At 42.9% G+C, this 69,257-nt stretch overlaps 3 protein-coding genes across 3 annotated transcripts; 1 reads left to right on the top strand and 2 right to left on the bottom strand.

The window, feature by feature from the left end:
- Window positions 1-13,050: 13,050 nt before the first annotated feature.
- PPP4R2 (protein phosphatase 4 regulatory subunit 2) lies at window positions 13,051-20,978 on the bottom strand. Its single transcript, XM_053468979.1, has 9 exons — window positions 20,692-20,978; window positions 17,455-17,536; window positions 16,763-16,933; window positions 16,331-16,424; window positions 15,990-16,027; window positions 15,743-15,817; window positions 15,360-15,500; window positions 14,225-14,487; window positions 13,051-13,737 (listed from the first exon to the last, which is right to left on the bottom strand). Exons 1-9 carry the CDS (start codon window positions 20,723-20,725, stop codon window positions 13,430-13,432), a joined length of 1,206 nt encoding a protein of 401 aa, XP_053324954.1. The 5' UTR covers window positions 20,726-20,978; the 3' UTR covers window positions 13,051-13,429.
- Window positions 20,979-24,342: 3,364 nt separating this feature from the next.
- Window positions 24,343-37,369, bottom strand: GXYLT2 (glucoside xylosyltransferase 2). Its single transcript, XM_053469871.1, has 7 exons — window positions 37,014-37,369; window positions 31,578-31,761; window positions 30,996-31,121; window positions 27,948-28,199; window positions 26,097-26,220; window positions 25,496-25,668; window positions 24,343-24,914 (listed from the first exon to the last, which is right to left on the bottom strand). Exons 1-7 carry the CDS (start codon window positions 37,271-37,273, stop codon window positions 24,732-24,734), a joined length of 1,302 nt encoding a protein of 433 aa, XP_053325846.1. The 5' UTR covers window positions 37,274-37,369; the 3' UTR covers window positions 24,343-24,731.
- Window positions 37,370-41,258: 3,889 nt separating this feature from the next.
- Window positions 41,259-62,623, top strand: SHQ1 (SHQ1, H/ACA ribonucleoprotein assembly factor). Its single transcript, XM_053469269.1, has 12 exons — window positions 41,259-41,298; window positions 42,259-42,412; window positions 42,519-42,583; window positions 42,951-43,073; window positions 45,444-45,595; window positions 46,527-46,639; window positions 49,202-49,296; window positions 50,064-50,218; window positions 51,420-51,473; window positions 54,294-54,417; window positions 55,805-55,925; window positions 61,557-62,623. Exons 2-12 carry the CDS (start codon window positions 42,270-42,272, stop codon window positions 62,185-62,187), a joined length of 1,776 nt encoding a protein of 591 aa, XP_053325244.1. The 5' UTR covers window positions 41,259-41,298; window positions 42,259-42,269; the 3' UTR covers window positions 62,188-62,623.
- The last annotated feature ends 6,634 nt before the right edge of the window (window positions 62,624-69,257 follow it).

Genomic DNA, 69,257 nt, shown 5'->3' with positions numbered 1-69,257 from the left:
GTAAGACTTTATAGAAATGTGAGCTTTAGGAGAAAACTGAAATCCATGTTCAGTATATAGAGTCCTTGTCTACAGTAAGAGCAGTAAAAGTGTAAAATCCACTGCTATGTTAAGTTGTTTCTGTTGTTATCTAGTTGGCTGGTCCTCAACCAAAGAGTGCCCCAGACAAGAAGCCCCTTTGTTGCCCGGGATGCACATACAACGTCTTTTTTCACGATTAGAATGTCTATAGACCTCTCCTGCGCATCCTCCACACGGTGTGAAGACCAACTTCTACACATCGGGGATATTTTCTGGGATGATTGCTAGCAGCCCTCTGGTCCAAGAGCCCCACCGAGCTCCTTAACTCGCCTGATACTAAGATCAGACCTGCTTATCTGGATACATTTGTAGCAAGTTTCCTTGGTAATAACAACATCATAAAGTGTTGGTCTTTTAGGACCATGTCCATGAGTTGTCTTCTTCTGGTCCAACAAACAAGGGGGTGACATTCATTGGCCCATGTCTGCTTTTCAGGCCAGTTATGATATTTTTTTACTTTACATAGAGGACTATAGATAAGTAAAACAGCCTCCCAGCAGAAGTGGTAGAGGTTAATACAGTGAGGGAATTTAATTAGGATCTTCTGTGTTTTCTTAAACCTAAGGTAATTTTGACATCATATATATTCTTTTCTCTTACCTAATCGTGTTGACCATGGTAGAGATGACCTATGATGTCATTTGGCTCCTTGTAAAGAGCTGAATTCTCCCCGGGTAGATAACTTGCTTGTAATAGCCCCCACCATCCTTCATCAGGACGGACAGATAAATATGTTGCCTATTGTTTGGTCCAGGCGGCCCATTGTGCGTCTCTCCAACAAACATTCTGGTAATTAGTCGCCCAGCTTTATGTCTTATTTCTCTGGGGACTCTATAGATTCCTACTAGTCGCCCATATTTTAAAGCGGCTGATAGCATAGACCAGAGGTTCAATCCAAGCGGGGGGGGGGGGATATCACCAAAATATATTGTTTATTAACTATGGATATTGCTACTTAGGAGATTACCATTCGTTCCTAATTCCTAATAAAAGCAGAAGAACGGTCTTGAAGACTCATTTGAATCTGATACATCCGCAGGGTTAAAATTCGGGGCAGTTCACAGCTTTACTAGAAAATTATTCAAGAAATATGAATACCTGAAATGTGAATATTCTCATTCCCTCGCCTCGATTTCCTCCTGTAGACCAGAGGCCATCTCTACCTGCTTCCTGGAGAATTTCTACATTTTTTGTGTAAAAAAGAATATTTTTTTCTGCTCATTGTCCAGACGTTTTGCAAGATTTTTGGTGCCATTTTCCTTTTTTTTTGCAAGCAAAAACTACTTTAATGGAACTTTCTTCAAATATTAAAGCTCATTATTCGAGCTGGAAGTCTGACAGGTGCTAAGATATCGATCTCCGCCACGTAGGGCCCCATGACAATGTGAAATGGTTTTGACCCTGACAATGAGGACTCGCGTAGACCCAAATCGGACACATCAGAACAACGGCCAAAGGCCGCGGCGGTCCTTTTTTTAAATGCTGCCCGGCGCCTTCAGATGTTATCGCTGCCCAAACAAATACCGACGACGACCGAGGGAAAGAGCGGAACGAGCAAAAAGCCAAATGGATTTTTTTAAGTTATCTTCTAAAGATATTTCGACCTTCACAAAGGTCCTCTTTATGCCAGAGCTGGAAATGATTATCGCGGTGTAAGAACGCCTGTAATGGACTTAGATAAAAATGTAGCGATGCTTTTTATTTAAAAGCCGTCTGGAGACAAGCGATTTCTCTGTTGCCGAACGCGTTGGGTATTGTGATTCTTCTGTTCCGTGTCCTCGGTTACACGATAAAGTGCAGTAAAAGTCGCGCCGCTTTGTTGTAAATGTATGAAAGAATATTCATGATAAGAGGGGTTCCTTTGTCAGCATGGACCCCGACGGTTTGGGGGTATTGTGCGTTCTTACTTGTTTAACCTTCATAATTAGAAGGTTAAGCATTAGCTGTTTTTTCTTTGTAATTACCGATTTGTTTTTGTCTTCGCTGTGGAGTATTTTTAAAAATATATGATAAAATGATAAAAGGATTAAAAGATTTTAATAGTCATATTTAGTTTTTGGAAATCCAGGCTTTGTAAGATATAGTTTTTATATCTAGGAAGCCATTTTTGGTCTGAAGGGTTTGGAATTCGCTGATAAAAGTTGGGTTTCCATGGACCAAACCATCTATTGACACAGGGAAATTTATTGTATATCCACCCAAAATCGGTTACATAGAAACATTGAATTTACCAGCAGATTCGGCCCCCGTCTAGTCGCCCGTTTCTCCTGCTGTAAAGACCCAAACCTCAATCAGTCGTTGCTCTGGCCTTAGATTCAGGAGCCGTATGCCTATCCCATGGTTCTAGATCCACCTAGTCCTACCTGGCCAGTTCCCAAACACTCAACGTCTTTCTTCTAGATTCCTTAGAACTGAAGAAAGAGGACGTTGGATGACGAGGCCACCGCCGTTCCACCATTCCAAAGGGGAACTCTTGAGAAGCTCATTATTCCGTGGTGACCAAACTCTCGCCTTTCTGTATCAAGTAGCAATAATGTTTTTTAAAAAAAAAATGCCACAAAGAACAAAGTCCTAAAACCATTAAAGCCAGCTTTGAAACTTGGTTCCATTAACATCACCAGCTGGTGCCTTTGGTCGTAAAAATTAATGGTGTTGCCACCTACCCCGAAATACCCCTTTTACTAATGGGGTTAATGGCAAATAGAAACCACAAATGATCTTTAAATATTTAAGCAGAATAGGGTGTTTTTTTGTTGTTTTTTTTACGCAGTGATATTACCGTGTGCTGCGGAGACGCTAGAGTTCAACCAAATTTGAATCCCTATTAGAACCGTCAGGAATTAAATCTCATTAAAAATGTGCGGCATTCAAACCCTTTCCAAATTCACACCTTTTTTTTCCGATGGTCTAAATATAAGATTAATAACCAACATTTTGGGGTAATCTACATGAATATTATGTTATAATTTGATGCTAAAAAAATAGGTCCCTGTTCTATCATTCTTTTCTTTGTCATTCAAAGAGATGGCAGCTCTCTGTCGAGAATCTTAAAAGAAATCCCGCGGTTCGCTGTCTGCTCCTTTTGCCATTTCACCTCCTCTCGGGGTATTTACTATTTTTTTTTTTTTAAAGCAAATTATCACGTAGAAATCCAATTGCTTCTAATGACCTGCACTCTGCGTGTCTTCCATTTCTATAGACAAATCTTTTTTTTTTGTTTTTTTTGTTCTTTCCTCCGTTGGTTGTAATTAAAATACTCTGGCTGTGCTCAATTTATATTAAAAAAAAAAAATTAAAAACTTCATTAAATAAAAAAAAAAAATACATGAATCGAGACACTCTAATTTTTATCTCAGAAGAAAAATACCTATTGATCTGTTCATTTTGCTGGATTTTGAAATTATAGTAGAGTGTCCAAAAAGCAAGAGATCCTAACACTTGGGTTATTTAATTGCTTAACTGATAATAATAATAATTATTATTATTATTTTTATTTATTTATTTTTATTATTATTTTTTATATATATATTTATATTTTTTTTATTTTTTTTATTTTTTTTTAATGTTTTTTTTTTTAGTACTGAGAATTATTTTTATTAACCATGAAATATGACATTTTTAAATGCCAGGGCTAATTCCTTGACTGCCAACTGCTTAAGAACAAAAGTCTGAACTGTTTAAATAGAAAAAATTACAAAATTGACAATTATCTTCAGGTTTCAATTGTTTTCATTTTTTTGACATGTATAAAATATACGCTGGGATGTATTCTTTTGTTGACCTTGTAGATATAGGGAGCAATAAACGTTGGTACAAATTAGGCCTTTGATATTCACGGACCGGCAGGATAAAATCAATAGTTTTAATTTTCACGATGTTCGGCTGACAATCTCAGCGGGTTTTAATGGACACAACAATTTGCTTTTTACTGTTTTAATTGCGTCGGAGTCTTAAGACAATTCCTTTTTATTGCTTTTTTATGCAAGTCGCATAAATTCATAGAGTGCTACCCGTATCGGATCAGCGCAAGGATCTTGGGAGATCCGGAAAAGAATGTAATTCAGCTCCGAGCTGGAACCTTAAGGAGATTTATACACAGATAATGCCTAGGGGTAAATTCAACCAGGATCAAGGAGGACTCGTGATTATAGTCCATGTCGGGACTGGAGGGGGGGGAAATTAAATAAGAGAGTAGTTTAGGAAATCAAGAAAGTGAATAACTTAGAAACATAGAACCTGTCGGCAGATCGGCCCCATTGGGCACCATCTGTTTCTCCTGCTGTAAAGACTCAAACCTTAATCAGTCGTTGGTCTCGTCTTAGATTCAGGAGCCGTATGTCTATCCCATGCATGTTCAAGGTAGAGCTGGCCTAGGGGGCAGGGTGGTAGTTGCCACCTGGACAGGTCCAACTTGAACTAAGCCACTGATTGAGACAGGAGCGCAGTGGGGCCACGTAATGCAATGTTACATGAATTGTTTGGTCACTCGCACAATGTGTGAGCAACAATTGTAACACTCTGTGGAATACTGTGGCACTATATAAATCAATAATAATAATAATTTTAATAAAAATAATAAATATAATAATAATAATAATCTTAATAAAAATAATAATAATAATAATAATAATAATTGTAATAAAAATGATAATAATAATAATAATAATAATAATAATAATAATAATAATCTTAATAAAAACAATAATAATAAAAATGCTAATAATAATAATCCAGAGTTTACAAATTAGATAAGACATTGCACCTTCTTAATTTAATTCCTATTTCCATGTTGGATTTTAAGTCAGAAATATTCTTCCGAATGTCATATGAATGTTTTATTTTCTCATCTGAATGTTAACACATAAAACAAAAGCCGCCAAGCAGAGATGGGGGGGATAGCGGAACATGCAGGGGAAGGGGGTTTATTAAACAAATGTCTGGTCCCCAGTTAATTTTGTGATATCGTAACTAAGGAGAGCACAGATGTTCTTCAATCCAGAGTCTGGTAACAGGCGTTATTTGGCTTTTACTGAAATGTCACGTCAACGGCTGCACCAACGCGCGTTTCATATTCTGCTCTCCTGGGAGCTAGTTCAGCCCGGACCTCTGCCGAGTGGATAAAACACAAAACCTAATAAACCGGCTTAAAATTTACATAAACCTGGGGTAACGATGCAATCGGCAAAGGTAATAAAAGAACGGTGTTATTGAATCCATCAAACAGGTTACAATCAAATGAGGCGGCGTGGAGGCTCTCGCCCGCCCAGAGACCCACCAAGGTCTGTGTTTAAAGTCATAATGGCATAACGCACGCTGGGTGGTCTTCCAAGGTCCGTTGGGGTTCCAGTGCTTTTAAGAGCGTACAATGGATAATGAAGGATTTGTAACCAAACTAGGACATTTTAATGAGTGAGTATCCACTGAGGTCTACAAATCAGTTACGTGTCGGAATATCATTTATATGGAATTGGGCTCATTGCCATAGCTGGATATCTCGGCTGGATATGAGATGAAGCGTTCTACAATCAGCTGCAGGCTTTGCCTCTGTGGATACCTAACAGCTTCTGGATTGGGGAGATTATATCTGACAAAAACATTCTTTTGTGATAATGGTTGACAAAAAAGGTCCAACTCGCCTGCCTATCCCTGCCTATAATATGGGTATTTTAATGGTTAATTGGAATTTTTGTTTTAATTGTGTTATAACAATAACAGTCAGGTTTATCTAAAGGTTCTGAAAGACAGTAATTTGCTAAATCGCTGGTAATTTCTAGGAAAAAGAACAGCCCGAGACATCCAAAGAAGGACAAACCTTGATTACAAACAATTGTCAGGTCATCGTCAAGTAGGGTATTTTTGTTCTCCAACAAGCATGTCAAAGAGTTCTTGACAATTCTAGCACTGGGTGACTTTTTTGGATAGTAGAAGTGATGGATGTCTCCAATGACCAAGCATTGGGTTTGATAGAAGAACCTGGATGGAATGACTTGGATCTTGTATTGGGGCCATCAAGCTGAGATATGAGACCTCTTTAGATGCTCCTGGGTTGAGTACCCATTGATTTAAGTAGGAATTTGGCTCAGGAACCAAACGTAGCCATCAACTTCAGTAGGGACTGGACGTGAGGACAGAGAAGATCAGCCATCTCACTCTACTGTACATTAAACACTGTTGGGCATAAAAGGAGCGAGGAACTCATGTGTAGGGTCATAAATATGGATCTTACCCCAATGTCTACCACTCTTGGTGAATCAACTCCAGAACACAGATCCAGAATGAATCGAGAATTGTGGAATCAGAATGAGATAGTTAGACTTTTTTGTTAAAAAAAAGGGAGAACATCCAAGTTATTTTTGAACTTCATATCTTTTCTGGTTTTGGGACGTGGAATTAGTTGGTTGCCTAAAAAGAGGCAAGAGAAAAGTAGCAACGACCCCATCAGGACATGAACTGAGATAGGAGAGGGGAAAAAAGAGTTATTTTAAGAATATTTGGAGTTGCGAAAAAACTATAATAACATTTGAACGCCAGTGACCCCTAGGAGTGCAGCTAATATACAGACCCCTTAATCTACAGCACCCAAAATGTGAACATTATGACCTAAGATTATTAATTCAGTGCCTGGATAACAGACTGAAAGCTATGTGGTTGGTAAATATGATTTACCAACTAGGAGGAAAATGCAATTTCTATGGTGCAGATCAATACATATGATGTATCGCTACACGATCCCCAAGGTTATACTTTATAGACTAAGTCCCATAAAGCATTATTAGGAGAAGACGCTGCTGAAAGAAAGCGACCACCTTTAGTCCCCTCAGTGCCCTTTCACCTGCCGGAAATGTCAAGACTCCTTAATAAACGGGAAATGTGCCTCGTTACACCGCGGACATGAGATCCTCCAGAAATGACAAAAATTCCTTAAAGTGCAGCTGTCATGTAGACCCGATAATCCGCAAAATCGTGTTCCATGACAGCCAGTTTGTGAACAATCTAAAGAATGGAATAAAAGAGCAAAAGATTATAAATACAGAGAAAGTTTATTAAACAGAGAAAAATTCAATAAATAAATAATTATGTTGGTTTAATTTATTGCTAACAATGTATAAAATAATAATAATAATAATAATAATAATAATAATATTTCTTTTCATTATGTCAATTTAAAGTTTATATTGTTTTGTAACAATATTTGTATTTGGTAGTAAAAAAAAACTTGACATTAAGACACATCTTATATTTTTAACCCCTGAAGGACAATGGGTGATCCCTTAACCCATTGAAAACAATGCATTTTGAGCCCTTACATGTTCGGGTTTTGTCATTAAGGGGTTAATACTGTGCACTCTGTATCGTAAGAAACGGAACCCACTCAGTATTTTGCTATTTACATTAGAATATTATGAAGGCAATTTTCCACTTCGTACATAATTTCGAGATCATCGCCGGGAAAGTTACGAAATTATTGCAAAATAGGTAAATTAGAAAATGTTTTCTTTGTGTCATTCACTAAGAACGGACGAGTGAAGAAACTCTGGACATTTAGGGATAATATTCAAGAAATGATGGAGAAAATAAAATGAAAATAGCATTAGCTTCTGAGCCGTTTTATCCTTCTTCTTCTTTTGTGGAAATGAAAGTCTTTGCAGAATATTTTGAGAAAATTGCATTTACTTTAATTGCCTTTTTAGCTCTTCTAGCCCATCATAAGTGCAAAAATACAAATATTAGAAAAAATTAAGGTGGATAACGATCTCTCTCTCTCTCTGAGACATCATTTCAGTTGCCTTTTGGCCAATTCCTGATCGCCTATGACACGGAGAGGCTGCTTTTTCCATTATATCTTCAGCAATTTCTTTGAAGATGGGTTTCCTAGGGCCAAAAACGGCTCTTGCAAATTTAAAGAAACACAACAAGCTTAGATCTGAGTAACTGTGTTAGTTGCATATTTCACATAGTTGTTTATTTAAATCTCCTAATGAACTATAATGAGCTATAAGCTCCGCCCATGCTTTCCTTGGGCAGAAGGGAGGAGCTGGCTCCTCCTACCTTCTCTCCACCCCCGAGGAATGCTGGACATAGGTAAGGTGTTTAAGGCAACTACACGAATACTGCTCATACTTGGGTTTTTTTGGCTTCCTTTGGTAATTCAGTCTTACTTTATAAGCTCTCTATTTAATAACAGTCCCATGACCAATGCTTTCTCTGGGTTTTCTCGTTTAAACCCTTGTCCTAAATTACACCAAATTATCTTTCATTCGATTTATCCTTAAAGGGATAGAGAGGTTACAAATGAAATATTCTACTATATGATCTGCACCCTCGCCTGCTCCTGAAATGTATGGCGTCATTCCTCCTTCCAGGGAGAGTATAAGCTCTGGGAACGAGTCTGTGTTTAACATGTAAATCGATTCCTGCATGCGCAGGATTAAAAATCCAAATCCAATTAGCAGTCGAAACGACTTCCACCAAACTGTATTAAGTACCAAGAATCTCACCTTTCCCCTCAATTTGCTTCATGTGCATTGGCGTGTTTGTAAACCAGTCTCTGCCTGGCTGATATTGTTGAAATGTAATTGTTATGTACTGTACACAAGCTGCTGCGCTCAGCCCTCGGGATATTAATGGAAATGAACACGCCAGCCATTACTTAAAATCCTGCTGGGAATGAACACAAATTAGGAAGTATTTGCCTCGATAAGAAGGAACGCGATGCTTCCCGCTCTGCCTCGCTGTCTCTCTCCGTCGTTCTTATCATTACAAACAGTATTAACATTTAAATGTTCCCTGGTTTTAAATCTTTTCATTAAAGCAAAGGTAGTTAAACTCTGCCAGGGGACGATGATTATTGTTTATTTATATAGCGCCATCATATTCTGCGGCGCTGTACAATGGGTAATCTGAACAAGTCGTGTATCAAATCAGAATTTGGACTTATAGAAATAAAAGGTAAGTAGGGCCGTGCTCAAAGGAACTTACAATGAAGATCTTGTATGGCATGGTTAAGATCTTTTTAGATGTTGTAATGATGTCATGGTGATGTCATAATGATATAATGATGTCCACAATGATGTCCCACACCAAACATCATAACGAGGTTAAAAAGATCTCACGTGGGATGTCCAAGATCTTTTAAAATGTTGTAATGATGTCATGGTGATGTCATAATGATGTCACGATGATGTCAATCATCAGGATTAAAAAGATCTCGCATGGCATGTTTAAGATCTTTTAAGATGTTCTAATGATGCTATGGTGATGTCATGATGACATCACAATGATGTCCCACTCCAAACATCATAACAAGATTAGCGATCTCGCACGGCATGTTTAAGATGTTCTAATGCTGTCATAATGATGATTTGGAATAATGACGATTTTTTACCAGCAGCAGTCAAAGGCCAAATGTTACCTTCTTGTGATTTAACCCTTGTGTTCCAAATTGGCATTTTCTCACCTTAGAAGGAGCACTGCTGGTTAAAGGGACATGTACCCTCACACCAACAGTGCGTCATTCATAATCCCATGCTGCTTTACTGGATGACAAATATTATGAATGAAGGTGCCGCCAGTGCAGCGGTCGTGTTAAGCTATTGTATCTGCGGGATTTCTCGCTGTAGTGAAGATGTTGCAAGCTTCATTAGAAATGGCTGGTTAGCTTAGCGTCTTATTTTAATTTTTAGACCAGCGGGCGGTTATTCCATTAAGAAGCGGCCATTTTGATCTGGAAGGTCATTACAAATCTCCTAAAACGCCATTGATGGAAACGCATTTACCCAGCAGAAGCTTCGCCAGTCCCCGGACTCTAAAACCAGTGAATAGACTTTAAACGTTCGCACATAAAAATCCAAGCGTTTAGATCATGTCAAATTCCAAGCAAAACGACTTAAAGGATGTTTCTATAGCGATCCCACTAAACATTCGAGGAATTCTGCGACAATGCCGCAGGCCCTGTGTACCCAATATCACTACAATAAATTACACATTCCCCGCTTATTTCTATAAAAACAAAAATCACTTCCAAGAACTTTCCCTTCCAACAGCATGGACATTGTATCATTTGGAATAAGAGGAACGTTTGGGGTTCTTCTGCTTAACATGTTGAATTTAAAGCGTTACATTGTTACATAATTAAAACGGAACAATATAAATTCATTATTGGTGTAGCCCTTATTTTTTCCCGATATTCTGGGGAAAAAAATAGAATTTTTAATCTTTTTAAGTGCTTGTATGTTTTTAGGGCAATTTAATCTGGAGGGGTATTCATCATTTTGTGTTTCTCCGACACAATTAAAATGAGTCAGAAGAAAGAATGAGGGTCAGGGGAACGGGGTTTATTTAGATATGGAGGACGGTGAAAGTGGACGATTGATTTGGTGATATTTATATATTTTTTTTTTGCCTGGGTGCATCAGAAGGTGGCTCGCTATTGTATCCTGAAAGATAGCCCCCTTGGGACTTCATTAGCTATATAATGGGCTTATTAAAGCGACGGGTACATTAAGCATTTGGAAAGACCTTGATCAGGATTGCAGCCGCTGGTTTAATAAAGCAATTATACTTTCAAGCCAAATCCCACGTGAGACTCTTTAATCGGGAGAGGGTATCAGATAGAGGGCTGCTGAAAATAGTTTGGGGGGCAACTAGCGGCAACTAATGCGTTTATTGTATCCAGTACTTTATGATAGTTGAGGTATAAGCGTGGAGCTTCTTAACCATACCTGGGAACAGACCCTGAGACTCTAACTATTAACCATTTAATAACGTAGCATTCCCATTTAAAGGGAAAATGGGCAGGAGGATTCGGGTCTTGACCCGGAGAACCGGCGCTTTACCCGGCAATCTCCGGGCAAACCCAGAGAGTTCCCAGGTATGGTAAAGAGTCACCAAATGGGTTATCTAAGTGTCTCTCCACACCGCTCCTCATGATCTGCGAGATGCACAAAACTCTGGAGAAAACATTAGAATCTCAGGGTATATCGTGCTGTTAATCCAACCGAACTCGGAACTAGAAATAGTGTATTGGTGCAATTTTAAATTCAAATTTTATGGCAGAATTTCACTATAGAGAAGAGCCAGGAACCCTCACATATTCCCAAACCCACAGCTCCCTCTAGTGGCAAAGAGAGATTTCACATTAAAGCAGCATATATTGACAGGACTTTATATATTTGGGTGCAGAAGGCACATTTTGTTATTTTTTTTAAGACCATTGTGAGAAAGTAAAAGTCTAAAGGTTCCGTTGGTAATATTTGGGTTAAAGTATAGGAGTTTATCCACTTTGTGAACCAAGGACTCCAGCCAATAGCTTCAAACTCTGACATGCAGAGTTAATCTAAGTTTAATTGGAAAAGAGCCTATCACCCTTGGATCCTGTCGCATTTACAAAGAAATCCAACTTGGCTCAGACGTGGAGTAGCCAATGGTTACACGAGCGACAGCGTTGAGCGGTATCTTCTTTAATTACCTTCCAAAGCCTCCAACTCTTGGGCAAGTTTAGCTCAACTCACTCAGTCTACAGACTTGGCACAGAGCGCCAACCAAGAGGGCAGGTCATACAAATACACATTTTTTTCTTCCAGGTCTGTATTGGCCGTCTGGCACACTGGGCCAATGCCCGCAGCTGGCCAACATTACTCCATACATCTGCCCCTACGTCATTCTTAAAGCGGCGCAATGTGCATTATGTAATAACGTGTCAATCAGCAGCTTGATAGGTGGGAGAGATCTGAAAGGGGAGGAATAAATCAGTTAAGATGTACATGATATCACATAGCGTAGGTGGGCACATCCAATAGTGTGCATAGATACAAAAATCACACAGACTCAAACTTTAGGTTTAGCTTTTTTATTTTCAGGTGCATATATTTGATAAAAATGTACTCCATGACTTCATAACATTAATATTTATTGCTTCGTATGAATACTGTATTGAAAGCTCAAGCATTCAATGAACACACAAATTATACAATTATATAACGTTCCACGAAGGCAGTGAACACTTGGTACATCCTACAAAATCTACTTTACAGAAATTTTAAAAATTCTAAATATCAAAAAAAGCTATAGTTGAAGATACAAGAAGAAATTTGGCAGCCAGTAACGACGAGAACGGGTTAAAGACCGATCGACCGAGTTAGGTGTCAAAAGAACAAAACCAAATAAACACAAGAAAACAGTTGAGGCATTATTGTGCTTTCAAAGCTGGTCGGGGATGTTTTATCACTGGCTGTCAAAGTCCAAAAATATTCAGTTCACTTAAAAAAAAAAAATAAAAAAAAGTGGTGATTTTAATGCACCCAAGTTATTCAGGCCGGGGACAATAAGTAAATTAAAAATACTCTCAATACAGTTGAGCATCGCAGCAATGCAATTGCATACATTTTAATTACGGGGGGGGGGGGGAGAAAGTCTTTTGTATTCACAAAGTTCCAAACAGATGAAAGCAAAGTACTTTTTGGGTGTTTTCCAACAGATCTCCGATCATACCTTATAAGAATCTGTATGCAAAATGCTCCAAGTGTAGTTTCTGTAATAAGCGCATCCTCCATAAATAAAGTGAAAATGTCAATACTTGAGGCACCTCAGAAAAACAAAAATGTACAAAAAAAAAAACAAAAGATGGTGGTGCAGTTTTTGGAATGTGTTCATATTTGTATTTTTGCAGTGTTTGAAATTCCTTAGCGTCACAGAAAAGGCTTTTTATTAGAGCTGATTTCGTTTTTAAAAAGGCAAAAAAAAAAAGCTTTGATAAACAATTTCTCACTGGGTCGACCCCCTATCTCCCCACTTGTAAAAAGAAAAAAAAGGAAGAGGAAGATAAATGGATTTTTTCTGTTACAATTTGAACAGTTCTGTGTAAGCTTAGTAAGAAAATTCACAGACCGAAGGAAACAGTTTTTAAACAACGAAGCGGTGAGTTAACGACTAAAAGAACTGCAATAAACAGAAAAGGGACCAGACATGGGGTTTTTTTTTTGTATTTTTCTTATTTTAATTTTAACCAAAAACGTGTAGCCCTCCAAAAGGGTTCGAAAATTATAACCTTCCAGTTTAAAAACCTCTTTCTAAATAATAAAAATAAGTCTATACACAAACCACTGATTTGACCAAACCAATAAGTCAGCGGTAGGCAGAACCTGAAGGAACAAAGATTCACAGTTCTGAGACGGGGGGATAGATAAAGCTCGTTCAGTTTCTATTCCAGAAAAGAGTTGTTTGCAACCTGCCTTTTTGTAAAACTAAAGGTCCAACTTTTGTTTGTTTTTTTTGTATGTTTTTTTACATAAAATTTGTATACAGTGTAAAAACAGAACTGTACTGAAAACACTGCGTCTCTAGGCGTCAGTTAATCTTGTTCCATGGGTTCATCTGCTACTTCTGCTGCCTCCTCGCTGTTTTCCATCGACTCCACTGGGGCTTCTGGTGCCTCCTGAAGAGCCGCCGCGTGGGGTTCTGCTTCGCTGCGGTCAGTACCAGTACAGTTTGAAGTCGGAGCTTTCTCTTGTTCTTCCATCTGCAAACCGCTCTGGGCTTCGTCCTGTTCAGTCTCCTCCATTTGATGGCTCTCGTCGGAAGTTTCTTTGTTCACAGTTAAGTTGTCAGTGGCGTTTTTGTCATCCTCTTCAGAAGAATCACTTGCCGTCATTAAGGATTCTGTAAAAAAGAAAAAAATACATTTAAATACTGGGTAATCACAACAATTCCTGTGAGTAACTGCTGATGTCACACACACGCAAAGAAAAGGCTAAAAATTAAAGTACAAGTTTCATCGTTCATTCATCAAAAAAAGCTGGCTTTTTTTTTTTTTAAATAAAATCTTGGTAAATAAGCTGCAGCTACACCAAGCCCAAGATCAAGCTTTGACCTCACTTTTTTTTGGAAATGGTGTTTTGTATGACAGCAAAGTATATTTTCAAACCGCACATACGTCAAGTGTGCTTAACCCAACCGCATCACATCAGATCCACTGATTCCGTTTGAACAGCCAAGCAAACCCATGATTTCAGCCAGGTCACAATAAGGCATCTAAAATCATTTAGGCTGTTTGTTTATAATATAATATATAATAGCCTTCTCACTGTTGGAATTGACAGACATGCTGGACAGGGGCTTAAGGTGAAGGTCCAATCAAACGTATTACCTTCTCCCGCAGAGTGGTCGGGATCATGGGTATCTTTCCCAGGGTCTTGGTTTGGTGATGCAGATTCTGCTTCTTCTTCCGTCATGTCTGAGGAGACCTCACTAGATGAAGCCCTCAGACTAGCAGATTTCTCTTCTTCCTCCTCGGGGTCAAACTTTAGCCTTTTAACTTCATGCTCCTCTGGCTCTTCCAAGTCTTCCTCTGAATGCTTATTCTTTACAGTACTCGTGGGAGAATCCTCGTTATTAGGAGACAAAGTATCACTGAAAGCAAAATGAAAATAGAAATTCAAACCAAAGTTTTCTGTCTTAATTTCACAGTGAAAATTTCCAACTTAACTACTGCTTCAAATCCAATTATGACAAAGCATAACAGTAGTAGCAAAAAGGAAAGCAGAAAAGAAATAATGTGCCATATAGGAATACAATCAGGCAAACGGCAGATATTGGGTTGTAAGCACGTATGACCATTAACGCCCAGTAGTTACTTAACATATGGGGGTGCTTTGCATAAAAAGCTATCGATGTATCAGGTAATCTCATTCCCATAACAGCTGATAAAGTGTTCTTAAGGACTGGTCCATTCCATTGATTGCTATTGTGATAAGACCACTTAGAAACATAAAAACATAGAATTAGCCGGCAAATCGGCTCCCGTCTAGTCTTTAAAGACTCAGACCTTAATCAGTCCTTGGTCTCAATGCATTAACCTCTACCCCTTCTAATAAGAAGCTCTTGCATTTACCTACCAAGCTCTTGAGAAAGTAGGACTTACTTACATTATATCTGAACCTTTGATGCTCTAGATTAAAAAGCATATATCATTCAGTCAAATATAGTTTGCCAAAATGATTGCCCCTAAATAGCTCAGCACTGGAGAAGTTGCTGTTAGTCAACACATATCTAGCCCAAATTGCCCCCCAGCTGCCACTTAAACCCACGGTGACTTAGCCATGAAGAAGCCCCAGGGTTGTTTGGAGATGTTTTAGCCAAGTGTACCCGAAACCTAGTGGAATTATATTTCAGAGCATCCAACCACAGCACTAAAACTCCGGAGAATGTTCTCAACCCTACATCAAAGGCTCTTAGAATCATGCAGGAGAAGAGAGTAAAAGAATTGCCAGATAGACAGAGACCTGTGAGCCTTTTCTTTCTGCAGTAAGTCAGAATCCTTATTCTCCAAGCTGTCAGGTAAACCATTGGTTGTCATGGGACTAGACAGAGAAAGCTTAGGTCGACTCAGTGGACGAGGGGTCCCTGGACCGTTAACATTTGACCTAGAAGAAAAAGGGCTTTTGATCACCCACAGCATTTTTTTTTTTTAAGATATGCAATTTTTTATATTAATATCATAGTGGGGGGAAAAAAACATTTATATTTTCATACTATGCTACAGCACATCATGTTAAGCATGTCCAAATGGGACTACAGCTGTACACCAACACCATTCTTTGCCAGTCTGAAGGTGGTTGTTGTCCAGCAGATGCTGATCAGAATGCGACCGTAACAACTCACGTACCTGTCTGTGTAGCTTTGAGAGTTACTTGGAAACATCACCCCATTCATTCGGTTCAAACTAGTAGAACTGTTTTTCCTGTAAGACAACGGCATGACATTTAGGCTTTTGAACGAAAATGCATTTAAATAAAACACGCTTGCGTGGCAGTGGAACCACAGCAGCGTTCAGTGCTAATTTCTACATAACGCTGTAGTGCATGACTACGCGGAGCCAACATGTATTACTTCATTTACATGCAAATACTTACTCAGAAGAAGGGTACACACAGCTGACAACCATAACGTTCTACAAAAAAAGAAAAGATTAAATGGAGGCCTCAGTAATTCCTTACAAGTTTTAAAGATAGCGCTTAGCGCTTGAAAACAGTAATTCAGTTTAGAATTTGTTGCCATCATTCCAATAAAAACAATCTAGACTCGAACACCATGCTGAGTCGAGGTTTCAGCGCAATGGTATTTTAGTCTCTTAACTTTAGATTTTTGAGAACAAAGTATTCTATTGTTTAGCACAAGGCAGCGATAAGAACTGCATCGGGCTATGGTCAAATATCACATTTTAAAATAAAAATGACACAGGACAGAAAGTTACCTTCTCTACTCCTCGCAGGAACTTGTCAGTCCCTGTGTAATTTCTCCGCGGGTCTGTCACCAGCTCACAGAGTCGCTGAATGGTGAACGGAGTGCTGAATAAGTAGAAAAATGGTTTAAAGAAAGTGGTTAAGAACCCCACTCGAACAGCAAACTGGCAATTACAGGGTTAAACTGCATCTGGTGCACTCATACAGTATAACATGTAGAGGGCACTAGTGCCACGTGTTACTTAATGTTAAATCCTATTTGAAGGGCAAGTTCACGAAATCACTTTTTAAAACTAATCTGAATTTAAAATAAAATATGTAATATAAATATCAGGCTTCACAACAAGACTTGGTTAGCGCTACCAGTCTTTATGGGTTGAGTTAGATGTTCGACCCAATGTGCGTATGTGCAGGGGGGGGTAGCGAAAAGTTTGAGAATTTACCCATTGAAACCAGTGACAATCTTTAGTATTCTCTCCTTCATTTCATCAAAGGGAATATACTCCACATTGGGATTGGGAGGTCCTCTCTGTTCAGGGGCTGTAGATCTGAAGTCATCCATCACCTTCTCCAGTTTAAACATGAAGTATTCTTTAAACTGGGGCCACTGGACACTAGGAGAGTAAAAAGCAACATTGTTACGGAACGGCAACTGAAGTACAGCAAATAAACAAACTAACACTATTTTCTGTTTTGCTAAATCAGACAAATATTTAAGCCGAGAAAACAGAACAAAATAACTTTACGATACCAGTTGTACATACGCATATCCATAATTATTTAGCCGCTTATCATATAATAAAGGGCAGGTACAGTAAATATGGTTGTATAAGTGCAGTCATTTTTACACATTTTGATTGGGGTTCAATAAATTAAAGCTTATGAAAGGAGGAGGCATTAAGCCAGATTAACATACACACATATACATATATACACACACACACACACTTATGAAACCAGAATTGGATAAAAAAAAAAAAGGCACAAAACTGTTGCCTCTTAGAGAAAAGGTTCTGCCCTGAGTGGAGATGCGAGGACGAGCACCAACCAGTGTGTTAACCAATCTGCCGCTTGTCCTCGGTATAGCTACCCTATAAGTTTTTAGCTGCAAAAGTGTAAAACAAAAAATGCTTACATGGTCTCTCCAGTTTTCGCCACATGACACAGAAACTGGTCCAGCTCTGAGCAGACCTCCTTCTTCCCTCGCTTTTCAAAATCTAGAAGAAGAAGAAAAAAAAAACGTAAGTCGGCAACGCATGAGCTTCTTAACGGGACAGTTTAGTGTCCGACACCCCGATATAGAAGAACGTGTATTAATGTAATCCTGCCCTCCTTCAGCATGGTCTGAGATTTGTTGCAATCAGCTGCAAAGAAACCAAAGGGAAGACTTTCCACACATGTGCACAAAGACCTGAACAGACCCCTGCTAGCAGCGCCCCCCCCCCCAGCATATAGCAAGGGGGGCAATTCTGCAGCATTGCCCCATGTGTTTGTAAAATTAACAGAAATTTAAAGGGACCACGCAGCTATAATATGCATTAGAGTGCACATGACTGCCGGAGTGCCCCTTTAAATGAAGCACGGGCTTAACTAGTATCTAAGCAAGAACGACGCACTCAAACTACCAAAAGCAATTGAAACGTATCAAAAGGAGGTTGTTAAAAGTAAATATTTTAAACACATGACCTTCAGAGTTATGAACTTCCACTCAGTACTGCGAAAAGTCCCACTATCACCGTCTACAGCGTAACACGACAAGCAGGACAGACAGTGTTATGTCGCACATTCCAACCTTATGTATATGAACCAAAGCCGGGCAGCTCAAGCTTTTTTTACTTAATCCTTTTTTTTTCTCTATTAGTATTGAATTAAAGATATCGTACTGTGCCGTTCTCTTGTAGTTCTTACATAAGCTTTCTAGACATCTGCCATCCCAATCCATCTCTTTAAAGGGGGGCTCCCACTATACTTTTATAAAATTTTGGATGTCGTATGGATGTAAAGAATATCTGTCACAAATAGTAATTATTTTAATGTTTCATACAAGTACCTCACCCCCCCCATGAACCTGCACTCGTTCTCGCGACTGCACTGATTGCATCACACATGCCCCGCAACCGCGTAAATATTTATGGTGTTTAACGGGCTCAAAAACTGCAGAAAACGCATATGTTTGCCACAATATGATAGCTTCACCGACAGCCCTCAGATGTGAGTTGGGGTAAATCCAGCCAGGAATAGCAATTCTTTACTAGCAAAAACACAAAAGTATCTGTAGGTTTTCCTACGGTGGGACCGCCTCTTTAATCAAAGCAGGTTTTCTTCGGGGCTAAACGACTGTAGACAACATTCTGACACACAATGTAACTCTTCACAGGCTGTCCTTTGATCTTAATGGATGGATGGCTTGGATTACTGAGAGTGAGAAACACAGGAGCGAGCGGCAACTGCACGGCGAGGGTCCGGTTAGAATAAAATCTCTGTTCAGGGAGAAGGGGTTACCACTAAATTCACTAGGTTTTATTTTGGTTTGTGTCAGAAGGCAACACAGAGATGTCAAATATTCCATGAGGTGGTGGTGGGGGGGGGGTTGTTTTGTATTTCAGAGGACAAAAGTCTCTGGATCAGTAAGATCATAAAACGAAAGGCACGTCTACAGCTTTAATATTGGCACCAAAAAAAAATTGAGCTTCGTTGCCTTCAGCTGTAAGAAACACACCCATGGGTTAGGCTCCTGAGACGGCTTAAAAGGGACAGGAAAGAAAAAGAGCAAATAAAAAGCTTTACTAAATAAAAGTAGAAGAGCAATCACCTTCCAAACAAACTCCATAAGCCTACAAACTAATATATATATTAATATATATGTATAGCAGAGATAGCTTATGAAGCCTGCATGTGATTGGATGGCTATTACCCCGCTGTCCCTTTAAGATTATAGATTATGTTGCAACATCTGCAGAACATCTCGGAATAAGCGTTTAGAACCTCTCGATCTACAGCCGGTTTAAACGTTTGCTGCAGCCTCTGGGATAAAGCCTTATTGGTCTTTAAGGATGGAGTCTATCCGAAGGTGAAGCCTTTTATTGGTCCAAGAGCAAGATGTAGAATCACTTTTGAAACCTCCTAGGTCTCATCATCAGATGGAGGTATCGAAAGGTTATTTGGTTATACATCTTCTACGCTGGCCTACTAAAATGTTATCACCTTCGAGTCAAGACTCCGTTTTATTGTAGTCACAGACTATATGGGGGGGGCCTGGGACAGTGCCTGGATCCATTCCGCCAGGCACTCTGCACCGAGGGCAGGATGGATCCAGTGACCCCCCTGACCCAACACGTCCACCAGGCACTCGGCACTGAGGGAGGGATCCAGTGACAAGCCCCCCCAGCACATCCACCAGGCACTTGGCGCCGAGGGCGAGAAGGATCCAGCGACCCCTCAGCAAGATCCGCCAGGCACTCAGTGCCGAGGGATCCAGTGACCCCTCACCAAGGTCCTCCAGGCACTCGGCCCAGAGGGATCCAGTGACCCCCTCAACAAGGTCCGCCAGGCACTCGGCCCAGAGGGCGGGCGGGATCCAGTGACCCCCTCAACAAGGTCCGCCAGGCACTCGGCCCAGAGGGCGGGCAGGATCCAGTGACCCCCTCAACAAGGTCCGCCAGGCACTCGGCCCAGAGGGCGGGCGGGATCCAGTGACCCCTCAACAAGGTCCACCAGCCACTCGGCACTGAGGGCAGGAGGGATCCAGTGACCCCTCAACAAGGTCCACCAGCCACTCGGCGCCGAGGAATCCAGTGAACCCTCAACAAGGTCCACCATTCACTCGGCGCCGAGGGCAGGAGGGATCCAGTGACCCCTCAACAAGGTCCACCAGGCACTCGGCACCGAGGGATCAAGTGACCCCTCAACAAGGTCCGGCAGGCACTCGGCGCTGAGGGCGGGAGGGTTCCAGTGACCCCCCCAACACGTCCGCCAGGCACTCGGCGCTGAGGGTGGGAGGGAATCATGTGGCCCTCACACCCTCAGTGCTCCCAAATATCTAAAGTCCCCCAATGACTAGAAACCACATCACCTGAGCCCTCAACATCCTGATTTGCTCCCATTTATCCCCAATCACTTCCCCATAAAAAAAAAAGATTTTAAATGCTTTCAATTACCAAATACCAGGAAACATACAGCTCCAAATACCCCCCAATTCCCAAGCGAGGTACCCCCATATCTCAGACAAAATACCTTCCCTCAAAGCCAATACCCCCCCATCCCCCACATAAAAAGTTTTACCCCTAATAACCCCAAATCTCATGCCCCCCCCAAAACACCCCTCTCCAGCCCAGCCTGCCCCGAGCAGCCCAATACCCCGGGGGACAGTGACCTTTCAGAGCTTCCTGGAGCCGCTCGACGTCCATGGCCGGAAGAGGTGGGGGGTATCACCCAACTGCCGCCTCACACCGGCTGCCTGCCGCGGCTCCTCTCCCGGCTCCTTCTCGCCACACTCCCTCCTCTCCGCTCTCGGACCGCACAGCACCGCTCCGTCCGGCAGAAACCTCTCAGCTCCACAGCACTAACACCGGGGACCGTGACTTGGGCCAACCGGACCGGCGAGGCGAAGCGAACACTTCAGGGAGCGAGAACAAGCAGCGGCCGTCCAATATGGCGCTCGTGACGTCACAGGGAGCGCGCGGAGGAGGCGACACAGGACTGAGCACGTACAAGCAGCGACGGGGGCGCGCACGGTCGCTCTCGGCCTTTCTCTTTCTATTTTTTTTTTTTATTTTTTTAATGGAATCCTAAAGCGAGCGCTGATTGGTACTGCGTACAGCCAGCTGCTCGCTGATAGGGCGGCTGGTGCTCACGTCACTGGCCTGAGTGCAGAGCATGCCAGATCCATGTGATTCAGTGAGGAGATGAATTAAAGTTGCCATGTGATGTAATTGTTCACACGGTAAGCGTTTGAGCACATGTATAGTATTACCCCCCCCCCGACACGGTGACAGCTGCTCCAACACTGTATTGTCAGTTAAAAGCCCCATTGCAGATTCTAATACTTGCCAACACTCCTAAATTTTCTATACAGGCAACTAACCATTGCATACCACCCAACTGTCCCGATATTGCTTCCCTGTCCTGCTGAGCTCTGCGTCCTGCATTTTGGGGCGATAGTAGAGCTCAACGGGATTTGGGACCGCAACGTCGCAGTCCCAATTCCATTCTAAGAATCCGCTGCCAGGTACCCATCCGCCATGGGTAAAATTTGGGAGGGGTGCCTCTGCCCCTCTTCCCTTCCCTGTGTCCCTCTCATGCCCTTCTCTCCTCCTCTGATGGCCCACCCCCAATGCCCCTCTCTCCCCTCTGATGCCCCTTTTTCCTCCCCCTTTTCTAGGAACTCAGAATGTTTGCTGGGTATGAGGGTTCTACAGCCATAAAAGCCCCGATAATGTGTATAGAAACAGCAGGTCACGTAAAAAGCCTTAGTAATGGCCCAAAGCCGTACCCCCCACCGCACCCCCTGGGGTAAATGCGTCACTCTGACCCTTTCAAATATTGGGAAGCAGATGGCAAATCTCGATTTTCACTACACCCTTCTGTCCCATGTTATTGCCCAACAAAGCATGTTGTGCCACTCAACCGGGTTTGTATCACTAGAGGCACCATACTAAGAGAACAGAAGACAATCGCTGCTTTCGCATTCACGTTTTATTTCGTTTCAGTAACATAAACGAGATGATCAAACCAGAAAATAAAAAAATGAAATTCGCGCTCATTCATCGATCGGCCGCTTCCACAAAGTACTCCCAGCTTCACCAGCTCAAAAGGGGTTAACTCCGCTTTTAGCTATCATTAAGAGATATCACTGGGCGTCCCTCATCTCCCTGGGAGACATAAAATTCAATACTAATTTATTTTTTCCCCATTTTTTTTTTTTTTGCAAAATTTTATTTTTCCAGTTTAATGAAAAAAAAATAGGATTCCATAAAAATAAAAAAGATTAGAATCCTTTTGAGAAGATAATCGAAGATATGCAGCTTCCCATCAAAGCAAAGTCATAATATAACAAAATAACGGGACTGTTTCTTTGGGCTGAAACTAAAGTAACTATTGTAACGTGTGTATAAAAGTTATAACGCATGCAGAAGGAATATAAAAAATACTTCTGTATATAGAATTTTCACATAAAAAAACCATACAAATATTTTATTAGATTATAAAAATAGAGTAAAAAGTTTGAGGGCCGACGAATGTAGTGTACGGTTTTACGGTATGTACAGAACATCATACTGTTAATAAAAAAAAGGAGATGTGGGGCAGATACCCCTTTAATGATCCTTTGCAAGTTCCGCTGCCCGTCGAAGCCGGAGTAAAACATGTTGCCTGCGTCTGCTTTAGCAGCAGCTCACTGGCATCATTCATATGTCGTGGAGAAGAAAGTTCAAAGAGTCACTCGGGCCAAGCAAACCCCCATGGCAATCCAATGGGGGCCACTGCCCAGAACAGGTGAGATACCCCAAAAACTCATGAAAAACAAAAGTAACTTCTGGAAAGAAATGTTATCCCTGTTATTTCTACTAAAAGGTTCTTGCGTAGCCATGGGAATCAAGTGCCGTCTTCTTTTGTCATTTGAAAACAAGGAAATTTGGTAAAGATGATACTTTTATTAACTATAGTGTAATAGATTGCAAGCTTTCGAGACTATTTAGGTCTCTTCTTTAGGAATATTATTTGTGTGTATAATATATTTATATATATTATTTATGTTATTATATTGTGATATAATATGGCCTGAAGAAGAGACCTAGATAGTCTTAGGCAGCTTGCAATCTATTATAATTCAGTTAGCCAATAAAGGTATAACAGATCGCAAGCTTCCTAGACTATCTAGATCTCTCCTTCAGACATAATATATCTATATATGACATATAATAAAATAATATGCCTGAAGAAGTCATCATCTTTGCCCAATTTGTTCTTTTTAGGTCTATATTTATAGCTTTGTAATTTGAGTCATTTAAGTGACGCCGATCCAAAGTACCCCCCCCATACATATGGCCCAGACCCTAGGCAGACGATCTCTTACAAGCCAACTCACAGAGGCCGGCGGATTAAGCCGCACTCCTTGGGAACAGTAAAGCAAAAATCCACTATTCAAGGGTTAAATCGCCGATTACAGCGCAGATTTTCCAGGCAATAAAAGACTTTTTTTTTTTTTTTAGCACTTAAATAATCAGCACTAAGTATGTTTGTTCCAGCCAGGCCTTCAACAGATAACGAGCGCTCTTAGGGAGTTCAATTGATCACTCCGTAACAATCTTTGGTGTGTTTATACACTATCGACATCTTTCGTCTCCGCCGCTTCCACTGTAATTTGCTAAAAACGGCCCCCGTGTTGCGACAACAACCCACGCCGTTATTTTACAAGCATTTAGCACGATTCCAGCAGGCATCGCGAGAAGTCCTGCCAACTCCTCGCACATCCATGCAGGGCTCCTTGCTAGCCATCCGCTAAATCGTAACCTGTTTGAGACAACGATCCTTTTCTTCTTTCTTCGCTCTCCCCCCCCTTAATCCCAGCTACGTAACGGCAGTGAAAACACATTGAATTCTCAGCCGTAAGCACGGCGCTTTCGATGACCGCACGCTGGGACAAAGTACCGGCTGTAGGCAGTAATGGAGACGCACGCCAAGAGAAGCCAAAGCTTCTGCCTTGGTGGTAGACGAGCAAAATGACAACACTCCGCACCCTTTGTTGCCCGTAGTCAGCACAGATAAGGTGTGAACGCTCTTCCATCTTAGCCATATTTCACAGCCTAGTGCCTGCTCTTAACATATGTCCCATGTCAAAAAAAATCCAAATTCATAACAATGTGTAAGCATTTTTTTTAAAAATAAAAAAAAATACAAACAATTTAAAAAAAAAAAAAAAAAATCGAAAAATGGGAAAAAAAATCTGAATTGTTAGAATATGACATCATGGTGGCAACCAGTGGATTTCATCTTCAAAAAAATGTTGACTTTTAATTTTTTTTTTTCATATATAAATGACTTTAATAAACTTTAAAAATAAAGTCTTTTCCTCGGATTCTTCCCTGAAAACAAGAGGAAAGATCAGCGTTTTACGCCTCTGGTCACCAGAAAAAGGGGTCCACGTCGTCTTCTTTGGTCAAATTGAAATCTGTGTAGTTTTTTTTTGTCATCTACCGGAAGGCCAAAAAGCGAGAGACACGACACTACGTGGCCACTGGTGGACAGTTAAGAGATTTGGAATCCAAAACCTATTTTTAATTCTAAAAGTACTTTATAAAAAAGTGAAAATACTGACGTTATCTTTTCCAGGAATGGAAGAAAGTTTTTTTTTCTTTATAAAAAATAATTTAAGGAGACCCCATAGTGATCTGTTGTAGAAGCTCGAGAAGGTTTTCAGTTTCTTACGCGGCCCCCGCGATGGACGACGACTCGCCTCTCGTAGACCTTCTTCATGGTCTCCTCAATCTGCTTTAGGAATACTTGGGGGATCCTTCCGCATAACGTGTGCACACTCTCCAGAAACTTCGTCTGGAGCGGGTAATACATAGACTGAAAGAGATTGCCGTCAAATGGGTACTGTTTGGGGAGAAAAAAAGAGAATAAATAAAATAAAAAAAAAAATCATGAAAAAAAAATTTTTTTTTTTTAATTCTTAAAATTTTTTATATTTTTAATTTTAAAAATCCTCTTAATTCTTTACATTTTTAGTTCTTAAATTTGTCATTTGACAAATAACTTTTGATTACTAATCCCAGCAGGAGGGCAGAAGGCAAATTCTGTAATGATTGACCGTATAAAACACGACAATAATGGAAGATTTAGCAAATTTTTCCATTCTTCCTATTAAATTAAAAGTTTTAGATTTTATTTTGCATTATTTAGCGTCTGTCCTCACAAATAAAGATTTTAGCAAAATACGCAACGAAATGTATAATTGCTCACTAATTGCAGAAATGGTAAAACCCTGACATCACCTTAGGCTTCGGGCCCCGGATGATCGATGTTTTGCCAAAAAAGAGGATTTTTCTAATTAAAATGTAATTAATAAATTAATTTATGCTGCCTTATTCGGAATTTTACAAGGAACGTTTAACGATTATCAGAAGCGGGAGCCAGCTGAGTCACACGAGGTATGATAATAAGAAAAGGCCACGTACGTCCCGTATGACTTCATAAAAGGCTTTGAAGGCCGGCTGCTTGTCATCGTGATACACGCCGCGATTCCCGTGGAGAATGGACACGCCATACTCCTCCGACGTTTTACAATTACTTCCGTACATGCAGTGGTCGGGACGGTAATTCCATTCGCAGGGGAATACGAAGAGCTTCTCTGAAACCACAATCAAAGGCAAAAAAAGCTAATTTTAAACAATTACAAAAAACGTATATTTTTGCATTAGCTGGAGAGAAAATAGAGACTTTACGGGAAATTGGAGACCTTTTATTGGGACAGTACGGACAAATTTGTAAAATTACGTACGTTTCCGCACCCTCGGAGGTCTCGTCCGGAACGGCAGGGTTAGCGCCAGTCCATTCCATTTGAAGAAGAGACCTCCGAGGTCATGAAATATTCTGTAACTCTAAATAATTTCTAAACTAATAGCACATTAGACCCCCCCCCCATTTGGGGCACATTAGCTCAAGCATGACTCCAGTAAAGCGTCCCCCATCCGGTGGTACTGATACCCCACGGGGGGGGGGGGTTAGGCACAAGTACCCTAGGCTAGATTTTAATATCCGTTTTATTATTAAATTTACCTGGATTGAAATGAAAAATAATATTGAGCAGGTCCTGGTCGCCCCACGTGATGTAATTCTTGTACTTCTGATACAACGGATGCAAGATCTCTTCCCACGTCAGGCCGGTCGGAATCATGTTATTCTGCGAAACGGCAAAGAGATCCGTGATAACACGTGTCACGCGTGACCGCTAGCCGGCTACTTACTTCTATCCTAATAATAGAACCTGGTAATGAATCTATATTATTGATCGTCAGCAGACACCCAGACGCGCGGCTGAAACGATTCACAACTAACGGGATTAATCCTAAAATAAGCAATTTATGTTTTTTTTTAAAACATACAGCATATGGGCAGTGTTTTATGTTGCCATGGTGACATATAAATCAATAAACTGCTAATATTAGTAATAAATAATAATAAGCAATACTTTATGTTGTGTATGATAGTGCTATATAAATAATAAATAGCAATAATAATAAATAATAATAGTAATAATAATAAATAATAATAAGCAATACTTTATGTTGTGTATGATGGTGCTATATAAATAATAATAATTATATTACATGGAATACTTTATGTTTTAGCCTCTACCACCTCTTCTGGGCGGCTGTTCCATTTATCTACCACCTTCTCAGTAAATTACACGTGTGTTTTCTTGTGACATCCGAGAACCAGACTATTAACGTTGGCTTTGGCAGAAGCTCCGAGCGAAGCGAAGGCTTCATCGTCACAATGTAACACCGACGGCTGGGCTTGCCAGAGAGTTTCGTTCGATTTAATACTTTGGGTTTATAAAGTCAGTCTTTTTAATCCAAGAGAAAATACAGCCGGCGATGTCAGTTTATTCAGTCTTCCTAACGCCCTCTACAATAACCCCCGAACGCGACGGCATACAAATCACATCCCGGCTGAAATAATATTTCCGTAATCCTCGCACGTCCCCCTCGGGACGCCTCGGCCGGGCCGCGCTCGGGAGAACCGGATAATTGAGCATTCAAAGAAGAAAAGATAAGCAGAAACGCGTGCGCTTTGTTATTTTATCACGTCTTCCCAAAACCCATTCTGCCGAGGGCGTCCCGGAGCTAACAGTCTGATGAGTCCCGTCACACACGGCTGAGCTGGCGAGCCGGCGGCTAATGCCGAGCAAGCGCCGGTGCGTATTTTGGACGCCGCGCTATGCGATTCACGCGTACGCTCCGGAGAGATTAACTAAAGTACTAGAAGAGAACGCTGGGGAAATATATTACGGGAATAAGGAGGCAAAGATAACTCTTTAAATGCCAGAGGATCGTACAAAAAGGTTAACAATGAAAGGGTTAACCCCTGCTCAGCAATGTGATGCCCTCGGGTTTATCTCCAAGCCCCCCTGGAACCAGGCCTGGTTTAACCCTTTGAAATTTAAATCGCCTTCCCGAGACTCTGAAACCTCCCCAAAAGAATATGTTCTTATTTAAAGACGCAGTTCCATCTACTGAAAGCCCAACCATTTAGCAGGATGGTAGGGGTGGGAGATAAATGGAACAGCCTCCCAGCAGAAGTGGTAGAGGGTAATACAGTGAGGGGGTTTAAACACACATGGGATAGACATACGGCTCCTGAATCTGAGACGAGACCAACGACTGATTAAGGTTTGATCTGCCAGCAAAAAGTGTGAAGTTTGCCCCGTTTGATGTTATGGTGCAAACACAGGCAGTAGCGCTGAACTAGATAATGACAAAAACACATCGGTCTTTTTTCTAATTGAATTACTGTATTGGCTGGACCCCCCCCCGAATACGCTGCCCCCAGGTACAGAGCAAAGCCTTTCAATAGTCACTATTAACTCTTTAACGCCGGTCGCTCTCCAACACAGCGACGTCTTACCTTGAAGTGCGTTTTTCGAATGCGAGTCAGGTTCATGAGCATAACTCCAGAGTTGACGCCGGTGCTTCCGTAGAAAGGGTGCCGGGCGAAGCGGCTGTACCAGCCAATCTTCGGGATCTCGTGTTCCGGGGCCATGGCGGCCAGCTGGGAGTCATTAAAACGATGCAGAAAAGCCCAGATGTCATCCAGCGGCCGCAGAAACAAAACATCTGTGTCCACGTACAGCAAGGAATCCACGTCCTGCAGGATCATCTGTGCCGGGAAACAGCAACGATACGTTTATCTCCCAACCATCCATTCCCTTTCACGGATACTCGACTTTTTTTTTTGGATTATTATTTTTTTATTATTATCTCAAATATGGATATCTAGAAAAACTTGGACTTAAATCACAGTTCAAACATCCTTGTTTTTTTAAAGAAAAGCAAATTTTGTCCATTAAAATAACATGAAATGGGTCAGAAATCCAGCGCAGACGGGGTTAATGCTATAAATGACTATTGTAGCTGGAAATGGCTGATTTTTAATTGAATCTCTTCATAGGCATACAGAGGCCCTTTATCACTCCCATCACTCCCGTGTCCCAATGGCCCTTTATCACTCCCATCACTCCCGTGTTCCAATGGCCCTTTATCACTCCCATCACTCCTGTGTCCCAATGGCCCTTTATCACTCCCATCACTCCTGTGTCCCAATGGCCCTTTATCACTCCCATCACTCCTGTGTTCCAATGGCCCTTTATCACTCCCATCACTCCTGTGTTCCAATGGCCCTTTATCACTCCCATCACTCCTGTGTTCCAATGGCCCTTTATCACTTCCATCACTCCTGTGTTCCAATGGCCCTTTATCACTCCCATCACTCCTGTGTTCCAATGGCCCTTTATCACTCCCATCACTCCTGTGTTCCAATGGCACGTTCTGTTCGCTGATCCAAGTTTAAGTTTAAAAGGCTAATTGATGGTTATAAAACCCTTTTGTTATTATGTTACAGCCAGAAATGTCCTTGTTTTCCATGGAATCAGCTCAGTGACCCCTGTACTCTGATCAGCGCCGTGTATAAATATATAAATGGTAACCCGATAAAATTCTATTTACGCCCCATTTATGTCCTTGATTGAGGCACGTGTGAAATAGTCGCTTATTCTACAAAACAAATGACTTCCTGAGGATTACGGGATTTGTATTTCAATGACAGATGCTGACTGCCCTTGAATTAGATTATCGGTGTAAATTTATAAACCCGGTTATGCGCCCCCTGGTGGAACCACAAGAATTTGCAAAATTTCTTCAAGATGCCGAAGTACGAAGAGGTTACAATTTTCTAAACATCATTTGGGAGAAAAAAATAGCCATAATTTCTTCTTTTATTCTTATTTCTATTTATCTTTCTGCTCCTTATCCTCTGATGCCCTATTTGCCCCACCTGCTCACCCCTTTATGCCATTATCCATGCATAGAAACCTAGAACCCACCGGCAGATCGGCCCCATTCGGCCCCCGTCTAGTCACCCGTTGCTCCTGCTGTAAAGACTCAAACCTTAATCAGTCGTTGGTCTCGTCTTAGATTCAGGAGCAGTATGTCTGTCCCATGCATGTTTAACCCCCCTCACTGTATTACCCTCTACCACCTCTGCTGGGAGGCTGTTCTACTTATCAACTACCCTGTTAATCATTGACAAATTATTAAATTCCCTCATACCACCTAAATGTATGGCACCACATCCCCTTGTATCCATTCCCTCGCCCTTTACCCTGCTCGCTTTCATCCCTTTCCTGTGCGCCCAAACTATTTCATCCCTTCCTGTTGGGTTATCTGCTTAACAGATGTCAGGAATTGGGGGAAGCGACTACTAAAGTACAATTTTCTAAATTTTCTCTTAAAAGGGAAAAAGAAGTGCCTTAAAGCAGACCCGTCGCCTAAAAGAAACTCTGAAATAATCAACAGAGAAAAAAAAGTCTATAAGTTATAGTAACAATTTTAACACAAAATACGGCAGCCGTTACAATGTTTCAAATAAAATCATTAAGTTTATCTGTTTTGAAAATATTTATAATGCAGGAATTTGGGGCAATCAATTTAACTACTTCCTGTTTCCTGTAGCAATAAAAAAACGATGTTAAGTGAGCAGCCAATCAGAAAGAGGCATAACAGACAGGAACGTCATGGCTGAATGATAGTCTTATACCCAATTCTCATACCTGGGAACGTTCCAAACGAGCTGCCCCTGAGGCTTTTGGAATATTAACCATTTAAGATTTTACGTTTTACCTAAACGGCTCTAATACCGGAACACAAGGAAACTTGACTTATTATTTAAAGATACACTTCACTGAGTCACCTGCATTCAAGCAGGGATATCAACCATAGCATACTGGGAGCAAAAGCACCAACTGGGAGTCTTATATATGATCCCAACGGGGTAGAATAGGAAGGAGTCGGCTCCAGGCTGTGTGACCCGGAGAATCTACCCTGAGATAAGGGCAAAAACCCAGAGACTCGGGGGCAAACTCTGGGAATTTGCCCATTCCTCCTATCCATTCCTATCCACCACCCATAACGTAGTTACTGAGAATGTTTGCGTTTCTTGGTTAACGAAATTCAAACCCAAAGCTGTAACTTTTGAGCCCCGGGGCATTTTGGACGGGGCACGTTCTGACACCCAGTAGGATGCTGCAGACGATTCCGGTTTATGGCACGTGCAGACATGTCCGGCCAGTGACTATAAGCTTCTTAACACAATTTCAGCTTCTGTGTGTTAGCGATGACGTGGACTTCTATCAAATTTCGCCAACATTAACCCTTTGTAAAGGAAACCTCTTTCCCAATCACTCCCTGCCAACAAAGCTTGACTTTCCTATTCATAAACCGGCCATTAAAAAAACGTCAGCGAGACGCGCGAGCGTCTGACAAACCGAGAAAGAATCCTTAGCCGGAGGGAGATTGGAAATAAGAGCTCGAAGCCGCAGACCAACCATTCCTACATCTGGATTCAAACCGGACAAGGTCTAAAAGAGAAGAGCTTCTGGAGGCCAGGTGTCTCTCTTACCGGAAGAAATAGACGCTGGGCTGCGCAGGGCTTAAAGAGTTTCTTCCATTCCTCTGGATTTCCTACCGAAAACGTAATTGGGTAAATGGTGTACTCGTACTTTTTGGTGGGCGGCCATTCATTAAACTGTTGGAGAAAAGAACATACGACGACATAGATTAATGAAGCACTGAGTATGTGATCAGCAAGCCACGGTGTGCGATCGTGGGCTACGGTGAGGCCCAGCAGATTTTGGTTTGGTTTGGAAGGGTCTGTGAGCCAAGCTGGAAAATGGAAGTCAACTTGGCTGCCCTAGTAGCATAACGTCAAGACCTAAAGTCAACGTCGGTCTTACTCCAGCTCAGCTCCATCTTATCTTGGCCAGATCTTTGGTTGACTCCTCAATCTGAATCATGACCAGCCTGGGGTCTCTCCCCCTATGCCAAATCTCTAACTGGGATAATAATAATAATAATAATAATAATAAATAATATATTATGATACTTTACATTCTCCTTCAACTTTGTACTAATTAAGTTGTTTCCTCGCAGACAAAAAAAAAAATAACAGTACGGCCCCAAATAACTCTCACCCAACGCTTACCTTAGTTTCAAAATCTGCTTTTAAAGAGTCCTCTGCAAAGATGTGGAATTTGATCCTTTTCATACTAAACAGTACCGCTGATTTCAGCATCGTGACCGTTTCTTCCACGCGGTCCCCGCACGTCACCACAGCAAGATGCATCCACTCGGGGGGCACCACCGGCCGCTTCTTTTGCTCCTTGGTTCTGTTGAACAAAAAGTTAAATGTTTTTACCGCTGTAAATCAATAAAATTAGCGAGGCCCTAATCTCATGAATTAGGAAATGATATTTTTTTTAAAAAAAGGTTTTACGGACACAGAGTAACTTCTCATTCTCTGAGCTTTTCCGTTGCCACCACAACACATGCTTTACTTCTTCTCCCAGGTCAGGACCAAGAGGGTTCTTCTCAACAGTATTAAAGTAAAGTTGTAACTGAAACGGTTAATGGTTTGGTCCATATGGACGGTCTCGCCATTCCAATAATTCTGCAGCCAAAATTAAAGAATTTTCTGTAACCTTCTAACCCTTCTACGACAGACACCAGTGTAACATTTTATGGTGTATCCATAATGTAACATGCTGAAAACCAGTTCATCCCAGTAACACAGAAGGACTCTGGAACACCCTGTTTACTCTTCTCCTAAAAAAGCATAATATAAAATAAATCTATCGACGCCATGAGCAAGCAGCCATTGTTGTCAGTCATGTGATATTTCGGGTGACTTTCCCGGCTCAAGCACCACACTGAGCTGATGCTTTACGGCAATGCTTATGAAGTCCGTTCCTCCACAGACTTTCATTAGTCAGAGAGTCTGGTTGTGTGATTAAGACTGAGCCATTCTATTGTTCCCCACAGGCAGTATGATAAGGAGTCGGGGGTTTGTCTAGTAGATTGGGGGGCAGATAACAGAGCGAGAACTCAAACAAATGGCTAATATACAGCTGCCTGAAAATATATTATGGGACAGAGCAATATTTTTGGGATTTCTTTTTTAGTCTAATACTAGGAATAAAACAAAAACGGTAGGAGTTCCTCCTTTAAACCAACCGAGAAAGAAATAAATACACACGGTAATGATTTTCGAGGGCGGCTTCCACTGACTTAAATGATTCAGCCCATTGTTTTAATTCTCCGATGTCTTTAAATATCAACAATGGCCGTTTGATTTCCTGTTGAACTTGGCCTGGAAGTGATTATATTTCGTCGGAGTGCGGAGACGTTCAACTTTCCAGCTAAAAAACAGGAAAAACTTGCCTGGAAAACAAAGTGGCAGGAAAGATGATACTATATCGGGTTTCTTTTTTGTTGTTGTTGTTGTAACATCTTTAAGGAAACCAAAATGTATCTTCCTTTGTTCTTCAAAGGAAAGATGTCTAAATTTAGGACAAACGTAATGGAGTAAAAGACCTAGGAAACGTAACGAGAAAGGAAAAGAAACTGAGATAAGGAAAAAAGAAAAACAAAAAGAGCTACTTAATAAACTACAGGGAAACACATTGATAAAAACCCTAAATAATCAAAGAGAGCTAAGCTTGTGTGCTCGGGTGGTCTTAGTCGGTCAGTTCTAGATGGTTCAGACCCTTTGAATGTATGGGCTGTAAGGAGCGCTATGGAGATTGTTGGCGCCATATAAATAAAAAGATCCATAATGTGGTCACATTTAAAAGCTTTCTCCCGGGAGACTCCAGCAAGTAGAAGGGGGTATTTACTTTAACATTATATAAATGTTGGGGTAATTTATAGATCGCTAGCAGCAACTCAACAACTAGACAGCAGGTTGGTTCCGGCAAAGCCTCGCCGATTTTTACTTGGACCCAAAACCAGCCTGTAGCCCCCGTTAACGTCGGTGTCCTTAATATTCTATAAGATTGGGACGGAGAGTAATAAAGATTTCGGCACCAGTTCTGAAAACGCTTCACAGACTCGAGGTCTGGTTGGGATCCATCAGTCACGTTCTGCTCATTTGAATCCATCTCCTACAGCTTCGAGGTTGACCAATAGGCCTATTTTGTCCTTATTTGATGTTAGAAACATAGAAAATTAGAATCGGCCCCATTCGGCCCATGTTGGCCAGTTTTTCCTGCTGTGAAGACCCGAACCTTAACCAGTCGTTGGTCTCGTCTTAGATTCAGGAGCCGTATGACCATCCATTGCCAGGAACTTGGCTGAGTGGCTACCATATTGTTTGAGGGATTGATATGTACATCTGGAGCCATCCCAGGTCACCATAACAGCTTGGCCAGGTGGGTTCCCATGGGCTACATCTCCTTGTTACAGGCCACAAACGGATCAACCCCCACCCGATTTACCTCCAGAAACGTTCAAGCCACTTTTTTTGTGGTTCCTTGAAAGCTACGAACTTGAAAACAATTCCCCCAACTTCTCAAGCAGTATTTCTCATCTGCGATTTAATGCTCTCCTCTCGGCGGATGACACTTGACAAACAGCTCGTCTAAACAGATGTGAGCCAAGGATAGATTTATATAAGAGTAATTGATTAAACTGCCACGCAGAAAATTGATACAAATGTGTTTTTTGATTTTCTTATCCCCTTTTGGTAATGGTTAGAATAAAAGGCTCTGCGCGGAATTCTAGTGGATTATAGATCTTTTTACGAGTAGAAGCTCTTTTTTTTTTTTCCTCGAGGCATATCTTTTGACATGACCTCATCAATCAAATTAGCTTTTAGTGAGAAGGCAGGAGCCGGGGATTCGGAAAAGATGCTCTCAATAAAAGTCTTTTTTCTTCTGTTTTATAAGGTTTTTAACGTCTTTCTTATTGGTCTTTTGGAACAGTTTGGGTTTTAAAAAAAGCTTCTTATCTGGGCCATACGGATGAATTTAAATCAGGGGGGTTTAGCTCATAGCCTTAAGGGAAATTGTAGAAGATATCTCATCTGGCAAATGATAAGATTGTATGCTCATGCTTTGAGACAAAAAAATTCTAAGGTTATAAATTCCACAAAAAAATACTGAGAATTGATTGAATTTTTGGATATTCTTCTTCTTCCGTGAGCCAACAATCCCTCGACCACCCTGCATCTACTTCTAATGCTACACGTATCCCTCATCCTATCCCTCTCATGTTATCTTCCAACGGAAGCCCTCATGTTAACCCACTTCACCCACAATAAATAAGATAAGCCAGTCCAAACTAGTCAAAATGTAGCTGGCCACCCAACAGGTCCCACATCTAGAGGAACTTTGCCAAGGTCAACCGGTCAGTCCAAGTTGGAGTCTCCAACCCCCAAGATTCTTTTTCTGTTACAAAATGTATCAAGTTGGCCAACTCTACCCATCATGAACAAACTAAACAATCCAGCTCCAGAACTTATTAACGATGACACCCATTGGCCAACAAAGGGCCAACAAGGGTTATAGACCCAGGAGACGCAAAGAAGATATTCAGTTTACTTGATAGAACTCTGTAGAAACTCAAACAACGAGCCAAATGAAGTTTATCTGCCTTCAGAACATTTTGATCCTTGGAATCTTGGTCTGTTTAATGAGTGCTGGACATGTAAAAAGTTGTTATTCCAGCCAATAAACAAAAAGATCGGGATAACAAAAAGTGCGTATGAGCTAAACCATGAGCCTGACATCATCGTATCGTTACAAAGAACCAGAAACAAGGATCTTTTACAGCACAACACATGTTGGATGTCAGGGTGACAAAGTATAGAACATTTTAAAACATTTTGATGTCTACTGTTAGGACAGATAGTGTCAGCCCAGGTCGGTCCCCTCGTTAGTCCCCGCTTAAGGTTCCCAAAAGACTTTTGCCAGTAATTTTCAGCCCAAAAGATGAAAATTCGATACCGCTGTATCTTAAAGAAATCTTTAAGGAGCACAGCGTCGATGGAGTCAGCATGGCCGCCATAGCGTAAAAAGGCTGGTTGGGGAGCCCACCCCCCAGTCAGTCTCTGGTTGAAGTTATTACCTTTTATTGGGCCAATAAATTAAAGTTACATCTTTCGGGACCTCAGATGTCTCTTCTTCAGATGGACAGTAGATTTTTGTACACGATTCATTATTTAGAATTGACATTTTTGGGCCTACGATATATCCCCCCCCCAAGGGTCCTGGTAAGTGTATCCGGTCAGCCCCCATTACATTATCTTAAAAGGAACACTCATTTATTGGCTATGTAGCCCACATATAGAGTGCATGCCTGCCAACTGTCTCGCTTTGCACAAGGCAGTCCCAATTTTGCCACTCTGTCTCCCGCTGTCCCAACGAGACGGGACGGCGGGATTCGGGTCTGTAAACCCCCGTTTCCGATTTAATTCTCTGCAAAGAATTGAGTGACGAGCTACCTCCCAAGCTCCGCCCCCGGCGCCTCGATTCACCGGGGTAGATGTTGGGGGTAATGAGAGTGGGGGTCCCCAAAAATGTGACCTACCTTTTGGAATCGCTACACATGGCTTATACAGAATCAGATAAAGATACACAAGATTTAAGAACCCGTTTTTGAGATGCGTACTCATGAAGAAGAGACATCTGAGGTCTTGAGTCCACAAAAAGGTATCACAAGCCGCTTGGACTACATTTAATACGAAAGCGCAAGTCGGCCGCGTTCCTGGAATATTATTTCCCGCAGCTGCGAAGCCCGTGGACTACACATGGTCAGCGGGATACGTCTTCGAGACGTCTGCCAGCTCACAACTTTTCTTGGCAGGGATCAAATTAAAATATGTGCTTAATTTAAAGCCTACCGAGGCCTCTGCCTTCCAAAAGTTGTTTTAATAAGTTATTAAACGACGGCACATCAGTCTCTCTTATTCGAATTTAATATCAAGAGTCGTAAAACCGACGGGCGCTATAGGTTATAAATATTACGCCTAATAAAAGGCGTCGGGGGTGATTAACTCTCGCGCTGCGCTACAGCATATGTTAGCGGCTCACAAATAAAAAGGAGAATCCCGATCACAGTAGCTTCACGCCGCGCAAACCTGGAGATCCTTCCGGGCTCTGCAATTAAATTGTAAGCTCTTTGGCGCAGTAACTTAAATCGTCAACCTCAACGCGCAGCGACTTAACGGAACTACCTGCAGGGATCGTTTCTCCGGGAGAGACGGTAGTGCGGATGCTGCGTAACATCTTGGGATGGGCTGTCAACGGCTATACGCCTTTAAAAAGCGATTTAACTCTTTGCGGGCACCAGAAGTGATAATGCTTAACGCCGTGATTTAACTCTTTACGAGCAGGAGACACAAAACTGCTCTAAGTAGTCATTTAACACTTTGTGAGCAAGAGAAGTGAGAAATACTTTGTTTAAGCAGCGCCACGGGGCATCTTTCTGGTACGCGGAGAGTTAAGAAGCAGAACTGGGAATGACAGGTTCGCTCTCGGAGTTACGCCCCATATCTATATATCTAAGGGCCAGGGGTGGTTAGTATTACCCCCGGCGGCTAAGTAGTTATAGGACAGAGTCGTGGATTGGGGTTTATTATTACCTGGCATCGGACCCGATAGCCTTCTCATCTCTCCTCTTCTTCTTCTTCAGGTGGGTATCTCTCCTGGGTTTGTGCCCCTCCACGGATCTGAAGTAGCTGCTGGTGGGGGGCTGCACCCCACCAAGTCTGGAAGGGGCTGGCACATTGGGTTTTGGGGTCCCTCTCACAGCAGGGTCCCCAGTGTTTGCCAGGTACAGATAGAGGAGGAGGATGCCCCCCAGACACAGCAGGCTGGCCAGGAGCTTGCAGTGGGTCCTCATGATGTGGGGTCACTGGGGGGGTCCCCCTCACCCTGGGGTCTCAGCCCTGGGAGCAGCTCCTGGGAGCAGCATTGTGCGAGCTGCCTGCACCACGTATCCGATTGTCAGAGCAGGGGGAGGGGAGGGGAGAGCAGAGGGTGGAGGGGAGAGGGCTGGGAGTGGTGGAGGGGGGGGGATTACCGTAATTCCTGCAGTGGGAGCTCCTGTTCTTGAACACTTCTGAAACTCATTAAAGTGTGTGCATCAGTAGTTTAAAGCTGTGGCTGAGCAACGACTCCCATCATTCTCAGACAGCATTTGTCGGTTGAGGGTCTTGGGAGTTGGATGGGAGCCTAGCTTGGAACCTACTGTATATACATAATGCGCATAATTTAGTTCTAGGGGGAAAAAATCCTAAATTATTACAAAAGGGACTCCCCAGTGTTCTGTATTCTTACAGTTCAAATACGCAGCCGCCATTGTATAGCGCCATCATATTCAGCAGCGCTGCACACTACGTAGGTTTGGATCAACAACATTTAATTGTATGGCTGGAGTGAATCCAAGTTAATACTAATTATTTGGGCCAACGAAGAAAAAAAGATATAAAGTAATGTAACACATACACTCATGCTAACACATACACACTCACTCTAACACATACACTCATGCTAGCACATACACACTCACTCTAACACATACACTCATGCTGACACACACACATCCACACTCCCTCTAACACATACACTCATTCTAACACTTACTCTAACACATACACACTCACTCTAACACATACACTCATGCTAGCACATACACACTCCCTCTAACACATACACACTCATTCTAACACACACACATACACACTCCCTCTAACACATACACTCATTCTAACATACACACATACACACTCACTCTAAGACATACACTCATACTAACACATGCAAGCTGACACTAAAAACACAGTCATGCTAACACACTTACACGCAGACACACTATTACCACCAAACACCAATCTTCTGCACTCGAAATAGCCATGTAGGGGGCAGGTGAAAGGGGCAAACGCATATGGGAGGATTTGCATTTGCAAAACGGACGCCATAGAAATTTAAAGTGACCATGCAGCTATTATATGCATCAAAGTGGATTAAATATCTGGAGTGTCCCTTTAAGGATCTGCGTATTGATTGATTGAAACTCAGATGTCCAGAATAAAACTGTTCCGATTGGTGAAGGATGTTGATTGGACATTTTATGCCTCAATTAAAGGGTATTACAATTTTAGTTTCATGTACCTTTAAATAATATAATAGCTTCACGCAGTCAGATGTTAAATGAATTTTAAATATCAATTAAAGAACTATCTTTCCCGGGAGCTGAAACAATAACCCCAGTGTGTGTTTTATAAACAATGGGGCTATTGTCTTATCTGCAGCACTTTCAGTCTATTGTGTGGGACCACGACTACATCGTTGAAGGGATCAACCAACGTGGAACGTCCAACTGTCTAATACAAAAGTCTGTGTTATTTATATTTTCTTAACGTGAATCTGTTATTTTTTCCTAAATCCTACTTACTGTCCCCTCCAAAAAAAAACAACTATTTAACCGTCCCTTTAATTTCCTTTTCCTTGAAATTAAATTCCACACCCCTTATTGCTTATTTCTCCCCATACAGTTATCTCTCCCCTGTTGTTAAGTTGCTGATTGTTGTTGATTGGTTCAGGCAGCCTTTATAAGGCAGGGAATAGATTAGATGATGCTGGCTCTGCCACAGATTAATTATGGAAACCATGTTGATTTCAGATTTAATAATTTATTTATATTATAATATACATGCAATCGTTACAGACATGAGCAGATTTAGAGAATTAACCCCTCTATTACCAGACATTACACATACAGTCACACATACATACACGGTACTGGCTTACACTGAGCTTGGTGTGAAGAAAGGACTCAGCCTATCAGGGGAGGTTTCTGAACCCCCCCCCCAACAGGAGGGTTGAGAAGTTTCATTTAGAATTTTCATTCCGGGACAATGCATTGACTTAAAGTCTCATTGCGGGCAATGCAGGCCAGGTCAACCTAGCACCGGGTAGTTAAAACCTGAATGGGGGAGGGGAAAAGGGAAGGGAGTGGGCGTGTACAAATACCGCTCCTGTGACCTGGAGACAGAGCACGTGACCCGGGGAACCAGCGATTCACCCGGAGACTCCGAGGACCACAGTCTATTAAAAGAGACATTACTTTGCCTTTTATATATATATATATATATAGTATATTCATACAACGTACTATAAGATAAAATTATTTACGTGAAATCGCACATGAACCGCGAAATGCGAAACAATCATAACACGAACGTCGATAAAAGCTTGTGCTCAGGCCGAAAGGCCACGTTGGCGTTGATCGCGAAACCCGAATCCAAGAAACATCTGGTTTGTTTAAAGCTCAATCTGCAGAGGGGAGCGGGGAGCGCGGCGTGGAGCAGCTGTCTCCGAATATATCGAATCTCCGCGCTTCTCGGGGAAGGAGCGCCCGGCGGACTATTTCCCCTCGGCGCCGGCACGGGTTTATTTATTTTGTCACCGGAGCTGATTCACGCTCTCGCCGCGCGGTGTAATTTCCGTGGGAAATGACTTCATAAATTAGTTTCGGGAAATTTAGGCCGGATGATGAAATGTGTTGATGGCATCTGAAGATTTGGAGCATAAAATACCCCGGAGTCCCCCGACGCAGCGCCATCTGAATTATTGTTTATTTCCGAGCGAGGGCAATTTTGGAAATAATTTTTTATGGAGTTTGAAATGAATCAAAACGCAAAACACACAATAGCGTGAATTTAATGACACCTTCCGAGGGTCTCTCGTTAGGAGGCCCAGTCCCTCTTTTTGGGACTCCCCCAGTTCCTCTTGCATTTTATTTGTAGAACACGTTTTTTGCCGCTGTTTCCATCCACATTATCGCATGCCAACGGTCCCAGTTCTTGTAGGATAGTCCCCATTTTTGGGCACGACCCCATTGTCCCCACTTTTTTTTCCATCTCATTTCCCCCTAACCAGCCCAGGGAGGCGAATAATTAATGGGGGTCTTTGCTATTGCAGAATGTGACTCCATTGCAGTTATCGCTTTGCTTCCTCGACGATCCCGGCCCACATTGCATTTTTAGCCCCAAAATCATCAGCAGACCACCCGCCGATGTCAGAGGACAGCTCAATGACGTCAGTAGACCCGCTACAAGAAGAGGGAGGGCTCTGAGTGGGCGGAGCCTGGATGTCCCTAGGAATGTTGGCCACGCCTTCTGATCCTTTCTGAGGTCAGCCCCACCTATCCTTGCTGTTTACCACACCCCCAACACAGGTATCCCAATTTGGACACCTGAAATTCTGAGCGCCTAGAAAAGAGGGGCATAGAGGGGAGGAAAGAGGGGCAAAAGGGGAGGAAAGAAGGGCTTGGGAGATGAACGAGGGACATGGAGGTTGAAAGAGGGGCGATAGATCCCAAAGAGGGACTTTACCTCCTAAACAGGGACACTAGGGAGGTATGGACACCCAAGTTATATAGATTTTCCCAGCTATTGTCTAGTAGAACTATGAAAATAATATTGAGAGTCAGATTGGATTCCAAAGCGTTGCATTGCTTTTTATTTTATATTTCATATATTAATTCACGGAGGCTGAGGGTGATAGGAGTGGCAGCACACATCCCAGTATATGTAAAGCCCATTAGATAACGCACAATGTGGCAGAGATACAGAACGTCTCAGGTTCCATCTCCATGGTAACCGTAATGTGCCTGCCGGAGAGCTCACGGACACACCTCTTTTCCTTTCTCCAATAAAAAATCGAATGCCCGTCCCACCTCCCCACGGCTTTGCAGTCCAATACTTTCGCAACTTTTTCCTGACGAGTGTTTGGATTGGTCAGTGGGCGGGCATTAGGGAAGCACTGCGCCAATCACTGACGAGGTTTAGGATGCGCTTAGTACACGTGCACATGCGGAAGTCGGAAGCGGGCAGAGAAGCACGTGAGGAACTGGGTGCTCAGGTGAGGAGGAAGAGCAGGTATTTAGCTGTAGGTATTTATGCGGTGGAGTTAAATTTAGGCGGTTGTGTGATTTAATTACATTTTTATAGAGGTAGAAGAAATAAAGACGTGAATCTGGTGTGAATTGTGATTTAAATGACTAATTTCCCCTAAAATAATATATATGGGGAGAAATAAGTGTCAGAACTTCTGTGAGGGACAGTGAACTGGACTTTGGATGCAGGGGATACCAGCCTGGCCCCCCCTTACAACATCAACCCTTCTGAATGATATGGTCATTGTTCAAAAGAAGAAAAAAAAAACAATCTGTGAAACGCGTAGGTTCTTCACATACAGTGCATATGAGATTCTCATCTGTTTTGGGCGCGTCGATTATTGAATATTTATTACATAAATGTGCGTCCATTAATGTAAAACGCGCTGACGCTTTTCGATGAGTCTGTTGATCAGAGTATAATTATATACGTTTCATAAAATATATAACCCAAATATAATAAGAAAAACAAAATCAACCTGACAGAAACATTTCAAATTCTTACTTCTACGAACTTTTATGTCCTTAGCAGGGAACTTTCTAAATGACCTGAGGCTCCTGACATATTAACCTTTTAATAGCCTGTCGTGAAGATTCTAATGTACTTACCAAAATAGTTTAAATATCAGCTGTCATGGAAAGCTGGACTTGCAGTTATTTAAAGATACTTAATTGAGTCACCTGCATTCAAGCAGGGATATCAACCATAACGTATTGGGAGTCTTATATATGATTACAGGGGAGGATAGGAAGGAGGCAGCTACAGACCGTGTGACCCCTGAGAATCTGCCCCTTCACCCTGAAACCCTGATCATACACTAATTGGCTGAAAATATGTGTAGTTTTTGCTTTTTTTGGATGTCTGTAGTGTAAACTATATAAAAGAGCGATCTCTTATTTGTTGCACGTTGCCTTTCGCTTTACAGTTCGATTCACGATGATAACCCCGGCGTTTGAGATAACGCAAGATTCCTGCTTCCTTACGATAACCATAAAGGTTCCTTTTGCCAGAGTGTCCGAGGTGGATGTTTACATTGACGGAGATGACTTTAAATTTTATGCCAAGCCCTACTTTTTAAGGTAATAATGAAATAATTAAGGATGTATTTTTAAATATGTCTCAATGGGGCATTTTGCGTCTAAAAATAATTTATTTACTAATCTATGTTTTTGCTCCTGCCTACAGACTGAGTCTCCCGGGGAGGATTGTGGAAGATGGACGTCAAACTGCCAAATATAATGCCGATGAGGGTATGAACTTATTCTATTTCTGTCCGCGTGTCAGAGCGCCATGGTCCTTTTCTGTTGACAATGGCAGTATTGATTATTATTATCTGTCGGTGAAACTTGCGATGTGCCAGATACAGCCTAACGTGTGAAACGCAGCAAATTCACGGAACTGATGGGCTGAATGTAAATGGTAGATGCCGGGTCTCGAATATGATCTCAGCAATTATATGGTTATAACAAAACATCAAATCAGGGGTTAATTCCTCTATGTGGTGAATAAAACAGTAGTGGTTGCGGTAAGCTTTTTGCTTCCTCTCTTGTAGAAAATGGATACATGCAATACTTTTACTTCATTCTGTGTCCCGAATTTTACTTTTTTTCTCCCCAGGTGTGTTTACTATTTGTGTCCCGAAAGAGACCCCCGAGGAGCATTTTGAGGGTCTTAACCTGTTGACCTCGTTGTTGGCACCCAGAGGAACAAAATCATGTAAACCCTTGATAGAAGAGATAGGTAAGGCGATATATATCTGGCTTTCTTTCCTTGTCTGTCTTCAATTAGTTTTCTTATTTCTTTCTTTTTCGGGTCGTCCGCCAGTCATTCCTCTCCCCATCTGGCCCAGGATAAGGTTGCAACAACAATTCACAATATTTATGTAAATATATTGGCTGAAATTGATTATTCAAGACCTTTGTTTCTGAAAAAAAAAATTCAAATACAGAAAGTCCCTGACTAACGTAAGTGGGTCGTTCGGGAACTTTAGATGAGTTTTATACAACTCTGCTTCTTCTCTTGCCTCTTCTTGTTCTTGTGTCTTCTGTCTTCTTTCTTCGTCTGATTCTCCCCCGTATCAACGCCGCTATCCAGGTCCTTCCGCAAAACGGCTGAACCTCCGCGCACACACTCTCCCGTGATTGGAGGAATAAGGAAGGGGATGTCACCGTGGTCCACTCCGTGGCTCTGCTCTCTTACGGAAGTAATCCGAGCAGCCGGAATGTTGCAGACGGTTTCGTAGAGAAAGAAAGGAGCGGAAATGCTTCTCCGGGAATCCGACTGTAATATTTTGGCGTCTGTATTTCCACAAATGGGCCGGAGCCTCGGTATACACAACGGGGCAGCCTCTACTACGTTCCTCTAATTGTGGGAGAGCGTGTGCGCGGAGGCTCAGACTTTTTGCGGAAGGACCTGGAAAACGGAGCTGATACCTGAGAGAAGCGGACGAAGAAAGAAGGCAGAAGAACAAGAAGCAGTGTTGTGGGAAAGTAGACGGGGACATGTAAGCTGTCGGCGGAGAAGGCAGGGAGAGAGTGACATTTTTTATATAAGTTTGGAGCTACAGATGTTGGAGTTTGTCTGTATACATATATTGATGAACAAACAATGAATAAATGATAGAACCTCTTGAGCAACTTGTCTGGTTTGTGTCTGTGGTATCATTATTTTATTTGTGTTTTTAGCGCGCAGTATGTTCTGAGAGTATTTTTTTTCCACTTTTAAGCAAAAGCCAAATTAATGTCATATTGTAGACAAAAAAAATTGTATTACCGCATTAAATATGCCTTATGCGGGGCCAACCCAAACACGTTTTCCAGCAAAAAAAAAAAGGCTTGATCCTACATAATGAATAAAATGAGATTAAATTCTTTATTACACCACAGCTCACCTTTTCAGATTTTTTTTTTTTAATTCATAACTGTGTAATATTTTTATAAAATATTCTAAGCGGAGTAACTGAGGTTTAGCCAGGAAAATGTGTTTTCATTATGTTTGTAATTATGTTACGTGAGTAAAATAGTTTTGGATTATTCCAATTTTATATAATTTTGTAATTCAGATTATTATTGTAGGTTTTATTACTTTGTAACTGTACTTTACCGTTACCGTTATACTCGGTTGTACATTGATTGTATGTTTTTAGTAGAAATTTTAGGCGCTCTTCCGTTACTTTTTAACCTTTTTCTAAAAGGGTCTATAAAAAGCGCGTGAAGACGATATAAAATACCATCATTTACTAGATCAGCTGCTATTTCTATCGTAGGTGAGATTACAGCCTGCGGCGTCTCTTTAGGGGCATTTAAATCTCTTCACGCTGTGATGTTATCCGTGGAGGGCTCTTCTTCCAGGGAAGAAATCCATACCTGTTTGAGTAAATTAGGCTCTAGCCCGGTATCTTGCTGCGTGACTTACATCCCAGAAATCACGATCTTCCAGCAAGAGAAGCTCCTGTACAGCTTTATTATTTCATATAGTGCCGTCATATACCGCGGCGCTGTACGCAGTGCTAGAAAAATGGCTGAAACCCGTAGATAAAAAGATACTTATTCGTATTTATTGGCTGGAAATGGGCTGATACGCACTTGGCGTTGTCGTTGACCGCAGACCGCTGGGTGGCCATACTTGTCGTCCTGCTACCGGACGCTGGCAAATATCTACACTTTGTCCCAGAAATTGAACTACCGCTCTGTTTTATATGATGATTTTCTGCACCGAGAAGAGGCACTTTGGCTTATTTTCGTGACAGATGCACTTTAATTAAGACTCTGATGCCGAAATCCCCTGTCAGCTCTTCTGCCGCGGAACGCAGCAGGAAGGAAAGGAGTCTGATCCGGCAGTAAGAACAGAACCCGGGGGAAATATATCGCAGAATGATTATTCCTATAGTTATGCAGATTCAGAAAGGGACGGCTGCCCGTGCGTTTACTTCGTTTCCAGCTTATACTTTTTTGCTTTGAATCCGTAGTAAAAAGTTGCGAAACTAGGAGAACCGTTAGTTCCGGGGGTTCTAATTTGTGTATTTGGTGTATTTTAACCTGTAAAATCCATCACACGGGGCAGTAAAATGTCAGCGGGTGAAGCTGTATCTGACGGTGGATGTTTTTGTAGGTTCTCCCAGTGAGTTACCTCCGGAGGATGACGAGGAATTCGACTGGCAAATTGAACAAACGCCTTTCGAGGAACCCCTAGAAAGTGCGCTTAATCCTCAGTGCAGTTACGGCTTTGGAAATCTACGAAGCGGGGTCTTCGGGCGACTGCAGGTTGGATATAGTAATATAACCCTCCTAGCGCTGTATACATTAAAACCCCCCCCTTTGCGCTGTATACATTAATACCCCACCCCCCCTAGCGCTGTATACAATAATCTTGGTTGGCTTAGACAAAAACCTGGTTTTGTAACCCCCACCCCAATGAACTCCCTTTATCTGCAGACTTGGAGGCCTCCATTGTTGTCAGTCATGTGATATTTTTGGTGACTTTCCCGGCTCAAACACCACACTAAGATGATGCTTTATGCTAATGAAGTCCATTTCTCCATAGACTTTCATTAGTCAGAGTGTCCGGCTGGGTGATTAAGACTGAGCCATTCATTTATTTTGGTATATACCGTATTACTTATATTTTATTGTTGTATAGCCATATAATGCTCATCTCGCCCTTCGTTAAACATCACACAGGGATGTATGATAACTGAGGCAGTCACAGATCTAAATGATTACCGGTCCGGGTTCACCTACACTGAGATTCAAGCAATAATCAGGAACCACCTGCGGAGATGCAGACTACTATAGAGGGTTTCTGCCAGGGGCAGGCTGGCCTGGGGGGCCAGTCCAGGTCAGACCAGGCCTTTGTGAACAATTTTTTAGCCGACCCGGAAAGGCAGGAACACAGAAACCAGAGAGAAAAGCTGCGGGTGATGTAAGGGAGGAAGCGAGTGAATGAGAGGTTTAGGGAGGATGTATGTGTGTTAGCATGAATGTGTATGTGAGCTAGTATGAATGTGTTTAATATGTCTGATGGGGTGCATTTGGCTTTACCTGCCCCCGGACTAGAAGGGGCCAGCCCTTCCCTGGTTTCTGCTCCCAACAAGTAGCATTTTTTTTCTTTCTATTATTATAGATTGCTATTTACCCCTATAGCTTTTGTACTTTCTTACATGTGGAAAATCTGCCCCACTGTGCTTTTTTCCAGGATGAGCTGAATGATATTATTGATTTACGAGACCCAGACATCACGCCGGTATCGGAACGCACGCAGAGGCGTCTGGCAGCTGAAAAGGATAAGTTTGACCCTGATCATTACCTGTAAGTGCCTTTTAGTGTCTAAGAGAGAAACTATAGCCTCAGGAGGGTTTTAGCAGAATGCTGCAGCTGCTGATGGATTTTCTTAAATCTGTAACCTCTACGCTACTGATTTCATCAGAAACACATCAGCCTTCCAGCAGAAGTGGTAGAGGGTAATACAGTGAGGGTATTAAACATGCATGGGATAGACATACGGCTCCTGAATCTAAGACGAGACCAACGACTGATTAAGGTTTGAGTCTTTACAGCAGGAGAAATGGGCGACTAGACTGGGGTCGAATGGGGACGATCTGCTGACACGTTCTATGTTTCTGAGCTTATTTAGTGTCCCATTTTTCTTATTTTTCTTACAAAATATGCTCTGATTTAGAAAAGCAGAACCCAGCAATCTATATACTTTTTATATTGTGATAAATATTATTCATTGCAGCATCAGACCCTCCCAAATATTCAGCCATTGTTCTGTATATCTTTTGTTTGTTCTGACTTCATTTCTAAAAACAGGTTCACTTGAGGTTACTGAACTGCAAAAAGTAGACAAACCTTTGTCACTATGGTTACGGAGTAATTCAACATGTTTTGTGCTTTATTTTATATTCGTAGCCAGAGTTCCCAGCGACTTGTATTTTTCTCCACATTGAATTGTCTTTTATTCTTTTTTTTTTTTGCCTTTTTTTGTTGCTTTTCTGTTTTTCCCTATATCTTTTGTGCCGCGGGGTTTATTCCTTTAGCAGTGACTTACACGGCGGTTGTGGTAATGCGAGAGATTCCATCTCCTCCTTTCCTCTATAAAGGAATGGGATGCAAGAAACTTGGGGGGCTTGAGACCCCCAGGAAAGGTGCGGTGTGGGTGTGTGCGTTGCATTGGTGCACTGGTGCTGGGTATGCTGTATACCCTTCTGTTGGCTTGTGCCGGCAGGGACAATGCATGTGCCCATGGACCCTTTTGTTACCGATCAACTGAGTACTCGGTTTTATGGTGGGGTAGGTGGGCTTGCATTTTGCCCACCATCTCCCCCTGAAGTCTTTAGTTGTTCCCCTTCCTCAGAGGGGGGACCAAGAAGATTTAGCTTTGCTGCTGAACTTCTAGCCAGTGAGGAAAGCATATCCCAAATCCCCGATCCCTGGGGAGTGTGACTTCAGAAAAAAGCTGAGGGTCTGCACATCCACTATGGGTGGGCTGGACAGGGGGACAATTGTCACCCAGCCAGTCCAAAATTCTTCACAAAGGGTCGTCCGATCTGGCCCAGGCCGCTCGCAGAGACAGGGACACAGCAGGGTCACTGTAAGTGTGTGTATGTTTAAGTATGTGTGTTAGCGTGACTGTGTGTAGATATATGTGCCAGTGCATATAAACGTTATGGGGGCCGAAGGGACCTTACCAGTCCCGGGCTAGGAGTTGGCAGCCGTCCCCTGACTGTGGCCTTATGACGGGACAATGGACACCACTCATGTTTCTTGGATATCGAAAAAAAAGAGCGTTTTTTTTTACCACCATCTGCAATGTTAATTAAGAACCCCTCAGCCTTCTCTTTCCTCCTCAAATACTTTCTCCCCCTTCAGTCTTCCCACCCGCTCTCTTTATTCCCCTCAGAGCGATGTGGTTGCGCTTGTATTGTCCTTTCGCTGGGGACCTTCGCCGTATCTTTGGCGAGCTCTCCGATCACCGTGATCCGTTTCATACGGACGCCGAAGGAATTCTCCCCGCTGTTGGGTCCGTCGTTGGATAGAGATGGCTGCCTGGCTCTGATCTCTTTATCAAACCTCTCGCTCTGACGAGCCGTTAGAAATCCCGAACTCCGCTTTCAGAGATTCCTTTCGCTGCCTCGGAAGGCCGGATTTCTCTGTGAAATTCTGCGTATCGCGGGGCTTTTATCCTCACAAATTAAACGTTTAAAGCTCTGCCGCTGAGATCGCAATCTCTATCCGGCAACGTGAGCCGTGAACAAAAATACAAACAGGGGCTTCGTGCGACCCGGTCTACTTACGGCAGACTAAAAATTCTTCAGGATAATTTCTTTATCTACCATGGAGTTAAGTTTTATGGACTCCCGCTCGTTTTACTGCATGTAGATTGACACACGTGTTTGTTCTTCTCTCTGAGAATGAGACTTCTGTGACGCGTTCGTCTTTACTGGTGAACTTAAGTACAACACTGATGTCAACCAATGCCTGGCGTGTTTTCCCCTGCTTATTCCCAAACTGTTAGCCGGTAAGACCCCCCCCCCAAAGAAAAATACCCCCTGTAGGGGTCAAGTAAAGTTATAAAGGAGGCAAGGACTCCTCTGTTATTACCCCATGCTGTAAGTGTGGGTAGGCACGGATATATATATATATTTTTTTTTTAGCGCCATCAAATTCCATAGCGCTGTACAATGGGTAGACAGATCATACCAAGTAGTCTATAACATAACAAATTGACTAACAGAGACAACAGGTGAGGAGGGCCCTGCTCACAAGAGCTTACAATCTATGGACGTCATGTCAGAAACGGCAAATTTGATTATATCTGCTGTATGTGGGATTTTACCAGATAAATAAAAATGTCCTCCTTTGTGTCAGGGCCGACCTCTTTGAAGACGACGCCGTTAAGCATTTGTTGAAGTACCAGCCTTGGTGGGTCGAAGGAGCGAGCGATGGATCCCAGGAGGGAAAAGGTAGGAATTTGTGGCTTATCACGATACCTCTTTATATAGAAACGGGGTAAGAATCTTGGTGGCGGAGTTCTGAATTAGAACGCCATGTGACCCGTTGGAGAGAAGGAGGCAAAGCTCCGGCGACGTGTATACCGGGCACCGGAGACGGCTGTGTTCACCGGCGATCTATCATCCCGAGCGTAAGGGACAGAACGATCTCTCTTTCCAGCGCGTTGCCGGAATACTAACGCTGTATTGATTTTACAGACTAACCGTGGCCAATAAACTCAAAGATTACACTGAAACGCCGTCGTAACCCTGGCTAGAGTCTCCATCTTTTTAATTTTTTCTTCGTACAGAATTTTATTTATTTATTTTAGCACACCAGACCCATTTGGCCCCGTCTAGCCAATTTTTCCTGCTGTAAACCCCCCCCCCTGTATGAGCCTCTATCACTTCTGCTGGCAGGCTGTTCCACTTATCTACCACCCTCTCAGTTAAAAAAAAAAAAAAAAAAAAAAACTCTTTCTTACATTTTGTTGTAGATTATGCCCCCCCCGCCAAAAAAACCTATACTTTGTTAAATCCTTTTAAGTATGAAAATGTTTCTCTTCGATCCTCTTTCTCTCTTCTATCTCCAAGCCGTACATATTGAGATCCCTGAGTCTTCAATAAAGATATTTAATAAAACATTTTATAGAAACGTAATTATTTTAGAAATAAAATCCTGTTCCGATACTTTTTTGTTTGTTTTTTCATAGAATGTTTGTTTGTTTTTCTTCTTCTAGTTATCTTTAGTAACAAGGAAAAGGACCAGCTGAGGAAATTCACCAACAAGTCTTATTTGCTTGATAAAAATGCCGACCGGACGGCGTTCCTGGGTCTGATCGACCTGCTTCTGGCGTATTGCTATGAAATCCGCGTTACGGAGGGGGACAGGAGTGTAAGTGGATTCCCGCCTGCTGGCGTCGTCTCGTTACTCTGTTACCCCAGGGGTACTTGGCATCGAGTTATCCCACCTCTCCTATCCGATTAACGACAGATAAGGACGCACAAAAGGGGTTATTCACTAAGACAGGAGTACCGGTATTCTCAACGCATCGCGCTCACGATACATCATAAAAAGTCCGCCGTCCGGGAGGTTCTCCTACGTGAAGACCTAACCCGTATAAAGCATAATTAGGGAGATTTCCCAGCTCGTCGCTTAACCAATGCTTAGTCCAGGGCCGGACAAGTTGACGGAGTTTAATCATCTCCTGTAAACTCTCTAGAAAAACCCTCACTTTAGTGAATACACCTGAATATGTCTGTGGGGAGGAAAAAAGATATTCTTGTGTTTCACCCCCTGAGTAGGTGAAACGGCGGATTTAAATCCCAATTTCTGAAGACTTTAAGGTAGCGCCGCGTTAGTCCTCCTCACAAGCATCGCTGCTTGAGCTCAGTCCCAAAAAGCTAATATTTTACAAATATTTTACTTTGTGTAAATAAATAAACCAAAACTGGGTATTTTATTCTCGAAGATTCAAGACTTTTCAGATTCTTATTCTATAGTCTGGAAACAAATTACAGTTTCCAAGAAGACTGTTAAACCGTAAAAAAAAAAAAAAAAATGAACAACGTTTCCGCTTTATTGAAGTTCTGTCTGAAGCCGGAATAACCACAGGGTTTAAAAAAAAAAAAAAAAAAAAAGGCTTGGGGGTGACAGTGGCTGGCTTAAGATAATGAGAGTTGGAGTTCTCTAAACCGACCATCTATGCTTACTTGCGAAGCAGCCGGATTCCGCTCAGACTTAAACCGGTTTCTTTCATTTTTTTTTCCTGCTGAAGCCGGTACGGAGCGGAAATGTTTTTTATTATTTTTCCTGACTCATATTTGATTTTTTTTTTGGGAAAGTGCAGGAATGCGCTCAATGTCTGGATTTACAGGAAACCCCGAGAGAAATCTTGCAGACCATAATCTGACCTTTTTTATTTATTCGATTCTTATTACCAAATCCTTTTCTAATCAGAGGGTGTCCCGTTTCCGAACTGTAAAGATCGAGTGCCTAAACCTGCCGCGCGACCGCTACGAGACGTGCAGATAATATCTGAGCTCAGAATTATTCTCCTAAATTAATTTTCCTATTCATTTCATATTTAACATAGGTGGAGTCTGCCTGGAACATAAGGAAGCTGAGTGGAACGCTGAGCTGGTTTGAGGTGAGATAGTTACTTTTTCGTTAACTTCTTATCCTCTTTGCGTCCGCCTCCGGATACACGCTCTCGGCATGTAAAGGGTTAATATCTCATTCTCCACGGGATCCTCGAGATCAGAATTTTCTTCCAGATGAAGAGCGCCAAGTGCTTTTTAAAAAGTACCAATTAATGAACAAAAATACACAAAATTAATCTTTGTGAATGTTTTTTAGTATTGTGATCAGTAATACGCTATGCGACCCCCCCCCTTCTATGTAGGTATAAATTGCACCCCCCCCATAAAGTCTCTGAGCCTGCATGAAAAACAGTCTTATTATATTTTATTTCTATAGTGCCAACAATCTCCGCAGCGCTTCTTACAGTCCCTACATTCAAAGGGTCTGACAAAAGTAGAACGGACAGCCTAAGAGGAGCCGATCCATTAGGTAACGAGGGATCGGCTCCCAAGCTTCTCGTGGCATTCATTTATCTGAATCCTTTCCCTGTGCTTTTAAACTGTATTTAGTCCTTCGCTTTACATTACTGGGCAGAGCTGATGGCGATTAAAGTGAATGACGAGGGTTTGGGGGAAGTGAGAAGACACAAAGTATCCGCATATAATATTTTAGTTTGTGTATCGTACGTCGTGGGTTGCGGCATTGTCCACGTAACAGTACCAGCAAAATTAATTTGCACGCCATTTAAAGTCTGCCGGAAGCCGTTTGCGGGGTTAACAGCGCGTGTTCGGGACACGGACATACGACGCCGGCGGCCGCAGCTCTAGACCTCCAGCTGCTTGAACCAAAGCCAGAATTAATACTAGACCAGTTGAGCTATGGGGGGGGGGGTTGTGTCCGCCGGTGGGCAGGGATTGTGGTTTTTTTTGTTTTTTGGGGGGGGGGGTTAGAAATGGAATGGATGTAAAAGTGAAAAGTAACACTGACAGATTTTGCGTCCCATCGAGTAATTACTGGCCAATTTGCGCGTTGGAAGACTGGAAGACGTTCCGGCCGGACGTTCTGCTTTCAAGTTCCCTTCTGATCTGTTTGGTAAAGACGCTTAAGGGAACTCATAAAAATTCCACCTGCAGCCTGCGATTCCAAGAAGAGACTGAAGGGAATATCGCATATCCACGTCAAACCACAAGCTTTTCCCGTGCGTGCGTCTCGCTCTTCCGAAGCTTCAAGAACGAAAATCCAACGCAAGCGTTTTCCAGAGCGTAACTCCCGTCCCCCTTGTCCTGACGTTATCACCGAAGTTCATCGTGTGGCTGAGAATGAAGAGATCGTTCCGTACTTAAAGATCAACCGGTGTATAGTTTGTGTCTCTCTACTAACCGGTTAGAACCTAGAATGGCCATCGTTGCACCGGCTCCATAGAAGACCCTTGCATCTTAAATGTGGACCTCTGAGGTCTTCAAAGCTTGCGTCATTCTTGCAAACTTCTTGACCACCTACAAAGGTGCTCTTAGGCATAAATTATTCACGAATCATGAGAGATTCAGCAAATGATAGATAGGGGGTTGCTGATATGTAGGTCTGAGGTTTTGTTTGCTATTCCTTTGGTCTGCTTGAAGTGTCCAATGCCTGGGTTCTCCGTGGGCTGACCTCCCCGAGGACTTATGTCCGCCAACAACGCCAAAATAGAGACAGACGGTCCAACCTTAGAAGCGAGCTGAAGTGGTAGAGCATCTGAGGTCTGTGGGAGAAACGAGGCACCCTGTTCAGAGGCGTCCCACCAGCCCGATCATCTCGTACTATGGAGCAGCAGCCATTCAGGTTTTCCTCGGACTCATTATCAGTAATAAAAAATAATCCACCCGGTATTCGAAGGAGCTGGGACCGTCTGTGTGTTTAGGTCGGTGCAGCTTTATTTTAATTTTATCTGAGCAGAAATCATGGCCGTTGCCACCGTGCACCCGAGTCTACATCACTATTCTATGGGTTTTGATGAATTCTAAACACAGCGCCACCCATGGCATTCTCCGGTACTGCGTTGCATTTATTGTCCAGATTGGGTGGTTGGTGTTTAGTTTTTAATATGGCGCACCCTGTAGGATGGAGGCCAGAAGAATGACCATCAAAAATGACGTCTCGCTCTCGCCTCAGCCCCCCCCCGACTTCCGCCTCCATTTTTTTTAAGGGTTCCAGGGCTTCTGTACATTTAATTTTGTACAACAGCTGAATCCGACCGCGGAGGAGATGGTAACGGTGAAATATTCATGTGACATGAAACTGCTTTGAGCCTTGGCAGCGCAGAGCGGCTTTAATTTTTAATCCGTGGTAAATGTCGATGTCTAATCAAGACAACATAATTCATAAACAGAATCCGTCCCGGAGAATCCGCAGTCGCCTCCTTCAGAGTCTTTATTTCACAAATGCCTTCGGCTCTCACTTCCAACAACACGCTCCGAGCGGCAGATGACTGCAGGGAAACGCGGGAGAATATCGGTTCTTATCCCTGCGCGGCACTCCTGGCTACCCGATGACGTGAATCTAACAGATCCAACGTGTACATGTGTGTTTGATAAATGTCACGCGTGGCTTTACTGCTTAGTTTCATTAACTCCTAGGTTTAACACGTAAAATGTGTTGATCGTTCAAAAGTGTGTGTGTTTTTTGCAGTTTTGAAGGGGTTTTTACTTTACTGAGAGGGTGGTAGATAAGTGGAACAGCCTCCCAGCAGAAGTGGTAGAGGGTAATACAGTGAGGGGGTTTAAACATGCATGGGATAGACGTACGGGTCCTGAATCTAAGTACGGCTCATTATTAGTAAATGAATGAATGATTTAGGAGTTACTTGGATTATTTTTATATTCATCCCTTCGTTTTCTTTCATAAACAGAATTACAAGACGGTTCAGGAGGTTCTGGTGTCGTTCGGAAGGCGCGTGTTGTGCTACCCTCTCCACCGGCACTTCAGTCTGGTGACGAAGGCTATCGAGGATACCTGTTCGCTGCTGAAGCTCGGTGAGATATTATCACGGTCCAGTCCGGTCCGGTCTACTTAAAGTCCTCCCTCTGTATTGACTACTCTGTGCGTCTGGGCTGGGGCTGATGTGAATTGCAGTTAAAATTTGCCCAGTCTTACCCTAGTTGGGTCTGTATCATGCTATAGCTTCCCAATCCCTCCATAATTCGATATAACCCCTGGTTTCGGTACCCGTCGGACCCCCCGATAGTTACTCGCCGTTACGGAGAAGAGTCGATGGTCCTTTCTCTGAGTGGCGCTGATGGGCCGCAGACGAGTGCCCACAGGGGGCTCAGAACACATGACTCTATCGCGACGTGGTTCTCGTCTGCCCTCGGTTCGCAGGGCCGGCTCGCCGCGGGAGGGATTCGCGTTCGTCGGTCAGAAGCGCGTTTTATTTAACGCAATCTGGAAGTGATTTCAGCCCTTCTAAATTCTCTGCCAAAAAAAAGGGGGGGGTGAAAATGAGAGCGGGGAGAGCTGCCAGAAAGTCGCTCGAGCTTAGACAACAATATCTGTTATTTTTATCTCTTGCTGTATTACGGAGCCAGGAATGTGTAACGGAGAACGGCGTCTTTGTATTCCGGCTCCGACGGCTTCAGGTCGCGTTTATTTACGACGAGAACGTATTATTATTATTATTTATTATTAAGAACCCGGCGTGGCGCGGGAGGGGCAGACCGTCAGACTGCGGGCATCTACCCCGATCCGTGGGATATTCCGTTATATCCACGCTACTCATACATCAGAACCCACGAAGAAAAGCTCCAAGACGTCTACGACTCCTCCTCGTGCTGGGATTCCAAGCTTCCCGCGCAGCGTTCCCACAGAATTCCGCTTCTCCGTAACAAAGGAAACGCGGTTACAATGTAACATTTCTGCGCAAGCTGTCTAGACCGCCGAGCGTGTAGCAGAAGTACATCTTCAGGCCGGGGAGGAATTCCGAAGACTTTAAAGGTAGAAACATAGAATCTGCCGGCACCATCCGGCCCCCGTATAGCCGGCCCGTTTCTCCTGCTTTAACGACTCAAACCTTAATCAGGACTCTCTCCAAAGATTTGATATCCTTCTGGAGATCCGGCCTCTAGTGCTGTACACGATACTCCAAGTGAGGTCTCAGCAGTCCTCTGTACAACAATACAAGATCCTTCTACTGCCTCTCCCTATACAACCCAGCATTCTGCTTGCATCTCCTGCTGCTCGCATCGTCTACCTGCCTTTAAATCCTCTGAAATAATCACCATCGCACGTTGAGGTTAGCGCAGTATTTTTACGCCCCAGATGCGTTATCTTGCACTTATCCACGTTAAACCTCACGTGCCGCAGCTCTGACCGTTTTTTCCACATTACCCATTTTGTTTTGTTTTTTCCTTTTTTTTTTTTTAGGTAAGGCGGCCATTTTGAAGTGCTTGTTGGATATCCACGTCATATTTCAGGAAAATGACCCGGCGTACATCCTGAATGACCTGTACGTTACGGACTACTGCGTCTGGATTCAGAAAGTCAAGTAAGCTTTTGTTTCTAAAATGGCATTTTGTGCCCCAAATGCGCCCCAAAGTTCAGGCTAGAATTTCAAGTGTTGTGCAGTCACCATGGAAACCAAGCAAACCGAATATTGAACGTTGCCGTGACAGTTTTAAGTTTTAACTGTTTCATTACCAGGTGCTGGCAGTTCAGGGGGTCTGTGGGTGCAGACCTCTTTGTTTTTTTCCCCCGATTTTCCTTATGTTTTGTTTTTTTTTCTGCTGATTTAAATGCCCTATAAAATACTTTACTGACATTCAGTGTTTTGTAAAAGCACGTTTCCATGGCGATTAAGCTTTTGGTTGCAGTTTTCCGTAGATTTGACATTTTTTGCCGGGCGTTTGCAATTTCTTTGGTCTGCGTCCTTTTGTCTGGATTTAGACTTGCGGACCGGCAGCGACGTGTGAAAAACGGCTATAAAGTTATAGAAATAATAAAAAATAATAAATATTCGGTGGGTTCGCCGTTTATCCGACGCGTCTTCAGATCCGTTAGAGAATCGCGTAGGACCTGTCGCCGTGTGCAGTAAGTATCCGAGCTGAGACCTCCATCCAGGGTCGGATCTGTCGGGGTAAAGCGATTCTAGGACAAGCTGCTGCTCGCCATCCAAACTCGGAGACCCCCCTGCGCATGATTTCACCGGAGCATCCCTTTAATTTCCCGGAAACCAAGCGCTATCTCTACGCGGATACGCACGTTTCCTATAGAGTAAGCGGGCGAAGCGACTGCGGTGATCGTGGTTGAATGCTTGTGAGCGGCCGCACAGAGGCAGGTGGTGAAAGCGCGAATGCGAGGACGCCCGGTCGTAGCAGATGGAAAATTGCAAGTTTAACCCCTGAGGTCGCAGCCTTCATTCCGTTGCTAGTGCCAAGTGAGCTCATCGGACAGCCTCCCCCATCTGTACCGTCATAATACGAGTAACGGGACCCCATCAACAAAGGAAAAGAATGTGTGACGCGTTAACTAAATAGCGCCACGTGTAACGTTTCCATGCAATGCCCTCATGCCCGGCAAACATTCTGAGCAAAAATATCACTCCAGCGGTGAGACTTGTGAAAGTATAGATGTATTTTACCGCCTTTATTTCAGAATGGAAATAGTTCTTCATACGTAAAGCGCGTTGCTTTTCTCTTACGTGTCGTAGTAAAGTCTAAGAAAACCTAAAGTATCGCTGTAGAGGAATATCTCCTACTCGGAGATTTCTTAGTACATGGGGCTTATAGAAACATGCGGCAGCGAGAGAGATATCTCTGACCTCGTTAGTGTCGTCCTTTATGGTGGTAATTCATAACCTCGACTGACCCTCTCTTGTAATAACGGTTCATCTTCTTTGCAGTCTTAGTTGCCCGATACTTTGTGTCCGTCTCCTCTGATTCCGGGACGCATTCGCCTCCAGTAGCGTTTTTTGGCGTCTCGGATCCTGCTGCCCCCTTTCTACTCCAACCTACCCTGCATTGCAAACCCTGAATTGTTGCCTGACCAGCAGGGGGCGCACAAACCTAATGCTCCTGTCCCGGGATATACCAGATAGTGAAGCCTGTCTCCTTCACCTCTTTCCCTTCCCTATTAACCTTTTAAACACTGTTTTTCCCCTGTGGCTTCTGAGGTCAAACACATATTGATTATAAAAAAATTTAAAAAAAATCGATAATATGCTTAAAATGCATTTTTTTCCCCCATAACTTAATTAACGTTTCTGTCTTTACGACGCTGACAAAAATGTCCGAACAACTAGCAGATACGTTCTTCTTGCGCTAATAAGTTAATCATCGGGCAGCGCCAAAGCGCGTCGGGCTTTCGCTCCGGGCCGAATAATTTTGCCGTGATGAAGGGGTTAAACGAAACGAGCAATTAGGGACTGTGTGGGTAATTATGGCAGTCTGGGAGCGTGTTGGAGAGATAATGGGGGCGACCCCGTGTTAAAGGGCTCCTGCTGCCGTCCCCGTGGAATCTCGTACCGTTTCCGATACAAACCGCGGAGCGCTGATAAAAAGAAAGCAATTACTCTTCTGTTTCGTTCATAAAGGCAGAGTTTTGTTGGCCGCTTCAGATAAAACATGCGCGGCTGAGATAACGCGCACAGGCACTGCTGAAAACGGCGGCACGTTCCGGAGAATTTGCCAAACCGTCGCAATTTTCTGTTATGTTGTTCTGTATTAGAGGGGGGAGAGGGGACAGGAGAGAATCACTGAAATACTTAAAGGGAGGGACGTTTATTTCAATGGAGGAGGAATGTGAGAACGAGAGGGTCAGAGGCTTAGATGGAATGGAAGGAAGTACTTCTTGGTCCAAAAGCGCCACAAGGAAAGCACTGAAAAAGCAAGAGTTTATCTTTTTCTTGATGTCACGGTTCTGTTATGACATCACATCGCTACCACGAAACGCTGAGAGGGCAGGACAGGTGGGAGTGCGGGACCCTCCTAAATAAAAGATGGCCCTGATCACTTTTGTTCCAGCAGGGATGTCCTGAGACCCCGGTCTGCTCGTGAAAGTAATAGTGACCCCCCCGGTGTAAAGGTTCTCATCGGTTGGTGCGATCGGCATCCGGTGTTACATTGTCTGCCACGCGGCGCTCGCTATAAATCATTGCGTTTGTGTCCTTCTTTTGTGTTTGGGACAGAATAATAAACGTCTGCAAAGCAGACACGGAGCGGGATACAAAGTATTTATTCCGGAACGCAGCGCCGGCCCCTCTGCCGTTATTTATTCATTTATCTCGCCCTCGTCCTCCGCAGCCATCATGCAGATATCGGTCAGAAATAAAATCCTATCGGGAGGCGGCCGGCGGAGCGATTTATTCTCCCAGGAGAAGGAAAAATAATAGCCACTGAATCAAGAGAACGGCCCTCGGCCCCGGGGATCGGTGCGTTACGTTATCTGCCGTCCCGTGGAACCTTCGAAGGGTTACACAGAGGAACCGAAGCGGCGTCTCTCTGTAGGATCTACCCGAGACGCGGAAATCTCCGGAAGCAGCCATCGGTTTGTTGATAAATACAGGATATACTTGTCTAGAACGTCATGCGCGACGCATCTTTGTTTCCAAGGACTCTATAAGGTTTGAGTTTTTACGGCAGGAGAAAAGGGCAACTAGACGGGGGCCGAATGGGGCCGATCTGCCAGGAGGTTCTATGTTTGTATGAACGGTAATTGTCGGGAAGCGGGTTACAGTATATAACGGGCGATCGGTAGGCAGATGAGGGCTGGTCGTGGGGTTTCTTGCACTCGTTGTTGGTTACGTTGTCTTGTCCTCCAAACACTGAATGTTCCAGAATAACAAAACTCAACCAGGACTCCGGAACCGCGGGAGATTCGCCATGACAGGAGAACGTCTGACGCTCGTCTTTAAACCAAGAACTGCTGCAGCCCGACCACCTCCTGTCCCGAGCTGCCCGGATAATTCCCCTTTTTATATTCTTTTCCCTTAATTATTTTCTTAAGGGTAAAGCCTGCGCCGGTGTAACGATTGCGTGACTCTTACGTTAAATTCCAGTAAATGAGACATTTAAAGGCACAGAAGACGATGGCGTCCTCGCGGAGCCGCACGGAGATAGGGTTCTCCTGTTTGCGCAGGAACACCTGCTTCTCCCATTCAGCGCGGGAGCGACGCCAGGACGTTTTTTTTTTTTCTCTATTAAGCAAATAGATTGTGTTTGCTGTGTAACCTACAGAGATAGACGCCGGCGATTACTCACTATACGCAATGTGATTTATTTCTGTATGGAATTTGGGTGTTTGAACGGAACTTGGGGAGGGGTATTCCAATATATAATATAATATAATATAATATATATATATATATATATATATATATATAATATATACACGCACAACTGTTACAACTGTCTTTTTTTTTATTCTTAAAATTTTAAGAAAATTAAGTTCATTTTTTATAGTTTTTTTTTTTTCTTTTTAGTCATGTAAGAGATGTGTAATTCAGCTGCACTTGAAACATTTTATTATTATTATTATTTATTATTATTCTCTTTTATTTATATAGCGGCAACATTTTACGTAGCATTTGTTTCCAGCGTGTGTCTGACTCACGGCTCCGCTTACTGACTGCTTTTTTTTTTACTATCATTTTGGATCAATTTTACAAAATCTTTACCCCCCCCCAATGTGGCAGTAAAAGTAACGTATTAGTATAATAGTCCTCAGTCGAAGGAACTTGCCCCCTCCGTTCTGTAAAACGAGCTTCGTCTAAGCAGCCGCTGTCGTGTTAAATGGTGCAAATCTGCAAAAACAGCCTTTTAATTACCATGGTGATTGCTCCACGCTTACCGCCAGAAATAACGAGGCAACGCATTGTATTTTGATTATTTAATTTTGAAATTATTATTATAATTTATAGCATGTTAAAAAGTCCATTATTACAGGCAGAAAGGGTTAATACACCGCTCTGTTAGAGATCAGTGTAAATAGGGTGTTATGAAAAAGTTGGCTGCCTCGTTAAAAAAAAAAATGAATATATTCTGTATTTAATCCAGAAATGCTTTAATGGTCTGTTAGAAAGGTTTGGCCCCCCGGGGGGCAGTGATGGGAAACGGGCTCTTAGCAGGTGGCGGCGGATCTTACGGTTGGTTTTAACACCCAGATCAGGTCCTTCGGGATAGAATGGTCACCTGTGGAGGGACGGTAATTAGTAACAGCGGAGTAAAGGTGCGTGTCGGGGGTAAAGGTGCGTGTCGGGGGTAAAGGTGCGTGTCGGGGGTAAAGGTGCGTGTCGGGGGTAAAGGTGCGTGTCGGGGTAAAGGTGCGTGTCGGGGTAAAGGTGCGTGTCGGGGGTAAAGGTGCGTGTCGGGGGTAAAGGTGCGTGTCGGGGGTAAAGGTGCGTGTCGGGGTAAAGGTGCGTGTCGGGGGTAAAGTTGCGTGTCCGGGGTAAAGGTGCGTGTCGGGGGAAAAGGTACATGTCGGGGTAAAGGTGCGTGTCGGGGTAAAGGTGCGTGTCGGGATGATCACGGTGAACTCCCAAAGCCCATCCCCGGTGTCTCCCGTTCTTCCCACCTCCGTTCAGACCACGGAACCTTCCCCAAAACTGGAGTGAAAAGCAAACATCAACCTTAGGAGTCCTCAACAATTTCTAATATATATATATATATAATCTATTTGCAAGCCGGGCCCTCGTTACCTAATGTATCGGCTCGTCTGAGTCTGTCAGTTCTGTAGGGACGTAATAATATAGAGCTATTCTTTAAATGACCTAACAAGCTTTGCCGTCATCGATAGAACCTAGGTTTTTTGTTTTTTGTTACCTTTTCCGGGTGTCCATTCAGCCTGTATGGACTCGACCTCCCCTTCCGGCTCATTCTCTGTATCTTCATTATCTTTGTAACTGGTCTTTAGTAAAATGAGGCCAACATAGAGAAAGATGAAACATTACCCAAGCTTTCAGGATCTCAGAGGTCCTTTCTTCAAAAAGAACCAAGACAGAGGAAAGTGTGCACCTTAATTAGCATAACTGTGACGAGTGAGATATTTGTTTTATTTTCAGTTTGTGTCTGGCTAAGCATTCTGAGAGTTGCACCCACAGCTGATGGTGGAATTTTGCAGTGAGCCCCTTAAAGTATAGAAACCGCTTCTTTTAACGCATGTTTTGGTTTTCTTCGTGTTTTAGATCCAAAAAAGTATCCTCCCTGTTGAGCTTCGTGCAAGAAGCCAGCATCTCCAAGACAGATCTGGGGTTGGAACTGGAGGAGCTGGAAGAAGCGGCTCGTCTCGTGCAGGAGGAGGAAGAACATCTCCTCTCCGAGTCCCTCCACGTTCCCAGACGGCGAGCTGAGCTCCTCGACTCCGATACGTCAAGCGGCAGCTCCTCGTCCGGCACAGAAGACTCCGCGTCTGAGGAGGACGAGCCACCGGAGGCCAAAGAGCCTGCTCTGGAGGAATCTCCCGAGTCCCTCCAGAGGGAGACCGCCAAGCTTCTTATAGAGGACATCGAGACGAGCCAAGAAGCAGCTGAACACACACACGTTTCACCCGAACCCACATCTGTTCCCTCGCAAGCCGCGGAGGCCATCGAGGAGAAACCAGAGGCTGTAATTATCCACTCGGAGGATGCGTTAGAACAAGCTGCTGCTCACAGCAATACTCACGGCGTTCCAGGAACCGTCTGCGCCCTGCGAGATACAGAAGAGACTGCCGTGACGTGCGCCGGCAGAGAGTTCCTTGAAGTGACGCCGTGGAAGAATCCGATGCTTATTGTTCCCCAAACAGATGAAAACGATACCATGTCAGAGGAAGCTTAATCTTCCCTGTTCCACCTCGTTAACCTAAGACTGCTTTCCTTTCCTCGTGGAAAGAATTGTCGGGGCGGATGACCTTGATGCGGTTTAAAGCGTGCGTTCGGCGTTTATATGGCGCCGCTTCTAGTCGATTTGCGCGCTCCGTTCAGATCTTACTGGTCGGAAGCGGATGAATCACGTTTATCAGCAAAACCTGTTTTTCGTTATCGTTAAACCGGATTTACTCGCACAGAGTATCTTTCGTTTGCTTTGTAAATAACGATCGGTACTTTGTGCAAACATTGGCTATTTCTCCCCAATTTCTTTCTAGGCTTTCCTATCCTCCTGGAAGAAGATACATATTAGTCTATACTCTAGATTGTGATACATTTTATACATTTTCTGTATTAAAAAAATAAGAGCAGAGGTTAAATAAAAGGTTTCTGCTCGTGCGCATGCACACAGCTGGAGTTCATTCATTCGCTCAGCGATCCTGTTCCGTCAGCAGGGAATCTGCGCCGTTACGAGCCAGGATTATGACTTTGTTTACTTTAAAACTCTTCTTATAAACTGGAATATCTTGAAAAGTCATTTGTGATCCCTCCATCTACACGCGTTCTGTGGCACATTGGATGTTTTTCAACGAGACGCCCCAAATGTATCCAAAGAACCCGTTTTAGGGCGACATTTTGATACATTTCTGTCATTTCTATGATGATTTCTCAAAATGTAAGGAATTCCTACCATTCCTTGATAACCCCCCCTCCCGGTCCCTTTAACATCGTATTTTAAAAGCCCTCAGTGTCATTCTACAGCCAGCAGGAAACTCCTATGACTGCCGGCCGGCCAGTAGGCATCCTTAGTCTGGCTGAGAATCCTGGCTAAAACGTAGCTGGAGATTTACTCCGCGTTCTTATTGATCTAATCGATAACATTGATAATCCCGGCTTTCCTTTGATACATTTATCGAAACACAGGAGCCGTTTTGTTAAAAGTAGAATTAAGAGATGACCTCTGCCCCCCCCCCCTTCGTGATTCTTTCTTAAGCTTCTTCTCCGGCAGACTTTGTGTCGGAAAAGATAGGCATTGATTAGGTGAGACTTAACTGCGTTTCCTGATAAATGCCCCAAAGAAATTGATTAATTCCTCCGGAGCGCCGATAGAGCGTTTCTGTCCCGAGCAGACACAACTTAAATAACGTCGAGAAGATTGAGCTGATGTCTCAAGGCTGAAGAAAACAAACTCGGAAATACTTGTCAGGGAGATAAATGGCCGGACCGTTTCTCCCCTCTTCTCTGTGCCATTTGTCTGCGGGGAGATAAGACTCTGCGGGGAGAGATAAGCTGACTGGGAGAGAAAGGGTGCGGGATTCTCAAGGCAATTAGGAGGAGAAAGCCCTGTTCTTGTGTGGCCGGCGGATTCCCTCTGAAGATGCCTTTTAAGAGGGGGGGGTAACGATGGGGCGAGATGTTTGGCTTCCCCGGGGCCGTAAAGAAAAGCAGACAACGTTAGAAGCTGCTGGAAGTTATTAAAACCCAAGTCAAGTTGGGAAAGGGGTCCGGTACAAAGGAAAACGAGCAAACTGAGAGTCGAGGGGCCCGCAAGCAAATAATTACTTGTTTTAAAAATGAATTGACGGCCCAAAGAGTAGAAATGGAGAACCGAGGCTGGAGAACCGGTTTTGCCTCCGGCCCTAAAGTGCCACCAACTACAGATTATGTCAAAGTATACAACCCCCCCCACCAATAAATTGTAGGGGTAACGACATGGGTGTCAGGGTTTACAGCTGTTACCGGATCTTAAGTTGCGTGTGCTTCAGTCATCTACCTCCCAGGGGTCCATATGTTGTTATGAGCTCGGGACACCGAGTTATGATGTCGTAAACTGGCATTTCCCCACTACCAGGAGAGCCCCCAGAACCATCACTCCCTCTGCATTCCCCTACAGACAAAGAGATGGGAGGTCAACGGTACAAACAGCAGTAGGTGCCCCCTAAATGTTTAGGGCAGGGACCCCTCCGACATGTTTTTATGCACCTCGGTGATCCCTTGGATACATTATTTAAAGGTCTTCCATGGGACCAGCAACTGGGCTGGGGAACCGAACCCCTAACTGCCCCCCACCGCTGCTTCCTAACCTCACTTTGTTTTTTTATAATTTGTAATCCATCAGGAAATTGGCTTTTAACCCTTGAAAGCCCCTCAGGGGTCTGCATCCCATTCCACCAGAACCGATTCCTCTCTGGTCGCATACAGTTTAATTTTCCGTCGGATGAGAAGTCCCGCTCGTTCTCCGCTCCAGACGTTTTGCTTCACGTAGCATCGACCAGCGATGGTTTGCCTAATTTTCCACCGTGTTCCCTTAATTCTATGTATTATTCGTAATACAACGCGTGAATGTGACATCTGCTCTCTGTGTAAGCGGAGGGCGATCGTTTGGTCTCCCCCAGGTATTATCCCAATGAGAATTCCTCGGCCAGGTGTCCAAAGCAACAGAAACGCCGAGTCCGGCCAAGAAAAACTCTAAGGGTTCTATAAGCCGTTTCCCCGCGTTCTAAACCAACGCATTCTAGAAACAATACGGCCAGTGTGTTTCACCCGTCTCCCAAACCACCTTAAAAACTCAGACGATCTCATTCCTCGACAGCTTCTTTTTCTTTTATTCTTGGAAAAACATTTTTATTTTTTAACTTGGGCTTTAAAAGTTGGACTCGGTCAAAAAATGGAATTTTCAGCAATAACTTCATTTTAAAAAAAATAGATGTTGGATATCGGAACTCTTTACTATATCGTGTTTAGGATCCCAGCTCCCCAGTTGTTTAAATCATTCACCTCCCCCCCCCTTGTACAGGCGTATAGCAATAGAGTGGGAAGAACAAGGGAATGACATTAAGGACTGACATCTTAAAATCGGGGACTGTTGGCAGCTATGAGACCATCTCTCTTTTTCCTTAGTTTTTTTTTATCTTAATTTTTGGGGTTTTCCCATTTGAAGCCGTCCCATCAGCGGTTTGGGGTATTGTTTCTTGTTATAATGTATCACCTCTGTTGTAATTGCCTCGGCTCCTACCGATGCAGTGGGTGTTAAAATATCCTGGAATCGGCCCACCTTGCGCCCCTTAAAAAGGCCGGTAAAATAATTAGCTATCTGCACGTTTCATTAAAGCTACCACCAAAAAGGTATACTGCCATGCGGCTGAAACGCAGTGTATGGAGTGGCCCCAGGGGGCCAATTTGACATGTTTAAACTGCTTTCTGCACTCTCCAGCCTCCCTGCCGCTCTCATTAGCGATCCTCGCAGCTCATGCTGTATGCCTCTTATTTCTTGGTTTAATTAACCCCATGGCTGCCTGGGCTGCATTAACTAAATAACTATTAATTACACTGCTTCCGGAGCGTCAATTAATGATCGTTAATAACCGCGTGTTACGTTGTCATATTTAAGAGCTGCTAATATTTGAGTCTGTGTAAAGCCGAAGACTACAACTCTCACTATCCACAACCCAGGTGGAAGGCAGAAGACCTAAATTCTGTTTTTTTCATAGAAAACATGTAATTCTAAAAACATGTATAACGTGCGAGATGGGATTTAGACGGGTGTATAAACGCACGTCTCTATCCAGAAGTCAGAATTAAGAAGATCCAAGTAAGGGAATTAGTAACCAGAGCCTTTTCTACCCAATAGATTGTAAGCTCCTACGAACAAGGCCTTCTGTGCCATTCTTATTGTCATTTTAAATTGTCTATTGTTACAGCGCCACGGAACCTGCTGGCGCTATATAACTAAATGGAATGCCGTAAAAAGTATACAATGTTCAGAGTATTCTTATCTTCTCTTTGATTCCGCTAACCAACAATTGCCGCCCCACGTCCTTCCGACCTCCTGACCTTTAGTCTATAGTCTGAAAAGTATTGCCCCTAGGCGTTCCCTTTTGTTAGGCAATTTGCATGGGTGTTTTTTTTTTTTTTAATTGTGTCGGTCCCCGGCGTTAACAGCTTATAGTAAATTCTCACCAGAACACACATTACTTACCATCTGAAGTACTTAGCAGACGTTATAATTGAAGTGTCAAGTAGCTCTGTCGGGATGACTTGGCTTCCAGCCATGGCTGATTTACTGGGGTTAATAAACACTTAAAAGGACTCCGTCATTAACAATGTATATCATTATTTTTAACAATAGACTCTTTGCTGGGCGCTGCAGCTCTCTTCTGAGATGTAGGCGTCCGAAGATGAAATCCAATCCATGGTGAGAATCCATGTTGAGTGTTGGCGTTAGTGGTGTCCATAACTTGGGTCAACTTGGATGGTCCTTCAAGACCAAAGGATGAGTTACAGGTCGGTTGTCATATTTGTTCATTTGTCGATTTCATTGTTTAGAAGATGAAAGTTAAACGAAGAGAAGAAACATGTGAACCTTCATAGATCTTCATATTGTAGACGAGACAACGATGGCGCCAATGGAGACCACACAATATAATGGCTCTACTTGGGGGGTAACAGGCATTAAAAAACCCAAATTCAGACAAGAATGTCCACGCTAAAACATTACAGAATTCACGTAGATTGCATAAAATCCTCTTTCACAGCCTTTTTTTCGTGTTTTATACATTTCTGGAAGACTCTGCCTTATAGATCGATCCGGCCGCGTCTTTTCCCGATATTCTCTCTTTCCGTGCCAGGTTTTTTAAGGCCGCTAATTCGCGTGGTTGGGACGACGATCCCATTAAACGCCTGTCATTTTTTCATCGACGCGACAGAACGCAGTCAGAAGCCGCAGGTACAAAGTTGTAAAAAAACTATCGATGTCAATCATCTTGATAAGAACGAGATGTTTCCATCAGACGTTCTCCCCGAGCAGCTGGATTCTATACGTCAGATTTACACAATGATAAAAAAAAAAACACAACGATGAAACTGGCCGGGTGCCTTTAAAATGAAATCCGAGGGGTTAATTTTGATGATTTATTCATGGGTTATAGGCAAAGGAGAAGAACGTACACACGGAAATGGGTGGAAGGAGACAGGAAGGTATCCGGAATAAAGGAATAAAGGAATAAACCTGCTTATTGATTAGTATTGAAAATTATTGATGATTTGGATAACGTTCCCTATCATCGATTTTATTTTTAAAGTTATTATTCAATGCAATAAATAAACTGGTGTGGAGTTTGTGATGCCAAAAACCATAGAAAATGCCTTTAATGGAATCTAAAGCAGAAAAACATTTATTTTTATTTTGTTATACTAATAATATTATTTATTTTATTTACTATTATTATTATTTACTATTATAATAATTATTATTTATTATTATTATTTACTATTATAATTATTATTTAATATAATTATTATTATTATTATTATTATTTATTCCATCATATTCCGCATACAACATTTACGTTTAGTTTACGTCAAAAAGGTATAGAATTGGAGTTCCGTTGTATTTTATAACCATACCCTCCATGGCCGTGTTATCCTTTTGTTTTCCCCGCACTTCTGACGGATTTCCCAAATTCAGAGAGTTGATGATTGACGGCACCCAGAGGGGTCTCGCATCCCACCCCTCCCCCACGCTCCATTTGTTTAGCTCTGTTCCGGATTCTGCTGCTAATCCCTGTCCAGACCGGAGGGTCACTTTCACCCCGCGACTGTTCAAAGGCCAGGAGTAAAGCAAAGCCGGTCTTCTCTGTAAAGACCTAAATTCAGGGGACACAACGTTACTTTTGTAGAACTGAATTGAGACGTCCAATGGGGCGAGCCGAGTAGATGCGGTTATCCGTGGCTGGGTTAATGAAATGAATCAATATATATATGTAACGGCATGTCTACAGGAGCAAACCACATTACTTGGCTTCCACCAACAGAGCAAGATCTCCTAACCACACGTGAAAGGCGATCTGCTCGCGCATGGACGTTTTACGGGACAAATATCCAAACCGCGAAGAATAAGAAAGGAGAAAAGTGCAAGCCGCGTGTTGCCTTTGAGATGAAGCCGCTGTTCCACTTGCTCTCCCGAAGATAACTTTTCTAACTATATTCATAAACATCATTCTGAGTACTGTTGGATTCCAAAAGCTCCCCCCCCCCCGAAAAACGAATGAAGTGCGTAAAATGTGGGCTCATTCATAATTTATTTAAGGGAATGCTTCTTAATTGTCATGCGGCATAAAAACAGGCACTGATAGGTTGCTGCCATAAAAAGTAAACAATAATAAATAATAAAAAAAAATAATAATAAAGGAAATAATACGGTGACCGATATGAATTAAGGTTAATAATAAGTATGAGAATGAGACTCGCATCTGGACCACACACTTTAAGTTGGTCGTCCGTGAAGTATGTCTTTGTGTCGGATCGCTTATTGTAGAAGCCTAGTGGGTCTGGGGTCTGGAAGCAGCCGTTTCCACATCTGGAGAACGCCATACCCACCACCCAATCTTCTTGTGAGTCATCCTCTCGTTACGAACGGCGCGTTCATTCCTCACACGTACCCTCTTGTTAGGAAGAGTTCTTTGCATCGTCACCAAAACCTCGGGTGACGTTCTAAGCCGTGCCTCGGCGTGCCCTGTCGCTTCTGATAACACACGACCAGCTTCCGTGGAGCGAGAACGGCAGGAGTGCTCTCCTCTACGGATTTACTCGTCACGGGTCGGGATCAGCAGCCAAATTCTTTACATATCATACATGATCCCTACGGAACCTTATCCGCCGGGGGCCATCGCCGGCTGAGCTCGTGTTCTCGTGCGTTATTTTATTGTAAGAATTTATCCCTTGCGGTTAAAGTGCGTTCAGATTAAAGTTAGTGTCTCTGGTGGGGTGGTAGGACTTGTTGGGGGGGGGTCACCTAATTTCCCTCTAATTCCTAGTTTCTTCTAAATAAATAGAATTAGCAATATATAAAAAAATATATAAAGTGTTTATGGACAGCACGAGACATGGTCTTCCTACATATATACGGTATAGATATATATACGCCTGGCCTTGACCTGACCAAGGTAATGACTTCTCTACAGTGGTCAGGTGCTTGACTTGGATGTCTTCATTGTTTTGGGAACCCGACAGCGATGGGAAGCTGAAGCGGTGAGCGTCCTG

The sequence above is a fragment of the Spea bombifrons genome, chromosome 6 (genome assembly GCF_027358695.1).
Source record: "Spea bombifrons isolate aSpeBom1 chromosome 6, aSpeBom1.2.pri, whole genome shotgun sequence".
Lineage (NCBI taxonomy): Eukaryota > Metazoa > Chordata > Amphibia > Anura > Pelobatidae > Spea > Spea bombifrons.
This window is presented reverse-complemented; position numbering and strand designations above follow the sequence as displayed.

What these genes read in the sequence shown, in the direction of transcription:
- PPP4R2 (XM_053468979.1), bottom strand. Translation starts at nt 20,725, where the DNA reads ATGGACGTCGAGCGGCTCCAGGAAGCTCTGAAAG. An exon ending in ATTGTCACTGGTTTCAATGG is followed by an intron (nt 16,425 to 16,762) that starts GTAAATTCTCAA and finishes CTACTTATTCAG; the next exon opens with CACTCCGTTCACCATTCAGC. An exon ending in TCTCAAAGCTACACAGACAG is followed by an intron (nt 15,501 to 15,742) that starts GTACGTGAGTTG and finishes TTTTTCTTCTAG; the next exon opens with GTCAAATGTTAACGGTCCAG.
- GXYLT2 (XM_053469871.1), bottom strand. Translation starts at nt 37,273, where the DNA reads ATGAGGACCCACTGCAAGCTCCTGGCCAGCCTGCTGTGTCTGGGGGGC. An exon ending in TTCGAAAAACGCACTTCAAG is followed by an intron (nt 26,221 to 27,947) that starts GTAAGACGTCGC and finishes GCCGTTTCGCAG; the next exon opens with AATAACATGATTCCGACCGG. An exon ending in TATTTTTCATTTCAATCCAG is followed by an intron (nt 25,669 to 26,096) that starts GTAAATTTAATA and finishes TTGTGGTTTCAG; the next exon opens with AGAAGCTCTTCGTATTCCCC.
- SHQ1 (XM_053469269.1), top strand. Translation starts at nt 42,270, where the DNA reads ATGATAACCCCGGCGTTTGAGATAACGCAAGATTCCTGCTTCCTTACG. An exon ending in GGGTCTTCGGGCGACTGCAG is followed by an intron (nt 45,596 to 46,526) that starts GTTGGATATAGT and finishes GCTTTTTTCCAG; the next exon opens with GATGAGCTGAATGATATTAT. An exon ending in GTCTGGATTCAGAAAGTCAA is followed by an intron (nt 55,926 to 61,556) that starts GTAAGCTTTTGT and finishes TTCGTGTTTTAG; the next exon opens with ATCCAAAAAAGTATCCTCCC.